This window comes from Eucyclogobius newberryi, unplaced genomic scaffold (genome assembly GCF_026437365.1).
Source record: "Eucyclogobius newberryi isolate DKJ021-1_F unplaced genomic scaffold, fEucNew1.0.hap1 SCAF_21, whole genome shotgun sequence".
Lineage (NCBI taxonomy): Eukaryota > Metazoa > Chordata > Actinopteri > Gobiiformes > Gobiidae > Eucyclogobius > Eucyclogobius newberryi.
Window position 1 is genome coordinate 1,797,471 of NW_027315846.1, and position 69,076 is coordinate 1,866,546.

The 69,076-nt window shown below is 48.5% G+C and overlaps 5 protein-coding genes across 6 annotated transcripts in view; 2 read left to right on the plus strand and 3 right to left on the minus strand.

Moving 5' to 3' along the window:
- dnajc5gb (DnaJ (Hsp40) homolog, subfamily C, member 5 gamma b) overlaps positions 1-2,531 on the plus strand; it is a 6,359-nt gene extending 3,828 nt beyond the window's left edge. The window contains exons 3-6 of the mRNA XM_072457625.1: positions 1-164; positions 1,418-1,568; positions 1,657-1,704; positions 2,412-2,531. The exon at positions 1-164 is cut by the window's left edge and continues 50 nt beyond it. Coding sequence (XP_072313726.1) covers positions 1-164; positions 1,418-1,568; positions 1,657-1,704; positions 2,412-2,500 — 452 coding nt within the window. The 3' untranslated portion in view covers positions 2,501-2,531. The remainder of the gene's footprint in view (positions 165-1,417; positions 1,569-1,656; positions 1,705-2,411) is intronic.
- A 10,355-nt stretch (positions 2,532-12,886) lies between these two features.
- Positions 12,887-22,444, plus strand: LOC140370966 (proton-coupled zinc antiporter SLC30A2-like). Its single transcript, XM_072458247.1, has 8 exons — positions 12,887-12,942; positions 15,142-15,359; positions 17,756-17,902; positions 20,800-20,953; positions 21,114-21,339; positions 21,826-21,931; positions 22,012-22,146; positions 22,326-22,444. Exons 1-8 carry the CDS (start codon positions 12,887-12,889, stop codon positions 22,442-22,444), a joined length of 1,161 nt encoding a protein of 386 aa, XP_072314348.1.
- LOC140370935 (5-hydroxytryptamine receptor 3A-like) lies at positions 18,302-19,633 on the minus strand. Its single transcript, XM_072458221.1, has one exon. The coding sequence runs from the start codon at positions 19,631-19,633 to the stop codon at positions 18,302-18,304; it is 1,332 nt and encodes a 443-aa protein (XP_072314322.1).
- Positions 22,445-25,453: 3,009 nt separating the features above from the next.
- On the minus strand, positions 25,454-48,537 carry coq8ab (coenzyme Q8A, genome duplicate b). The gene is made up of 14 exons (XM_072457834.1): positions 48,392-48,537; positions 47,561-47,782; positions 44,386-44,452; positions 43,849-43,920; positions 43,614-43,739; positions 30,976-31,061; positions 30,711-30,851; positions 30,520-30,601; positions 30,255-30,348; positions 29,683-29,824; positions 28,366-28,473; positions 28,212-28,277; positions 26,634-26,720; positions 25,454-25,769 (listed from the first exon to the last, which is right to left on the minus strand). Exons 1-14 carry the CDS (start codon positions 48,518-48,520, stop codon positions 25,479-25,481), a joined length of 1,713 nt encoding a protein of 570 aa, XP_072313935.1. The 5' UTR covers positions 48,521-48,537; the 3' UTR covers positions 25,454-25,478.
- A 19,760-nt stretch (positions 48,538-68,297) lies between these two features.
- The window catches only part of LOC140370447 (putative deoxyribonuclease TATDN3), a 7,556-nt gene continuing 6,777 nt past the window's right edge, over positions 68,298-69,076 (minus strand). For both annotated transcript variants that reach the window (XM_072457599.1, XM_072457598.1), the window contains exon 11: positions 68,298-68,714. The gene's annotated coding sequence lies outside the window, so the exon portion shown is untranslated. The remainder of the gene's footprint in view (positions 68,715-69,076) is intronic.

Consider the following 69,076-nt stretch of genomic DNA (forward strand, 5'->3'; position numbering starts at 1 on the left):
CGGCGGAAAAGTTCAAGGAAATCAACAACGCCAACACCATCCTGAGCGACGAGAACAAACGGCGCATTTACGACGAGTACGGCTCCATGGGGCTGTACGTGGCCGAGCAGTTCGGAGAGGAGAGCGTCAAGTACTACTTCCTCATGTCCAAGTGCTGGTTTAAGGTCAGTGAAGGGTTTGAGCAGGGGTCTGTGAAGGGTCAGCGAGGGGTCTGAAGGCTCAGCGAGGGGTCTGAAGGCTCAGCGAGGGGTCTGAAGGCTCAGCGAGGGGTCTGAAGGCTCAGCGAGGCTCAGCGAGGGGTCTGAAGGCTCAGCGAGGGGTCTGAAGGCTCAGCGAGGGGTCTGAAGGCTCAGCGAGGGGTCTGAAGGCTCAGCGAGGGGTCTGAAGGCTCAGCGAGGGGTCTGAAGGCTCAGCGAGGGGTCTGAAGGCTCAGCGAGGCTCAGCGAGGGGTCTGAAGGCTCAGCGAGGCTCAGCGAGGGGTCTGAAGGCTCAGCGAGGGGTCTGAAGGCTCAGCGAGGGGTCTGCGAAGGGTCTGAAGGGTCAGCCAGATGTCTGAAGGGATTGCGAAGGGTCTGCGAGGGGTCTGCGAGGGGTCTGCGAGGGGTCTGCGAGGGGTCTGCGAGGGGTCTGCTAGGAGTCTGAAGGGTCTGCGGCGGGTATGAAGGGTCTGCGGCGGATCTGCGGCGGGTATGAAGGGTCTGCGGCGGATCTGCGGCGGGTATGAAGGGTCTGCGGCGGATCTGCGGCGGGTATGAAGGGTCTGCGGCGGATCTGCGGCGGGTATGAAGGGTCTGCGGCGGATCTGCGGCGGGTATGAAGGGTCTGCGGCGGATCTGCGGCGGGTATGAAGGGTCTGCGGCGGATCTGCGGCGGGTCTGCGGCGGGTCTGCGGCGGGTATGAAGGGTCTGCGGCGGGTCTGCGGCGGGTATGAAGGGTCTGCGGCGGGTCTGCGGCGGGTATGAAGGGTCAGCCAGATGTCTGAAGGGATTACGAAGGGTCTGCGAGGTGTCTGCGAGTGGTCTGAAGGGTCTGCGAGGGGTCTGCTAGGAGTCTGAAGGGTCTGCGGCGGGTCTGAAGGGTCTGCGGCGGGTATGAAGGGTCTGCGGCGGGTATGAAGGGTCTGTGGCGGATCTGCGGCGGGTATGAAGGGTCTGCGGCGGATCTGCGGTGGGCCCTTGATGACACGTGACAGTTGTTTGCCTCCTGGTGCCACAGTTTCTCAAACAGTCAGCCTTTCCTTGTGAATAAAGAGCACGTTGACATGGAGTTATGAAAAAATGTGACCTGGGCTTTTCCTATCAACTCAAAAAATGTGCCCAATAGCTAAAATCCTCCAGCTAAGGTCCTGAGGAGAACTGTTCCTACAAGTGAAGTTCAACCTAATCCTAACACATTTTGTTGTGTAAATGTGCTCAGGGCCTGGTGATCTGCTGCACACTCTTCACGTGCTGCTGCTGTTTCTGCTGCTGCTGTTTCTGTTGCGGTAAATGTTCGCCTAAAGAGGAGGCGGAGGACTTCACCTACATCGACCCTGAGGACCTGGAGAACGAGCTGCGCCAACAGGAAGGTCCGAACACCCACAAACAAACAAACAAACAAACATTTAACATGAAACGCATTAGTGCAAAGTTCCTTAGTGTCGTTTTGTTTCACAGCCGAGGAAGACAACGTTATAGTCAATCAGCCGAGCTCTGACCGAACAGGTAAAGGTCCCTGATGCTAACAATGCTAATGCTAACACCGCCCTCGTTAACACTGGACTAACAATGAGAAATAGGGAACTGCTGAAAAGTCTCTGGCGCTAACAAAGTGCTATGCTAACATCGCCGTCATTAACACTGGAGTAACAATGAGTGAGACGGAACAGGTAAAGGTCTTTGGTGCTAACGATGCTAATGCTAACACCGCCTTCATTAACGCTGGGCTAACAACGAGAGACTGAACTCGTAAAGTTGTCTTGCGCTAAACATGCTAACGGAACTGATAAAGGTCCCTGGTGCAAATAATGCTAATGCTAACACCGCCCTCATTAACACTGGGCTAACGACGAGTGAGACGGAACAGGTAAACGTCTCTGGTGCTAACAATGCTAATGCCAACACTGTCTTCATTAACACTGTGCTAACGATGAGTGACCCAGAACAGGTAAACGTCTCTGGTGCTAACAATGCTAATGCTAACACCGCCTTCCTTAACACTGTGCTAACGATGAGTGACCCAGAACAGGTAAACGTCTCTGGTGCTAACAATGCTAATGCTAACACCGCCAAGAGTTATCGCCTTAAATCTAGACCAAATTTTTTTATATTTATCTTGTTTTTAGCGATATCTACTACATAATCGTAGAAAAAATATATATTTTTATCTACGTCCAAAGCGCTGTATAAAACCACGATCTTTTCCTCCGCAGGTGAAAACGCGCCCATCGTAATCCAGCCGCACGCAGCCAACGGCTCGTCCGGGCCCGGCAACTCTCCCATCGCTCTCCCCGACAAATAAACCCCCAACACCAGGCACTTTCCGTCAAGAGTCTACCCCTGTCCCGGGACTCCGAGCTGGGCCGTGGCCCTTCCCTGTGGCCCCGCCCTGTGGCCCCGCCCTGTGGCCCCGCCCTGTGGCCCGCCCGTCATCTCTGGAGGTTCCTTTTTACTATGCAAACTTAACAGACTGACTTTTAACAGCAGATTTCCATGGTTTACACAGCGGTTTGAATGTGCCAACATCGATTTTCGCCATTCATATATTTATTTTTTTAATCCTTTTTATCATTACTGTCGGGGGGAGGGGGAAAGTCAATTTATGTGCACTTTAAATGATTGTTTTGAATCCTGATGCTGCCAAAATGTTCTGATGATTTGATAAATAGTTTAAACTTTGCTCAGAAGTCGGTGGAATGCACCGCGACGCATAATGGAGGAAAACCATCGCGGAAATGTACGAAAGGGAGATTTCTGGAGCAAAGTGACCAGTTAGTCCGCTAAGCTGCTTTAGACCTCAGTTAGTCCTGGTATAGACCTGAGTTTTGGTCCTGGTTTAGACCTCAGTTTTGGTCCTGGTTTAGACCTCAGTTTTGGTCCTGGTTTAGACCTCAGTTTTGGTCCTGGTTTAGACCTCAGTTTTGGTCCTGGTTTAGACCTCAGTTTTGGTTTTGGTTTAGACCTAAGTTTTGGTCCTGGTTTAGACCTCAGTTTTTGTCCTGGTTTAGACCTCAGTTGGTCCTGGTTTAGTCCTTGTTTAGCCCCGGTTTAGTCCTGGTTTAGTCCTGGTTTAGCCCCGGTTTAGTCCTGGTTTAGCCCCGGTTTAGTCCTGGTTTAGCCCTGGTACAGACGTCTTGTAAAGGCTGCTCTCGGGGTCAAAATGAGACCGCGGCGTGCTGTCTGCGGCGGTCTCATTTGCCTCTGAGCTCAGAGTGACGTTGACTTTGAACCCGGACAGTGTTGGGCCAGTTGTGAGGTGTAAGTAAACGTCTACTTCTGTTGTTAGCTTGGTGTCGCCATTAGCAACGTTAGCACGACACCTTATTTCTGTTCCTACGGGAGCAGCTTCACCGAGCGAGAGGACGGTCGAGGGAAACTGAAGAGAAAATAACATTAGTTCATATTTTTGGCCTTTTATTTGCCAAAATTAGGAATTGGAAAGAGCTGGATTGTGCAGGATTAGGCCTGTTTTAGACCCTCTTTAGGCCTGTTTTAGACCCTCTTTAGGCCTGTTTTAGACCCTCTTTAGGCCTGTTTTAGACTCGCTTTAGGCCTGTATTAGACCCTCTTTAGGCCTGTATTAGACCCTCTTTAGGCCTGTTTTAGACTCGCTTTAGGCCTGTTTTAGACTCGCTTTAGGCCTGTATTAGACCCTCTTTAGGCCTGTTTTAGACTCGCTTTAGGCCTGTATTAGACCCTCTTTAGGCCTGTTTTAGACTCGCTTTAGGCCTGTTTTAGACTCGCTTTAGGACTGTTTTAGTTCCTCTTTAGACCCTTCTTTAGTCCCTCTTTAGACCCTCTTTTAGACCCTCTTTAGACCCTCTTTAGTCCCCTCTTTAGACCCTCTTTAGACCCTCCTTTAGACCCTCCTTTAGACCCTCTTTAGACCCTCTTTAGACCCTCTTTAGTCCCTCTTTAGTCCCCTCTTTAGACCCTCTTTAGTCCCCTCTTTAGTCCCCTCTTTAGTCCCCTCTTTAGTCCCCTCTTTAGACCCTCTTTAGACCCTCTTTAGTCCCCTCTTTAGTCCCCTCTTTAGTCCCCTCTTTAGTCCCCTCTTTAGACCCTCTTTTAGACCCCTCTTTAGACCCTCCTTTAGACCCTCTTTAGTCCCTCTTTAGACCCTCTTTAGTCCCCTCTTTAGACCCTCTTTAGTCCCCTCTTTAGTCCCCTCTTTAGTCCCCTCTTTAGACCCTCTTTAGACCCTCTTTAGACCCTCTTTAGACCCTCTTTAGTCCCCTCTTTAGTCCCCTCTTTAGACCCTCTTTAGACCCTCTTTAGTCCCCTCTTTAGTCCCCTCTTTAGACCCTCTTTAGTCCCCTCTTTAGTCCCCTCTTTAGTCCCCTCTTTAGTCCCCTCTTTAGTCCCCTCTTTAGTCCCCTCTTTAGACCCTCTTTAGACCCTCTTTAGTCCCCTCTTTAGACCCTCTTTAGACCCTCTTTAGTCCCCTCTTTAGTCCCCTCTTTAGACCCTCTTTAGACCCTCTTTAGTCCCCTCTTTAGACCCTCTTTAGTCCCCTCTTTAGACCCTCTTTAGACCCTCTTTAGTCCCCTCTTTAGTCCCCTCTTTAGACCCTCTTTAGTCCCCTCTTTAGTCCCCTCTTTAGTCCCCTCTTTAGACCCTCTTTAGACCCCTCTTTAGTCCCCTCTTTAGACCCTCTTTAGTCCCCTCTTTAGTCCCCTCTTTAGTCCCCTCTTTAGTCCCCTCTTTAGACCCTCTTTAGTCCCCTCTTTAGACCCTCTTTAGACCCTCTTTAGACCCCTCTTTAGTCCCCTCTTTAGACCCTCTTTAGACCCTCTTTAGTCCCCTCTTTAGACCCTCTTTAGACCCTCTTTAGTCCCCTCTTTAGACCCTCTTTAGACCCTCTTTAGTCCCCTCTTTAGTCCCCTCTTTAGACCCTCTTTATGTTCTAGCCGCTGCTGTTTTGTTTAGATTAAAATCATTTTTTAAATGTCTTTAACTTAACCAGGTTTTTGTAGATGAATTTCACTTTTCTAAACATGCACTTTGCAACTGAAATGAGGGAAATGAACACATTGAACACATTGAACACATTGAACACATTGAACACATTGAACACATTGAACACATTGAACACATTGAACACATTGAACACATTGAACACATTGAACACATTGAACACATTGAACACGAGATTTCATAGGATTTCATAGGATTTCATAGGATTTCATAGGATTGCAGAGCAGTGTTGGGTTCACGCGTTAAACAGCACATTAATATAAATGTATTGTACTGTTTATGGATGATTAAATGTCTCTTAACTGTATAAACTGTCTATAAACTGTCTATAAACTTATTGATTTTGAACTATTGTCACTGCAAAAAAGATAAATCGCCTAAACTTGGAATATTAATCTTATTTAGAGTCATTGTAGATTAGTTGAAGCTTTTATATTAAGATGTTTTACGGTTTTATTTGACTGTTTGAATGGTTCATTGTGTAACTTTAACCGTCTCCAATGACACGTTATTCCTTTGCTTGGAATGTTCCACCGTGTGGCATTATTACACGTGTATCTACCTCAGACACCACGTTTTAAAAGATCTGTAACCGTAATGCCGTGATCTGGAACATTTCAGGCAAGGCAATAAATGCTGAAAAAGTGACATAGTGCACCTTTAGCTTATTCGAAATGAGAACAAATTGCACTTAAAGGACACATATTATGGACAATTTTCTTTTCTTTTTTAGCTTTTAACTCTGTTTTAACATTGTTCCTCCTCAAAATCACACCAGGATTAGCATTAGCATTTGGATTCATTTACACTAGTTTGATGGTTACAAAGTCCTCTCCCTCCGAGCGTCAAAAACACTCCGGTCTGAATCTTCACGATGACTCACGCTTTCTCGACCCGCGGTGCTGGCGCTGCAGGGTGTCTGCGGAGTTGCTGCTCAAGACACCAGGCTTTCTATATTTTGCTATTGACATGTTTTTATTTCTTAACAACAACAACTTGGCACGTTGCTGCCCATGGTGCGGCGGCCCATGGTACGGCGGCGCGCACAGGGGCCCCATGGTGCGGCGGCGCGCGCAGGGGGCCCATGGTGCGGCGGCGCGCGCAGGGGGCCCATGGTGCGGCGGCGCGCGCAGGGGGCCCATGGTGCGGCGGCGCGCGCAGGGGGCCCATGGTGCGGCGGCGCGCGCACAACTCATGGTGCGGCGGCGCGCACACAACCCATGGTGCGGCGCGGGTGCGAGGCCCATGGTGCGGCGGCGCGCGCACAACCCATGGTGCGGCGGCGCGCGCACAACCCATGGTGCGGCGGCGCGCGCACAACCCATGGTGCGGCGCGGGTGCGAGGCCCATGGTGCGGCGGCGGCGCGCGCGGGGGGGCCCATGGTGCGGCGGCGCGCGCGGGGGGCCCATGGTGCGGCTGCGCGCGCGGCCCATAGTGCAGCGGGGCCCGTGGTGCGGCGCGGGCGCGGGGGGCCCATGGTGCGGCGACGGCCGCACCATGTGTGTATCGTGTGTATCGTGTGTATCGTGTGTATTCATATTTGTGTTCTCTTTACTCGTTTGTCTTGTGAGACTTGAGTCTGGGACGGTGAAATTACTGGACACAGCTCCAGGACTGTTGTTGTTGTTTCTTTTATTGGAGGTTTGCAGCCGACTGAAAAGGTGCATTTACCGCCACCTGCTGGAGTCTTCAAAATATCTGTTTTACGCCTAACCATAAAAAAACCGTCCTGGAGGAACGCCTCAGCCTCGGACATCACCTCAGGCTTTGAAGTTGCGGCAAGGAGACTTGTACTTTTTTATTATTACTAAACCAGGACTAAACCAGGACTAAACCAGGACTAAACCAGGACTAAACCAGGACTAAACCAAGCTAAACCAAGGCTAAACCAGGACTAAACCAGGACTAAACCAAGGCTAAACCATCTAACCGTGACGTCGCTCTCATAAATCATCTCCAGACTCTAGTTCTGTGATTCTCTCCCGTCTCATCACGATCAGTACGACTGCGTTCTGAAACCAGGAAGTGAGGCCAGCTTCAAATGCCTCTGCAGCCAGTAGATGGCGCCAAAACTCAGGAGATCCAAATGTATTATTATTATTATTTTTTTTTTTTTTGAGATCTAAAACTTGAGATGCCAAACTAAAGGTACAAGATCACGTTTAAGGCCAATTATGATTCAATATGTGTCCTTTTTTTTAATTAGAAAAACTCAAAAAACAAGATAAATATTCTGGTTTCACGTCGTTTAAGCAGAAGTTTGCAGTGTTGGGTGTGAAAATGTAAATGTAAAGCTTGATTATTCACAAACGGAGCTGCACTGATGTTTTCTCAGGGTTATTCTTGATTGAAAAAAATAATTACATTTTAATTTGTTTTAATTCCTCTTCTGCGTCTGACCTTCTCCTTCTCTTACCATTTTTCACACTTCCTCCCTTCTCTTTATCCGATCATAAATCATAAACTCTCTCGTCATAAACCTCCTCGTCTGTTTGAACAGTTTAAACGGTCGAAAGTGCTTCCGTTTGTGCCTGAAAAACCTGGTCGAGTGTTTAAAATGCAAACGCAAACAAAATGCCACAATGTGCAAAGGATTATTTTGGATTTATTCATCTAAATTGACCTTTTTAAATGTTGAAATTTGTTGTTGAAAAAAAGATCAAACGTTCCATCACTAACAAAAAATTAAGACGCAATAGTAAAAGTAAAGGTTATTACATCTGTCACTTTTTAAATAATAATAAAAGAAATTAAAGTAGCAAATTTTCAATAAATGTTGTAAATTATTTTCATTTTCTACACCGTCCAGCTTTTCCACTTGTTTTTTTATTTTATTTGAATGTTTTAATTTGAATTTGTCTAATGTTCTGCCACATTCCACATAATGAAATAAATTGTTCTTTTATTGCGTTTTGTCTTGTGTTTTTTTATGTTTCGATTCATAAATGCACAAAAGAACGAGGAATAAGACACAGAAAGTAAAAAATATTTAGACAAAGACGTATCCCGCGTTCATGATCCTCACGCTGTCGTCAGAGCTGGGGGCGTGGCACAGCGGTTTGTCTTTTTGCACCTTTGTTATGGCTCAGGTAAAAAAAATAAGTGTTTTTGGCTTTGGTTTGTGCCGTTTCTGCAGTTATGAGTTAGTTTACCGCGATCACTGTGCAATAACTGTCGATAAATCAAAAACTGGTTGAAAACGATGGCTTTCCTCTCCGCCAGTAGAGGGCAGCATTACTCACACTAGAGCACAGCCCGGAAAAGGACGATGAGATGAGCCTTTATTTGTCCCACAACGAGGAAAACCCAGAAAGAACCAGGTCCCACGAGAAGGCTTTAAAAATACAAATAATAAAATGAAATTGTACCATAAAAACCTTTTGTAGAGACAAAAACATTCCAGACAACAATATAACATGTCGAGAGTAAGAAATGATAATTAAGATTAAGATAAGTAAAAGGGGCGTGATCAATCAATGGTGTAATTAGAGAGCGTGGAGGACGAGAGTTTTGTTACGGTTCAATCTAAGAGTAGTAGTCGAAAATGTAAAAAGCTGGTTTAGTCCTGGTTTAGTCCTGGCTTAGACCTGGTTTAGATCTGGTTTAGTCCTGATTTAGTCCTGGTTTAGACCTGGTTTAGTCCTGGTTTAGACCTGGTTTAGACCTGGTTTAGTCCTGGTTTAGACCTGGTTTAATCCTGATTTAGTCCTGGTTTAGTCCTGGTTTTGTCCTGGTTTAGTCCTGGTTTAGTCCTGGTTTAGACCTGGTTCAGTCCTGATTTAGTCCTGATTTAGACCTGGTTTAGTCCTGATTTAGACCTGGTTTAGACCTGGTTCAGTCCTGGTTTAGTCCTGGTTTAGTCCTGGTTTAGTCCTGATTTAGTCCTGGTTTAGTCCTGGTTTAGTCCTGATTTAGTCCTGGTTTAGTCCTGATTTAGTCGTGGTTTAGTCCTGATTTAGACCTGGTTTAGTCCTGATTTAGTCCTGGTTTAGACCTGGTTTAGTCCTGGTTTAGTCCTGATTTAGTCCTGGTTTAGTCCTGATTTAGTCCTGGTTTAGTCCTGATTTAGACCTGGTTTAGTCCTGGTTTAGTCCTGGTTTAGTCCTGATTTAGTCCTGGTTTAGTCCTGATTTAGACCTGGTTTTGTCCTGGTTTAGTCCTGGTTTAGTCCTGATTTAGACCTGGTTTAGTCCTGGTTTAGTCCTGGTTCAGTCCTGGTTCAGTCCTGGTTTAGTCCTGGTTTAGACCTGGTTCAGTCCTGATTTAGTCCTGGTTTAGTCCTGATTTAGTCCTGGTTTAGACCTGGTTTAGACCTGGTTTAGTCCTGATTTAGTCTTGGTTTAGTCCTGGTTTTGTCCTTGTTTAGTCCTGGTTTAGACCTGGTTTCGTCCTGATTTAGTCCTGGTTTAGTCCTGGTTTAGTCCTGGTTTAGACCTGGTTCAGTCCTGGTTTAGTCCTGATTTAGTCCTGGTTTTGTCCTGGTTTAGTCCTGGTTTAGACCTGGTTCAGTCCTGATTTAGTCCTGGTTTAGTCCTGATTTAGTCCTGGTTTAGTCCTGGTTTAGTCCTGATTTAGTCCTGGTTTAGTCCTGGTTTAGTCCTGATTTAGTCCTGGTTTAGTCCTGATTTAGTCCTGGTTTAGACCTGGTTTAGTCCTGATTTAGTCTTGGTTTATTCCTGGTTTTGTCCTTGTTTAGTCCTGGTTTAGACCTGGTTTTGTCCTGGTTTAGACCTGGTTCAGTCCTGATTTAGTCCTGGTTTTGTCCTGGTTTAGTCCTGGTTTTGTCCTGGTTTTGTCCTGGTTTAGTCCTGGTTTAGTCCTGGTTTAGACCTGGTTCAGTCCTGATTTAGTCCTGGTTTAGTCCTGATTTAGTCCTCGTTTAGTCCTGGTTTAGTCCTGGTTTAGTCCTGATTTAGTCCTGGTTTAGTCCTGGTTTAGTCCTGGTTTAGTCCTGATTTAGTCCTGGTTTAGTCCTGGTTTAGTCCTGGTTTAGACCTGGTTCAGTCCTGATTTAGTCCTGGTTTAGTCCTGATTTAGTCCTGGTTTTGTCCTGGTTTAGTCCTGATTTAGTCCTGGTTTAGTCCTGGTTTAGTCCTGATTTAGTCCTGGTTTAGACCTGGTTTAGACCTGGTTTAGTCCTGATTTAGTCTTGGTTTAGTCCTGGTTTTGTCCTTGTTTAGTCCTGGTTTAGACCTGGTTTCGTCCTGATTTAGTCCTGGTTTAGTCCTGGTTTTGTCCTGGTTTAGTCCTGGTTTAGTCCTGGTTTAGACCTGGTTCAGTCCTGATTTAGTCCTGATTTAGTCCTGGTTTTGTCCTGGTTTAGTCCTGGTTTAGACCTGGTTCAGTCCTGGTTCAGTCCTGGTTTAGTCCTGGTTTAGTCCTGGTTTAGTCCTGATTTAGACCTGGTTTAGACCTGGTTTAGTCCAGGTTTAGACCTGGTTTAGACCTGGTTCAGTCCTGATTTAGTCCTGGTTTAGTCCTGATTTAGTCCTGGTTTAGTCCTGGTTTAAACCTGGTTCAGTCCTGATTTAGTCCTGGTTTAGTCCTGATTTAGACCTGGTTTAGTCCTGATTTAGACCTGGTTTAGACCTGGTTCAGTCCTGGTTTAGTCCTGGTTTAGTCCTGGTTTAGACCTGGTTCAGTCCTGATTTAGTCCTGGTTTAGTCCTGATTTAGTCCTGGTTTAGTCCTGGTTTAGTCCTGGTTTAGTCCTGGTTTAGACCTGGTTTAGACCTGGTTCAGTCCTGGTTTAGTCCTGGTTTAGTCCTGGTTTAGACCTGGTTCAGTCCTGATTTAGTCCTGGTTTAGTCCTGATTTAGTCCTGGTTTAGTCCTGGTTTAGTCCTGGTTTAGACCTGGTTTAGTCCTGGTTTAGTCCTGGTTTAGTCCTGGTTTAGTCCTGGTTTAGACCTGGTTCAGTCCTGGTTTAGTCCTGGTTTAGTCCTGGTTTAGACCTGGTTCAGTCCTGATTTAGTCCTGGTTTAGTCCTGATTTAGTCCTGGTTTAGTCCTGGTTTAGTCCTGGTTTAGTCCTGGTTTAGACCTGGTTTAGACCTGGTTCAGTCCTGGTTTAGTCCTGGTTTAGTCCTGGTTTAGACCTGGTTCAGTCCTGATTTAGTCCTGGTTTAGTCCTGATTTAGTCCTGGTTTAGTCCTGGTTTAGTCCTGGTTTAGTCCTGGTTTAGACCTGGTTTAGTCCTGGTTTAGTCCTGGTTTAGTCCTGGTTTAGTCCTGGTTTAGACCTGGTTTAGTCCTGGTTTAGTCCTGGTTTAGTCCTGGTTTAGTCCTGGTTTAGACCTGGTTTAGTCCTGGTTTAGTCCTGGTTTAGTCCTGGTTTAGTCCTGGTTTAGTCCAGGTTTAGTCCTGGTTTAGACCTGGTTTAGTCCTGGTTTAGTCCTGGTTTAGTCCTGGTTTAGTCCTGGTTTAGACCTGGTTCAGTCCTGATTTAGTCCTGGTTTAGTCCTGGTTTAGTCCTGGTTTAGACCTGGTTCAGTCCTGATTTAGTCCTGGTTTAGTCCTGATTTAGTCCTGGTTTAGTCCTGGTTTAGTCCTGGTTTAGTCCTGGTTTAGACCTGGTTTAGTCCTGGTTTAGTCCTGGTTTAGTCCTGGTTTAGTCCTGGTTTAGTCCTGGTTTAGACCTGGTTTAGTCCTGGTTTAGTCCTGGTTTAGTCCTGGTTTAGACCTGGTTTAGTCCTGGTTTAGTCCTGGTTTAGTCCTGGTTTAGTCCTGGTTTAGACCTGGTTTAGTCCTGGTTTAGTCCTGGTTTAGTCCTGGTTTAGTCCTGGTTTAGACCTGGTTTAGTCCTGGTTTAGTCCTGGTTTAGTCCTGGTTTAGTCCTGGTTTAGACCTGGTTCAGTCCTGATTTAGTCCTGGTTTAGTCCTGGTTTAGTCCTGGTTTAGACCTGGTTCAGTCCTGATTTAGTCCTGGTTTAGTCCTGATTTAGTCCTGGTTTAGTCCTGGTTTAGTCCTGGTTTAGTCCTGGTTTAGACCTGGTTTAGTCCTGGTTTAGTCCTGGTTTAGTCCTGGTTTAGACCTGGTTTAGTCCTGGTTTAGTCCTGGTTTAGTCCTGGTTTAGTCCTGGTCTAGACCTGGTTTAGTCCTGGTTTAGACCTGGTTTAGTCCTGGTTTAGTCCTGGTTTAGTCCTGGTTTAGACCTGGTTTAGTCCTGGTTTAGTCCTGGTTTAGTCCTGGTTTAGTCTATCCGATTTGGAATGTGAAGCAAGAGGAAAGGTCTAATGTGGAGTTTAAGGTGATTCTAAAACCTCTGTGAGGAAACGTGTCCTTTAATGAGTCCAGTAAACGTGGGATCGAGACAGAGGCTGAAACGTCTCGTGTGCAAAAGAAGGCGATCGATACTAAACGTCTGGATGGAAAGAAGGTTATTGTTTGCTGAAAGAAACACGGTCAGAGGAGTCGTCGAGGTTTGAGTTCCTATTGGCTGAGGTCTGAGCTGAGTTCCTATTGGCTGAGGTCTGAGTTCCTATTGGGTGAGGTGTGAGCTGAGTTCCTATTGGCTGAGGTCTGAGCTGAGTTCCTATTGGCTGAGGTGTGAGCTGAGTTCCTATTGGCTGAGGTCTGAGCTGAGTTCCTATTGGCTGAGGTCTGAGCTGAGTTCCTATTGGCTGAGCTTATCTCCACGTCTCAGATTAAAGGCCGTGGCAGAAGCAGGTGTCGGAATTCACTTCAACTCCAGAAAAAAGTTTGTTTTTTCCAATGGAGGATTTGGAGAAACAGAAGCTCATCGACGTCCAACTGGAGCCGTGCAGATGGTGAGGACACTTTATACTGGACACTTTATACTGGACACATTATAGTGGACACTTTAGAGTGGACACGTTATACTGGACACATTATAGTGGACACGTTATACTGGACACATTATAGTGGACACTTTATACTGGACACTTTATACTGGACACGTTATACTGGACACTTTATACTGGACACATTATAGTGGACACGTTATACTGGACACATTATAGTGGACACTTTATACTGGACACTTTATACTGGACACTTTATACTGGACACTTTATACTGGACACTTTATACTGGACACTTTATACTGGACACATTATAGTGGACACTTTATACTGGACACTTTATACTGGACACGTTATACTGGACACATTGGGAGTGGACACATTAGGAGTGGACACGTTATACTGGACACATTATACTGGACACATTATAGTGGACACTTTATACTGGACACTTTATACTGGACACGTTATACTGGACACATTATAGTGGACACTTTATACTGGACACTTTATACTGGACACTTTATATATGGACACTTTATACTGGACACATTATACTGGACACATTATAGTGGACACTTTATACTGGACACTTTATGCTGGACACTTTATATTGGACACTTTATACTGGACACATTATACTGGACACTTTATACTGGACACTTTATACTGGACACATTGGGAGTGGACACATTAGGAGTGGACACGTTATACTGGACACATTATACTGGACACTTTATATTGGACACATTATACTGGAGACTTTAGGAGTGGACACGTTATACTGGACACATTATACTGGACACATTATACTGGACACTTTATACTGGACACTTTATGCTGGACACTTTATATTGGACACTTTATACTGGACACATTATACTGGACACTTTATACTGGACACTTTATACTGGACACATTATAGTGGACACTTTATACTGGACACTTTATACTGGACACTTTATACTGGACACATTATAGTGGACACATTATACTGGACACATTATACTGGACACTTTATACTGGACACATTATAGTGGACACTTTATACTGGACACTTTATACTGGACACATTATAGTGGACACTTTATACTGGACACTTTATACTGGACACTTTATACTGGACACATTATAGTGGACACATTATACTGGACACATTATACTGGACACTTTATACTGGACACGTTATACTGGACACATTATAGTGGACACATTATACTGGACACATTGGGAGTGGACACATTAGGAGTGGACACGTTATACTGGACACGTTATACTGGACACATTATAGTGGACACATTATACTGGACACATTGGGAGTGGACACATTAGGAGTGGACACGTTATACTGGACACATTATACTGGACACTTTATACTGGACACTTTATACTGGACACATTGTACTGGACACTTTATACTGGACACATTATACTGGACACATTATAGTGGACACTTTATACTGGACACTTTATACTGGACACTTTATACTGGACACTTTATACTGGACACATTATAGTGGACACTTTATAATGGACACATTATAGTGGACACATTATAGTGGACACTTTAGACTGGACACTTTATACTGGACACATTATAGTGGACACTTTATACTGGACACTTTATACTGGACACATTATACTGGACACATTGGGAGTGGACACATTAGGAGTGGACACGTTATACTGGACACATTATACTGGACACATTATACTGGACACTTTATACTGGACACATTATACTGGACACATTGGGAGTGGACACATTAGGACTGGACACATTATGCTGGACACATTATAGTGGACACATTATAGTGGACACATTATGCTGGACACATTATAGTGGACACATTATAGTGGACACATTATAGTGGACACATTATGCTGGACACATTATAGTGGACACATTATAGTGGGCACATTATAGTGGACACATTATAGTGGACACATTATGCTGGACACATTATAGTGGACACATTATAGTGGACACATTATGCTGGACACATTATAGTGGACACATTATAGTGGACACGTTATAGTGGACACATTATAGTGGACACATTATGCTGGACACATTATAGTGGACACATTATGCTGGACACATTATAGTGGGCACGTTATAGTGGACACGTTATAGTGGACACGTTATAGTGGACACTTTACGCTGGACACATGATCCAGAATTAGATCATAAAACGTCGTCAGTTTGAGTTCTTCAGAGGAGACTCCCTGGGACTCGGACGAAGACTCTGACCGTCCTGAGGTCATGTGGTCATCGAGAGGAGTCTGTCCAGATCTGACCCGGGACCTGGACCCGACCGCGGAGACTCTGGGACCGGGAGGGACGTCCAGACGAGCGGCGCGGAGGAAGCTGCTGCTGGCCTGTGCGCTCGGACTCCTGTTTGTGGCCGGAGAGGTCATCGGTGAGAAGGAACACACTCTCTGTAGAACACACTCTCTGTAGAACACACTCTCTGTAGAACACACTCTCTGTAGAACACACTCTCTGTAGAACACTCTCTCTGTAGAACACACTCTCTGTAGAACACTCTCTGTAGAACACTCTCTCTGTAGAACACTCTCTCTGTAGAACACACTCTCTGTAGAACACTCTCTGTAGAACACTCTCTGTAGAACACTCTCTCTGTAGAACACTCTCTCTGTAGAACACACTCTCTGTAGAACACACTCTCTGTAGAACACTCTCTCTGTAGAACACACTCTCTGTAGAACACACTCTCTGTAGAACACTCTCTCTGTAGAACACACTCTCTGTAGAACACACTCTCTGTAGAACACACTCTCTGTAGAACACTCTCTCTGTAGAACACTCTCTCTGTAGAACACACTCTGTAGAACACACTCTCTGTAGAACACACTCTCTGTAGAACACTCTCTCTGTAGAACACACTCTCTGTAGAACACACTCTCTGTAGAACACACTCTCTCTGTAGAACACACTCTCTGTAGAACACTCTCTGTAGAACACTCTCTCTGTAGAACACTCTCTCTGTAGAACACACACTCTGTAGAACACACACTCTGTAGAACACACACTCTCTGTAGAACACTCTCTCTGTAGAACACTCTCTCTCTAGGACACACTCTCTCTCTAGGACACACACTCTCTGTAGGACACACACTCTGTAGGACACACACTCTCTGTAGGACACACTCTCTCTGTAGGACACGCTCTCTGTAGGACACGCTCTCTGTAGGACACGCTCTCTGTAGGACACGCTCTCTGTAGAACACGCTCTCTCTGTAGAACACTCTCTCTGTAGAACACTCTCTCTGTAGAACACACTCTCTGTAGAACACTCTCTGTAGAACACACTCTCTGTAGAACACTCTCTCTGTAGAACACACACTCTGTAGAACACACACTCTCTGTAGAACACTCTCTCTGTAGGACACACTCTCTCTGTAGGACACACACTCTCTGTATGACACACTCTCTCTGTAGGACACTCTCTGTAGAACACTATCTCTCTGTAGAATACTATCTCTCTGTAGAACACTATCTCTCTGTAGAATACTATCTCTCTGTAGAACACACTCTCTCTGTAGAACACACTCTCTCTGTAGAACACACACTCTCTGCAGAACACTCTCTCTGTAGAACACACACTCTATGTAGAACACTCTCTGTAGAACACACACTCTGTAGAACACTCTCTCTGTAGAACACACACTCTCTGTAGAACACACACTCTCTGCAGAACACACACTCTCTGTAAAACACTCTCTCTGTAGAACACACACTCTCTGCAGAACACACACTCTCTGTAAAACACTCTCTCTGTAGAACACACTCTCTGTAGAACACACACTCTGTAGAACACACTGTAGAACAAGAGTCTTAATCACAGGATTCAGTTCAAACACGTCCAGGAGCGTCAGCGTCAGAGAGAAGACTGAACTGACCCAGAAAACATTTGTAGAGATCTGAACCACATCGTTTTACACAGAATATTTACCGTATTTCCCTGAGTATAAGTCGCACCAGCAAAAAAACGCATAATAGAGAAGAAAAAAAACATATATAAGTCACACTGGAGGATGAAATGCGGTTGCAAGTGTGAAAATAACAAATATCACATAAGTTGCATATAAGTCACATATAAGTTTAAGTATATAAATATAAGTATAAGTCGCACCCCGGCCAAAACTATGAAAAAAGGTGCGACTTATAGTCCAGAAAATACGGTATTTATTTCCATTTCAGGTCAATATCACTTTGTCTCTTTGAACACATGAATAAAAGTATAATAATAATAATAATAATAATAATAAAACAGCTGGACAAAGGTCGGGGCCGTTTGAGGGGAGTAACAGCCCTCAGGACAAAAGTGTCACAGAAACACAACAGGAAAACGCTCCTGAATCATATTTTGTGTTAATTTGGCGATCATTTCCCCTCATGTGCCCGTTTTGCACGCTCTCCCTGTGCCCGTTTTGCACGCTCTCCCTGTGCCCGTTTTGCACGCTCTCCCTGTGCCCGTTTTGCACGCTCTCCCTGTGCCCGTTTTGCATGCTCTCCCGGTACCCGTTTTGCACGCTCTCCCTGTGCCTGTTTTGCACGCTCTCCCTGTGCCTGTTTTGCACGCTCTCCCTGTGCCCGTTTTGCATGCTCTCCCGGTACCCGTTTTGCACGCTCTCCCTGTGCCTGTTTTGCACGCTCTCCCTGTGCCTGTTTTGCACGCTCTCCCTGTGCCCGTTTTGCATGCTCTCCCGGTACCCGTTTTGCACGCTCTCCCTGTGCCCGTTTTGCACGCTCTCCCTGTGCCCGTTTTGCACGCTCTCCCTGTGCCCGCAGGAGGATACTGGTCCCAGAGTCTGGCCATCGTCATGGACGCGGCTCATCTGCTCAGTGACGTGTGCAGCGTGCTCCTCTCTCTCTGCTCCCTGTGGCTCGCCGCTCGATCGCCCACCAGCGCCATGACCTACGGCTGGCACAGGGCAGGTACCGCCCCCTGCAGGACACGCCTCCTCGCAGTATTCCGTCTGTATTTGTACTTTTACCAGTCGTTTAGGTGCGTGACATTTACTTAAACTTCATTTAAATGTGACAGTGGCATTGAACAAAATGTAATCACATTTCACACACACTTCATTTCTGTTGATTTCTTTTTTTTATCCCTATAAAAATAAGAAGAAGACTCAATGATCACATAAGAACAATAATCAAGTTGTTTCTTTTTGCATTATTACTATTATTATTTTTATTGTTATTATTTTTTGCTTGTAACTTTATGATACAATTACACATGTGAAGGCTGTAGTATTTCACAGATATAAAATGTTAAGTTGACAACATAATACATACATAATAAGCACAAGCGTGAGGTATATTTCAGTAGTATTAGTCATCAGTAGCGTAGCCTTCAAAGAACCGTTTGGCCCACACAAAGTACATGTACATGATGAAGGTACAAACCGTCATGAAGTACAACACAAAGAAAACGAGGTCGATAACGAGGGCGAGGCTCCTGAAGCGTGGCCTGGTCGCGTTCGGCCCCGAATGCTCCAGTTCCTCGCGACACGATCGGATCCGGTGGAGGATTTGGCGCAGCAGCCGGCACTCGGCCGAGGCGCTCGCCGGGGCGGGTGTGGCCTCGGCTCCTTCACCGGCCACGGTCAGGACAAGAGGCTCCAGCCGGACGTCCTCCTCGCAGCTCGGAGGGCGTCGTGGACCGCCGTGGACCTTTTCCTCAAAACTGAGCAGGAACCCCACGGCCATGGCCTCAAAGATGCTGACGCCCACCAGAGCGAAGATCCCGATGCAGAAGTTGGCGATCCACGGCAGCGTCTTCTCGGTGGAGGGCAGCATGTCCTGCAGGAGGAGCAGCAGCACGGAGATGGACAGGAGGATGGTGATTTTGAAAGCCAGCTTCTCTCCCCGCGCCTCGTTTATGAAGAACGAGGCCAAATCCAGGACCAGGAAGGAGAAGAGCGGGACGATGAAGTTGATCACGTACAGCATCGGCCGGCGATTCACCGTGACCTTGTAGACGAGTTGACTCGTCGTCGCGTTGCGTTCTAGCGTCTTCGAATGCTCTTCGATCTTGATGCCCTCCAGGTCCCACTCGCCCTGCGTGATGTTGAACAGATTGTCCACCAGCTGCGTGCTGTTGTGAGGAAACCTCAGAACGATGGCCTTGGCATCGGCCGTCATGGACGAGAAGGTGATGTTGCAGGTCTGCGTGTCGAAGGGGAACAGGTTGAGTCTGAGCTGACAGGTGAAGGTCAGGAGCTGCCAGGAGGTGGTGGTAGCCCAGCCGTTCATGTGCAGGTTCACGTAGGGGCTGAACTGAGCGCTGCCGGCGCCCGACACGTCCTCCTCGATGTGGATGTCAGGGATCCAGACCATCGAGCGAGGGATGGTGATGACTTTGATGTCACAGAAATCTGCAGAATTCCACGTCACAAACTCGTTGGTCCAGTACGTGGTGGTCTGGGTCTGCACTTGAAGGGTTTGAGACTTCTCGTCCAGTTTCAAAATGCTGAACAGGACCATGTCGATGTGGACTGTAGTGACCGAGGTCCAGGACTCCACCGGACGGACGTTTGCCACAAAGGTGTTGGTGGTGGTGAGGTTCAGATGGTCCCAGAGCCTCCAGTACGAGCACCCGGGGGGTATCGAGTGGCACGGGCCCAAGAGCGTCAGCAGAGCGGCGATCCGGATCGTCGCCATGGCGTCTTCTCGTCTCTCGCTCGCGCCGCACACACTTTTAAACCGCCGCGCTTCGAATCCTCTGCAACAATGTGAACAAAAAGCAGACGGACGTTGGCAATTAACGGTACAAAGCTCCCAGTTCCTCCTAAAGATCGATGGCCTCATGTTTCCTTTGTGCGGCGCGTGCGGTTTACGCGCCGAGTCCGTGAGTAAATACACGGTACTCGCAGACAAGAGAACGCCATTGTCCTGCATCACCTGTGCAGAAGTCAAACACAGCCTCCTGCGGCTCCGCCCGAGTAATTAAGCCCGGCTCAAAGGCTTCGAGGAGCATCAAGTTCAGGCTTCTAATGCACTGAAACGATCAATGATGTTCTCCTCGTGAGTGTCTGACGTGGGGCCCTTGGACACTGGAAACATTGGGCTCCAGAGGAACTGAAGACACTTCTACAACTCTTCACGTTCACTATTGTTATTTTTTATCCCTATAAAATAAGTACAATACTCAATCACAAAAGAATAATAATCAAGTTGTTTCTTTGTGTATTATTATTTTTGTATAATTATTATTAATTTGTTTTTTGTATTATTATTTTTTGTATTATTACATTTTTTGTATAATTATTAATAATTTTTTTGTATTAGTATTTATGTATTATTTTTGTATTCAACTTTTTTGTATCATTTATTTTTTGTATCATTAATTTATTTTTTGTATTATTTTTTGTATTATTATTATATTTTGTATTATTTAATTTGTTTGTATCATTATTAATTTATTTTTTGTATTATTATTTTTTGTATTATTATTTTTTGTTTCATTAATTTATTTATTGTATTATTTTTTGTGTTTGTTGTATAATTTAATTTTTTTGTATCATTAATTTATTTTTTGTATTGTTTTTTGTATTATTATTTTTTGTATCATTAATAATTTTTTTGTCTCATTATTAATTTATTTTTTGTATTATTATTTTTGTATTATTATTTTTTGTATTATTTATTTGTTGTCATTTTTCTTTAAAACAAACAATCTTTCTAAATCTGCCCCAACAACAATGGCAGTTCTGGAACTTGGTCATGTGTTCCTCTTGAGTAACTGTGTCACGACCTTGTACTTCTACTTGAGTCATAGTATTTGTACTCGTACTACTTCAAAGTGACTTGTACTGTGTCTTTTGCAGAGATCTTGGCGATGCTTCTGTCCGTTCTGTCCATTTGGGCCGTGACTGTGGTTCTGGTTTGGGCCGCCGTCCTGCGACTCTCAGACGGACACTTCCACATAGACACCAAAATCATGCTAATAACATCTGCCTGCGCCGTGCTCGTTAATGTTCTGTGAGTGTCCCGCGAGTGCCTGTGTCCCGCGAGTGCCTGTGTCCCGCGAGTGCCTGTGTCCCGCGAGTGCCTGTGTCCAGCGGGGGGCGGACCCGAGCAGGGGGCGGACCCTTACACAAAAGTGACGTTCGCCTTCAAACGTCTGTCTTCTTCCTGTCAGAATGGTGTTGATTCTGCACCAGCCCGGCTCCCACGCCCACAGCCACGGCTCCGCCCCTCCGGAGGCATCCCAAAAGGCGGCCCGCGGCCCCTCACGTGGTCCCGGAGCTCACAGAAAGGGCCCGGTCCAGACGAACGCCAGCGTGAGAGCGGCGTTCGTGCACGTGCTCGGAGATCTGCTGCAGAGTCTGGGCGTCCTGCTGGCGGCGGCGGTTATTCACGTCTGGGTAAGTGTCAGATGCCCCTCCTCCCCTGTGTCAGATGCCCCTCCCCCTGTGTCAGAGGCCCCTCCCCCCTGTGTCAGATGCCCCTCCCCCCCTGTGTCAGAGGCCCCTCCTTGTGTGTCAGAGGCCCCTCCTTGTGTGTCAGATGCCCCTCCCCCGTGTCAGAGGCCCCTCCCCCCGTGTGTGTGTCAGAGGCCCCTCCCCCCATGTGTGTGTCAGAGGCCCCTCCCCCCGTGTGTGTGTCAGAGGCCCCTCCTTGTGTGTCAGATGCCCCTCCCCCGTGTCAGAGGCCCCTCCCCCCGTGTGTGTGTCAGAGGCCCCTCCCCCCATGTGTGTGTCAGAGGCCCCTCCCCCCGTGTGTGTGTCAGAGGCCCCTCCCCCCGCGTGTGTGTCAGAGGCCTCTCCCCCCGTGTGTGTGTCAGAGGCCCCTCCCCCCATGTCAGATGCCCCTCCCCCCCATGTCAGATGCCCCTCCCCTCCTGTTTCCAGCCCGAGTACAAAGTGGTCGACCCCATCTGCACGTTCCTGTTCTCGGGGCTGGTTTTGTGGACCACGATTCCCGTCATTCGAGACGTCCTCAGAATCCTCATGGAAGGTGCGGCTTTAGACTCGACTCACGGGCTCTAGATCCACATGTCGATTGTTTGACCCTTCTTGATTGTTCTTCATGTCCAGCGTGTCCAGAGCACGTGGATCTGGACACGGTGCGTGAGCTTCTTCTCTCCGTCTCTGGAGTAACGTCCGTTCACAGCCTCAGAGTCTGGAGCCTGAGCCTGAGTCGCCCCCTGCTGTCGGCTCATGTCATTACAGGTCAGTTTGTGCCTGTGCAATTTATGAATGAAACTCAAGAACACGTCAGAGAATATGAATATTTACAGAACTATGTCAAATAAAATCATACATATTTGTCCATTGCTACCGTCTTAAGCTCTGGGTGACGCGGCTCAGACACTCTGGACACTTCAGACTGAGACTTGTGTTTTTCACAGAGGAAGACTCGGACTCGCAGCTCGTCCTGACCAGAGCCTCTGACCTCCTGCAATCGGAGTTCAGCTTCTCCAACGTCACGATTCAAGTCGAGAAAACTCCACCTCAAACCAGGATCTGACCTCCAGAAGAACGGTTCTCCACCTGAAAGAACTGGATCCTTCATGTTTCTACTTTGTCCTGGTGGAGAAGGCGGGTCTCGGGACGGAGAAGGCGTCGCTGTTGTGATTTCACGCGTTACAAAAATAAATGTAATTCAAATATTCAGCCTTTTATAAACATTAAAGTTGTTTTTTTGTGGTGAAAAGATTAAAATCACTTCTTGTGGGTCAACAGAGGATAGACGGGGGTCGCCATAACAAATGAACGCAATAGTCTCAGAAACCAGTAAAACACGTCAAAGCGCTGCAGTTTCCTCAGTTTGAACCACTTTACAGCATCTGGGACGTGAAACCCAAGGACATGGAACGAGTGATGGATCCTGGGCTCGTTATGGAGAAAAGGGCGTGTCACAATCAAACGAGTCATTAAAGTTTACACGACACTTTATTTGTACATTTATTAAACAGTTCAAAAGGCACGTAACAGTCTTAGAACATGATTTAAAACACGACTTTATGCAAATTTTATGCACAATTTCGAAACATTTTATTTAACAAAAACGAGTCGAAATGTTTGATCTTTTCACGTTTTTGTTCCCGTCGGTTTAAAGTAGATTCTGATCGATATTTAAACAGGACAAAGTTTGACCTTTGACACTTTTTCGTCTGGTTTTGATCTTTATTCGACCGAGTTTAAGACGTTTAATCATGAAAATATCACAATTTTACGTCAAAAATCCCGTTCCATCGTTTAATAAAGGAGCGTTTTTAATTCTGTTTGTGGAGGACGTGTTTTAACAGTTCGACACGTTTGGTGGACTTGAGTCGTTAAACATTTCAACTGAAAATTGAGGGAAAAAAAGACTTGAATCAATATTTGGCCTCAATTTAACGAAAACAACGTGAAATCCATGTGGTCTTTGGGGGCGGAGCTTGAAATGACATCAGGAACAAACGAGGGATTTATGAGAACTTTAAGATGCACTTTAATGTTTAGATAATTAGATGTTTGGACTATAATTAGATATTTAAATGTTTAGACTATAATTAGATGATATTTAAATGTTAATTAGATGATGTTTGGACGTAATTAGATTATATTTAGGTGGTAATTAGATGAGGTTTGGATTGTAATTAGATAGACTATAATTAGATGTTTAGACGGTGATTAGATGTAAATAAATTATATTTGTGGTAATTAGATGATATTTAGATTATGCTTAAGTGATTAGATGGTAATTAAAGGATATTTTATGGTAATTAGATCATGTTTAGATTGTAATCAGACGATTAGATGGTAATTAAAAGATGATTTTATGGTAATTAGATGATCATTAGATTTGGATTGGTGTGTCCAGTGAACTTAAAGATGCACAGCGCCAGTTACAGGTCAGATCTGTGACGAGGCGAGTCGGTTCATTGTAAAAATGCAGGTTTTCCAGGGAATTTAGTGCAATAAAAACACCTCTAAATGTGAAAAAGTGACATGGTGAAGCTTTAAGTGTCAGTTTAGCATTTGTGCTTTTTCAGTTTTTGATTAAAAAAAACTAAATATTTCTTCCAAAGCCGTTTCACCCGTGTTTTCCCCCTTTCATTAACGAAGATAAAAATGTTATTGTCAATATTAATGTCATTTACTAAGGGCGTCGTTCAAACTCACAATTGACTTGATTTAACGTCGATTTCAAAATAAAAGCTCGGCAAAGTTCGCGCTGCAACGAACGATTGCACAGCGACTTTTGAGAGACTTTTTAACCGATTAAAAAGGATGAAATATGGCGACTAACGACAAAACATTAACGATAAAAGCGTATTATTAATGAATATCTGAAATCTTTTACACGCGTTTGATATTTTGATCAATAATGCCACAGTCTGCGTTAAAAAAGGTCTTTACGTGTGTTTTTTAGTCTGTGATTTACAGAAAAATAGATAAATAGCTGCTTAAATCCAGTTTTGTTTCTTCTTCCTCACATTTACTCGTGCGTTTAAATATTCCAGTTTCGCCGCCGGTGAGTTATTGTCATGGATTAAAGCTGCACTGTGTAACTTTTATGTGGCGCCACTCGGTCGTCTTCAGAGGTTTCGCAATACGGCATTAAACTTCACGGTAAGAACGCACTTTTTATTCATGTTGGCGATAAAAACTACCGTCATTGGCAACGCGCTAAAGTCTGGCACCAGAAAAGTGACAGTGTTTCTTTAAATGCATTTGAGCTGTATTATTGACACAAACTTAAATCATTATCCGATACTTTTACCCTCCAGTTTAATTCATTTGTAATACACGCCTGCGACTGATACAAAAATACAATATTTGACCCTAAAATGACATGATTAAAGGACACATATTACATGATTAAAGGACACATATTACATGATTAAAGGACACATATTGCGCGATATTTGTCACTTTTTAAACACGATTTTGTATCTTTGCTTCGGTACATCACATTTTAGAACGTAAAATACTGTACCTCCTCAGGCTTTAGTGTTAGTTTAGTGTTATCTCCTGGCAGCAGAGGGAATCGCCACAGGGAAATAAACAAAAGCTAGCTCGCCCCGACGCTCAGAACCAGTCTGATGATCGATGGGGTTAAAAACGGCACAGGAGAGCTCGGGATCTCGACCTTTGACCTCACAAATCTGGGAGTGTTTTTCAGAGGCTCAGAACCAACTCAAAACAGGATGAATGAAAGTGTAATTTAAGCGAAAAAATACAAATCCAGACATGTTTTTGATGTGGGAATGTCGTGATTACTTAGTTTCGAATAATGTGTGTCCTTTAAATGCTCAGTTTATCATCCAAACCTGCACAAAAACAGCCTGAGGCCCGAACAGCCTGAGGCCCGAACAGCCTGGGGCCCCCAACAGCCTGGGGCCCCCAACAGCCTGGGGCCCCCAACAGCCTGGGGCCCCCAACAGCCTGGGGCCCCGAACAGCCTGGGGCCCCGAACAGCCTGGGGCCCCGAACAGCCTGGGGCCCCGAACAGCCTGGGGCCCCGAACAGCCTGGGGCCCCGAACAGCCTGAGGTCCCGAACAGCCTGAGGTCTTCACTGGGCCTCACCGTCTCTGTTCCTCCTGTAGGTCTCGTACGTCTCGTGGAACATTTCTTTGCAGCGGATCTTCGCCTTCAGTTTGGAGCAGATGAGGAAGGACCCGCCCATTTTACGGTGCAGCGAGTAGGTCTCCTCGGGGGGCGGGGTCAGCCTCTCCCGGAGCATGATGGGAATCAGGGAATGGATGCGCTCGGTGGTGCTTTGGGTCCCGAAGTCGAAGGGCGTGTCCGAGGAAAAGGCCTCTCCCAGGATCATGACTGCGTCGACGTGAGCGTTCTCCATGGACTGAGACCAGAGGAAACACAGCTGTAGTACTGCACTACTAATACTACTACTGCACTACTAATACTACTACTGCACTACTAATACTACTACTGCACTACTAATACTACTACTGCACTACTAATACACTACTACTACTACTACTACTACTACTGCACTACTACTACTACACCACACCACCACCACCACTACTACTACTACTGCACTACTAATACTACTGCACTACTAATACTGCACTACTAATACTACTACTACTGCACTACTAATACTACTACTGCACTACTAATACTGCACTACTAATACTACTACTACTGCACTACTAATACTACTACTGTACTACTAATCTACTAATACCGCACAACTACTACTGCACTACTAATACTACACAACTACTACTGTACCTGTACAACTACTGCAATACTACTACAGCACTATCATTTATGAGGATTAATCTGCAGTAAACAAACGCTCGCTCTGCGTGGATGAGGCGCTTTAAATAAAACATCAGATTCACTGGCGCCCCCTGGTGGACGTGTACTGTACATGTGAACAATTTTAAGTGAAGATACAAAGCTCCATTTTAAAGTCCTTTGGCAGTTTACTCTGTTTAAGAGCCAAATGTTTTTACTGCCATCAAAATATTATTCCATACAAATGAAGATGGTGACAAAAATAATAAAAATGCTTCTTGACGATAAAATCGACAAATCCAAAAGTTTGATTTGTGGAACTTTTCAAGAGTTCCTTAAAAAAACCTTCAATAAACTTCTCTACTATGCAATACAAACTCTCCAGTAGAGGGCAGTATTTGTGTATTTTCCAGCTCCTCTCGTCCTGCTCCTGGTTCTACAGCGTGAGACACGTTACCTTTGTCTCGAACCCCGTCAGGAACTTCATCTCTCTGGATTTGCGCAGAACTCCTTCTCGGTCCTGCTCCGCCGCCGATTTTATCACCTGAAAACCACCGCCAAACGAGTCAGAAAACGAGGGCTTTAAGAGTCAGAAAACGACCCCTAAACGAGTAAGAAAACGAGCGGTAAACGAGTAAGAAAACGACCGCTAAGCGAGTCAGAAAACGAGCGCTAAACCAGTCAGAAAACGAGCACTAAAAGAGTCCGAAACGACCGCCAAACGAGTCCGAAACGACCGCCAAACGAGTCAGAAACGACCGCCAAACGAGTCAGAAAACGACCGCCAAACGAGTCAGAAAACGACCGCCAAACGAGTCAGAAAACGACCGCCAAACGAGTCAGAAAACGACCGCCAAACGAGTCAGAAAACGACCGCCAAACGAGTCAGAAAACGACCGCCAAACGAGTCAGAAAACGACCGATAAACGAGTCAGAAAACGACCGATAAACGAGTCAGAAACGACCGATAAACGAGTCAGAAACGACCGATAAGAGTCAGAAACGACCGATAAACGAGTCAAAAATCGACCGATAAACGAGTCAGAAAACGAGCGCTAAACGAGTCAGAAACGACCGATAAACGAGTCAGAAACGACCGATAAACGAGTCAGAAACGACCGATAAACGAGTCAGAAAAACGACCGATAAACGAGTCAGAAACGACCGATAAACGAGTCAGAAACGACCGATAAACGAGTCAAAAATCGTCCGATAAACGAGTCAGAAAACGAGCGCTAAACGAGTCAGAAAACGAGCGCTAAACGAGTCAGAAAACGACCGATAAACGAGTCAGAAAACGAGCGCTAAACGAGTCAGAAAACGAGCGCTAAACGAGTCAGAAAACGAGCGCTAAACGAGTCAGAAAACGAGCACTAAAAGAGTCCGAAACGACCGCCAAACGAGTCAGAAACGACCGCCAAACGAGTCAGAAACGACCGCCAAACGAGTCAGAAACGACCGCCAAACGAGTCAGAAAACGACCGCCAAACGAGTCAGAAAACGACCGATAAACGAGTCAGAAACGACCGATAAACGAGTCAGAAAACGAGCGCCAAACGAGTCAGAAAACGACCGATAAACGAGTCAGAAACGACCGATAAACGAGTCAAAAATCGACCGATAAACGAGTCAGAAAACGAGCGCCAAACGAGTCAGAAAACGACCGATAAACGAGTCAGAAACGACCGATAAACGAGTCAGAAACGACCGATAAACGAGTCAGAAACGACCGATAAACGAGTCAGAAAACAAGCGCTAAACGAGTCAGAAAACGACCGATAAACGAGTCAAAAATCGACCGATAAACGAGTCAGAAAACGAGCGCCAAACGAGTCAGAAAACGACCGATAAACGAGTCAGAAACGACCGATAAACGAGTCAGAAACGACCGATAAACGAGTCAGAAACGACCGATAAACGAGTCAGAAACGACCGATAAACGAGTCAGAAAACAAGCGCTAAACGAGTCAGAAAACGAGCGCTAAACGAGTCAGAAAACGAGCACTAAACCAGCGCGTCTTGGTCCTGGTCTCACCTCGATGTAGTCGTCAGTGAAGCTCTTCTCAAACGTTCGAGTCGCTCCGAAGTCCAACAGCGCCACCTGCAGACGGCGAGACGAGAGGTCAAGCGGGAGGGTCAGAGGTCAAAGGTCAGAGGTGAAGGTCGTGAGAGCAGTTAGAAACACAAACCCGGTGCGTCTGAGGGTCGAAGAAGAAGTTGGACCAGTTTGGATCCGTCTGCATGAACCTGAACTCGAACAGCTCCCTCAGGCACAAGGTCAAGATCTCCTCACAGATCTGGAGAAGGAAGAGGAGGGAGGAGGAAGAGGGGAAGGAGGAAGAAAGAGAAAGAGGGAGGAGGAAGAGGGGAAGGAGGAAGAAAGAGAAAGAGGGAGGAGGAAGAGGGGAAGGAGGAAGAAAGAGAAAGAGGGAGGAGGAAGAGGGGAAGGAGGAAGAAAGAGAAAGAGGGAGGAGGAAGAGGGGAAGGAGGAAGAAAGAGAAAGAGGGAGGAGGAAGAGGGGAAGGAGGAAGAAAGAGAAAGAGGGAGGAGGAAGAGGGGAAGGAGGAAGAAAGAGAAAGAGGGAGGAGGAAGAGGGGAAGGAGGAAGAAAGAGAAAGAGGGAGGAGGAAGAGGGGAAGGAGGAAGCGAAGGAGGAGGAGAAAGAGGCAGAAGAGAATGAGAGGGAGGAGAAAGGAGGAGAGGGAGGAGGTAAAGGAGGACACAAAGGAGGAGGTAAAGGAGGACACAAAGGAGGAGGAAACGAAGAAGAATAAGTTTGTGACGGGAAAAGACACTGACAAAACGCATCTGCACAAACACGTCAGCAGAGGGCGCTAGAACGGCACCGACAGAAGCTGTTTGTGAGTCTGACTCTGCGGAATCTGCTTTAAAAACACAGAGGAGCCTCAGGGATGACCGGGGCTGACCACAGCTGTAACAATTGATCGTAAATAATAGTCGTATTTGGAAAATCGTGATCGTCACACGCTCTAAACATGAGGAGGATCTTTAGAACTTTTCAGATCTTATTACTGTATTTTCCGGACTATAAGTTGCACTTTTTTTCATAGCTTTGGCCGGGGTGCGACTTATTCTTATATACTTATACTCCAGTGCGACTTATACTCCGAAAAATACTGCATCTTCATCGGATTTTAATCAATGACAGTTTAATTACAGATATTAATATCTTTATGAAGGAGACAAAGTGAGTTATTCTGACCCGTTACAAACAAATGTCCTGTTTCCTGAGGCCCCGGGGCCCGTTCACTTGTCTAATCCCGTCACACATGGTCTTTAGTCGATTTAAGCACAACTACTTTGGGATTATACTGCGGTTTAACATCTCACATGCAAGGAAGTTCAGGAACACGCTCAGGAACGCCCCTGTGAGAACGCCCCTGTGAGAACGCCCCTGTGAGAACGCCCCTGTGAGAACGCGCCTGTGACAACTGTGAGAAGGCGCCTGAAGGCGCCTGCGAGAACGCGTGTATTCCGTGTTCAAACCTGGTTCCTCAGATCCTGGTCCAGGTCCGAGGCTTTGTCCAGAGGAAACCCCGGGACCATCGTGAGGGTCAGAACCTGTCGACTGCTCAGCTCCTCCACCACGTCCGGCACGTAGAAGAACGGGTTGCTCTTCAGCAGCTCCCTGTCAACACAAAAGACCGTGAGCACAGGGATTCCTCCGCGTCCTTCTGCTCCGGAGCGTCGGGATTCCTCCGCGTCCTTCTGCTCCGGAGCGTCGGGATTCCTCTGCGTCCTTCTGCTCCGGAGCGTCGGGATTCCTCTGCGTCCTTCTGCTCCGGAGCGTCGGGATTCCTCTGCATCCTTCTGCTCCGGAGCGTCGGGATTCCTCTGCGTCCTTCTGCTCCGGAGCGTCGGGATTCCTCTGCGTCCTTCTGCTCCGGAGCGTCGGGATTCCTCTGCATCCTTCTGCTCCGGAGCGTCGGGATTCCTCTGCGTCCTTCTGCTCCGGAGCGTCGGGATTCCTCTGCGTCCTTCTGCTCCGGAGCGTCGGGATTCCTCTGCATCCTTCTGCTCCGGAGCGTCGGGATTCCTCTGCGTCCTTCTGCACTCACTTGAACTTCTTGGCGCACTGAGCCTCTCGGACGTAGTCGCACTCCAGCGCCAGCTCCCGACTCATGACCTCGATCAGGTGCTCGGGGAAAAGACCTGCAGCACAGAGCGACTGAGCGGGTTCAAACGGAGCGACCGAGCGGGTTCAAACGGAGCGACCGAGCGGGTTCAAACGGAGCGACCGAGCGGGATGACTCAGTGTAAACAGAGCCACACAACCCCCCCCCCCTCTTATCAGACGGAGATAAAGTGACAGTGGGGCTTTACCTTCAGGCAGAGCGCGGCTCAGACTCAGCGCCCCCATGATGTTCCGGACGTCACTGTTGATGCTCCGCGCCACGCCTGGATACTGGGGGTCAGAGCAGGGTCAGAGGAGGGTCAGAGGAGGGTCAGAGCGTTCATTTGGTAAAAGCCACAAGAAAAAAGCCCACTCTGGGGGGCCCCTGCTTGGACCTCACCTGTATCTTCATGGCCACTTCTCTGCCGTCCCGGAGCCTCCCAAAGTGCACCTGGCCGATGGAGGCCGCCGCGAAGGGTTTCTCCTCAAAGTGCTGCAGTTGATCCCTCCAGTTCGGCCCCAGCTCTCCAGTGATCACCTTCTGCGGACAAAGGTCAGAGGTCAGAACCTTCTTCAGTCTCCCCGCGTTCTAGTCGTCGCGTCTCATCAGAAACGTCCCCGTTTGCTCGTGTAAACGGCTAAAACGCTCTAGATTCGGTCGTTACCATCATCTGTTTGGTCGGCATGAAGTCGGCGCTCTGTCGAACTCTCTCGAAGATTTTGGCCAACTGCGGACTGATGAAGGCGTCATCTGCAGAGACGGAAGAACACGTGAAGAACATGTGAGCAGGAAGAACACGTGAAGAACATGTGAGCAGGGAGAACACGTGAAGAACATGTGAGCAGGAAGAACACGTGAAGAACATGTGAGCAGGAAGAACACGTGAAGAACATGTGAGCAGGAAGAACACGTGAAGAACATGTGAGCAGGAAGAACACGTGAAGAACATGTGAGCAGGAAGAACACGTGAAGAACATGTGAGCAGGGAGAACACGTGAAGAACATGTGAGCAGGAAGAACACGTGAAGAACATGTGAGCAGGAAGAACACGTGAAGAACATGTGAGCAGGAAGAACACGTGAAGAACACGTGAGCAGGGAAGAACACATGAGCGGGAAGAACATGTGAAGAACACGTGAAGAACATGTGAAGAACATGTGAGCAGGAAGAACACGTGAAGAACATGTGAAGAACATGTGAGCAGGAAGAACACGTGAAGAACATGTGAAGAACATGTGAGCAGGAAGAACACGTGAAGAACATGTGAAGAACATGTGAGCAGGAAGAACACATGAGCGTGAAGAACACGTGAGCAGGAAGAACACGTGAGCAGGAAGAACACGTGAGCAGGAAGAACACGTGAGCAGGAAGAACACGTGAGCAGGAAGAACACGTGAGCAGGAAGAACACGTGAGCAGGAAGAACACGTGAGCAGGAAGAACACGTGAGCAGGAAGAACACGTGAGCAGGAAGAACACGTGAGCAGGAAGAACACGTGAGCAGGAAGAACACGTGAGCAGGAAGAACACGTGAGCAGGAAGAACACGTGAGCAGGAAGAACACGTGAGCAGGAAGAACACGTGAGCAGGAAGAACACGTGAAGAACACAATATCCCAGAATAAACATTGTAAACTGGTCAAGACGGCACAGGCTTTTGGCGAAAAATTGTTTCACGCGCTCTTATCTTTTGACTAAACACCGCTTTTTATATTTCATTTAATGCCATTTTGCGTTGTTGGCAGTATTTTATTCAAAAAAATTGAGAATTTATTTTATTCATATTGTAGAAATCAATAATCCAAGTCTGGCGAATCCGTAAACCAAGTGATAAAATAACCGCAGCCTAAATAGTAGTAAGTATTCTAGCCTCAAAATTGAAGGCTTCAAAAATGTATTCCACAAAAAGTAAATTGTGGTAAAACATTTGTAAATCAAAACCAAAAAAAAACACAATTGTTTTTTTTTGTCCTGAAAACTTTCAGCTAAAATGGTAAATATCATAATCTATATTAAATGTGTCTTAAGTGATTTTTTGTGACATTTTGAGGTTAATTCCAGTTCCTTGTCACATTCCACTGAAATTTTTGCCTGATCACATGATCCACAGAAACAGGAAGTGTGTTCTCTCGATCCTCACATGAGCTAAACAAACAGACCATTGTGCAACACTAAACAGTCCAACAAACTGCACACCCGTCCAAACGCTCCAAAACCAGCGAGAGAACGCGCAGGACACACTTACACTGCCAAACCCCGCCTCTCCGGGCGTGGGGGAGGTCTTGCTGTTATTCATAAAAAATCTACATCCATCACTGAACTGAACCTCAACCTTCCATCCATCTCATAATTTGAATACCTCGCCTTCTCCCTCCCCAACTCTATCACCGCTATCCTGATCTATCGTCCCCCAAAGCCCCACCCCTCTTTCCTCACTGAATTGTCTGAACTCCTCACCATCGCATCCTCTCTCTCTGCCCGCCTCCTACTCACTGGTGACTTCAACATCCACATTGACTGCCCCAACGCCCCACTGACATCCGACTTCCTCTCTCTCCTGGACTGCTTCCATCTCACCCAACATATTGACTTCCCCACCCATACCAAAGGCCACACTCTGGACTTAGTCTGTTCCTCTCTCCTACCCATATCTAAGCCCCACCCCCTCCCCTTCCCACTCTCTGATCATCTCTGCATCCTTTTCTCCGCCCCCCTACCCTCGCCCCACAACCCCAAAAAACGCACCATCACCTACCGCAATATCAAGTCAGTCAACCCCCTCACGCTCTCCCAGCTCATATCCTCTGCTTTCCCCCCTGACTCCCCCCCCTCTTCCCCCGACGACTATGCCGTCATGCTCAACACCACCCTCTCCGACTCCCTTGACTCCCTAGCCCCCTGGAAAACCTCCTCCGTCTCATACATCAACCCCGCCCCCTGGTACACCCCTGAACTCCGCACCATGAAGCAGACTGGCCGCCAACTCGAACGACTCCTCAAAAGAACCCGCCTCACCGTCCACGCCGAAGCTTTCAAATTACACATCTCCTCCTACCTTGACGCTCTCCAAGCCGCCAAATCTGCCCACCTCTCCACCCTCATCAACAGCTCCCACCGGAGCCCTCGCACCCTGTTCTCCACCGTCAACAAGCTGCTCCAGCCACCGGACATCACTCCACCCTCCTCCCCTGACCTCTGCAACTCTTTCCTCCTTGCCTTCAATGACAAAATTTCCAAAATCAACAGCTCCATGACTGCCGTCTCCATTAACTCCATCACCACCCCCACCCCTGCCCCCCCTCCGCTCCCTGACCACCCACCCTTCCCTGCCCTCACCACCTTCTCCTCTGTTAACTCCTCTCATATCATAGACCTCATCACCGCTTCCAAAACCACCACCTGCTCTCTCGACCCCCTCCCAACGACTCTAACCAAGGCCTGCCTCCCTGCTCTCATCCCCCATCTCACCACCCTCTTCAACCAGTCTTTATCCCTCGGCCATGTTCCTTCCATCTACAAACTGGCCTCCATCACCCCCATCCTCAAAAAACCCACCCTAGACTCCGCCAACCTCTCCAACTACCGCCCCATCTCCAACTGAGCCCCCAGGGCTCAGTCCTCGGCCCCCTCCTCTTCATCTGCTACATCTTCCCCCTTGGTCACATCCTCCGCCAACTCAACCTGGACTTTCACTGCTACGCTGACGACACCCAGATATACCTCACCACCAAATCCACCCAAAACCCTCCCCTCAGCCACATCGAAACCTGCATCTCTACAATAAAATCATGGCTCACTCTCAACTTCCTCAAACTGAACAGTGACAAAACAGAGCTCCTCCTCATTGGCACCAAATCCACTCTCAATAAAACTGGTCCCTTTTCACTCAGCATCGACACGTCGACCATCGCCCCCTCTACCCTGGTACGCAATCTCGGTGTCATCATGGACCCCACCCTCTCCTTCACTCCCCATGTCAGCCACATCGTCAAGACCTCATACTTCCACCTCCGCCGCATCGCCAAAATCCAACACTGCCTCACCCTCCCCGCTGCTGAATCCCTCATCCATGCCTTCATCTCCTCCCGCCTTGACTACTACAACTCCCTCCTCACTGGCATCTCCTCCCATTCCCTCCATAGACTCCAAATGGTCCAAAACTCCGCTGCCCGCCTCCTCACCCACACCCGCCTCCTCACCCACACCCGCCTCCTCACCCACACCTGCCTCCTCACCCACACCCGCCTCCTCACCCACACCCGGTCCCGTGATCACATCACTCCCGTTCTCCGCTCTCTCCACTGGCTCCCCATCAAGCAGCGCATAAACTTTAAAATACTCCTCCTCACCTTCAAAGCTCTTCACCACCTTGCCCCCCCCTACCTGTCTGACCTCCTCATCCCCCACCGCCCCACCCGAGCTCTCCGATCCTCCTCCTCTCTCACCCTGACTGCACCAACATCCCGACTCAAAACTTTTGGCGACAGAGCATTCTCCCGAACAGCACCCCGACTCTGGAACTCCCTCCCCCAACCTGTCCGCCACTCTCCCTCACTCACAACATTCAAATCCCGCCTAAAAACATACCTCTTCACCCAAGCTTATGACCTCCCCTACCCCTAGCCTCCCCTACCCCATTGCCTACTCTTCTACCCCCTGTTACATCCCCATCTTTTTCTCTCTACTTCTTCTGTCTTGTTCATTTTATCTGTATATTAATGTGTTCTGTACGTGTTGTCCCCCCCTGTCTGTAAATACCCCCCCTTTTTTATTATGTTCAGCGTCTTTGGGTCACTGAAAAGCGCTATATAAATAAAAGTTATTATTATTATTAGGATGTACACTCAAATACAAGCGCGCGCAGGAAGTACACTCAAATACAAGCACGCGCAGGAAGTACTCAAATACAAGTACGCGCAGGAAGTACACTCAAATACAAGTACGCGCAGGATGTACACTCAAATACAAGGACGCGCAGGATGTACACTCAAATACAAGCGCGCGCAGGAAGTACACTCGAATAGAAGGACGCGCAGGATTTACACTCAAATACAAGCGCGCGCAGGATGTACACTCAAATACAAGCATGCGCAGGATGTACACTCAAATACAAGCGCGCGCAGGAAGTACACTCAAATACAAGCGCGCGCAGGAAGTACTCAAATACAAGTACGCGCAGGATTTACACTCAAATACAAGGACGCGCAGGATGTACACTAATACAAGCGCGCGCAGGATGTACACTCAAATACAAGCGCGCGCAGGATGTACACTCAAATACAAGGAGGAAATTCTGTTATTGACAATGACTCTTGGATGAGAGTCGAAACGTCTATTTTTTCAAACTGAGTCCAGATGACTACAACTGAAGCTTTTTCTACTATCAAATACAAGGACGCGCAGGATTTACACTCAAAAACAAGCGCGCGCAGGATGTACACTCAAATACAAGCGCGCGCAGGATGTACACTCGAATACAAGCGCGCGCAGGATGTACACTCGAATACAAGCGCGCGCAGGATGTACACTCAAATAGAAGTACACTCAAATACAAGGACGCACAGGATTTACACTCAAATACAAGTACGCGCAGGATGTACACTCAAATACAAGCGCGCGCAGGATGTACACTTAAATACAAGCGTGCGCAGGATGTACACTCAAATACAAGTACGCGCAGGAAGTACTCAAATACAAGTACGCGCAGGAAGTACTCAAATACAGGTACGCGCAGGAAGTACTCAAATACAAGCACGCGCAGGATGTACACTCAAATACAAGCGCGCGCAGGATGTACACTCAAATACAAGCGCGCGCAGGATGTACACTCAAATACAAGCGCGCGCAGGATGTACACTCAAATACAAGCGCGCGCAGGATGTACACTCAAATACAAGCGCGCGCAGGATGTACACTCAAATACAAGTACACGGTCAGAAATATACTCCCAAAAGTACAATAACACTAAAATCTGCTCAAATAAAACTACTATAACATCTTAAAAAATCAAAGTATAAAACATTAACTAGCAAAACGACATGATCCAGTGATTGTTCAGGTCACAATATAATCAGTAACTGGAAAAAAAATATGTATATTCTGACGTTTTAGACACAAAATGGATCTTTTATAATTCAGTTTAAATTCCAAAGTGGTAAAGTGCTTTTTACAATATCTGTTGGAGTTCATAAAGCTGGTCTTTGTGAAATCCTTACGTGTTTTTCTGATTCAGCCTCCAGAGGATTCTAAATGCACTGATGGACTTTTCAGTAAATGAGCAACGTTAACCTCCAATAATGTCACATGCTGAAAACTACAAAGTGAACAAAAGGAGGCGCTGTTCTCACAGGAGGAACTTTAATCCTGTTTATACACAATAAGCTCAGAGTCACGGAGTTTAACGACACGTTTCACAGTTTTCAGAGAGAACTTTTGAAGTCGCGGTGAAGCTAACGATGACAAACGACGTTCAATGATCGACGATTGTGTGTTTTTTGTCCCGCTGCTTGTAAATGCGACCGTGTTCTCAGCTGACCCGCCCGACCCGCCGAGACACAAACTGACACGTTTACTGGTTTACAGAGGATCAAACTATCAATTAAAGCCGCAAGCGGCATCCAACGGCCCTCGCGGGCCGCCGGCCTTCCGACTCTGCGCTTTCGACTTGATAAAGATGGCGCCCTTATTGTGTTGAATTAAAAAAGAACTTGACAGACGGGGACACATTGGACATGGCAAATCCAGTGCAAATGAACACAAGTGTCAGTCAAATTTGCTGCGCCGCCGCACAGAGACAGTAGCACTTGGAATAAAAATATGGATAACTTTTGATGCCCCGCTTGTGTAGATGATTTTCCCCAAATATGAGCTTGATCAGGCTTTCGCACTAGGAGGAGTTCGTTATAGTGTGAAGCGTAAAAATAAGGTCATTTTAGAGATTTCGCTGTTTTCCCATTTCTGACATATATTTGCGGGTCCGCCACACAGAGACCGTAGCACTTAAAATCAAAATATGGATAACTTTTTTGATGCCCCGCTTGTGTAGATGATTTTCCCCAAATATGAACTTGATCGGACAATCGCCCTAGGAGGAGTTTGTTAAAGTGTGAAGCGTAAAAATGTGGTGATTTGAGCAATTTCGCGATTTTCCCATAAGGATATCATGGGATGTTTCTGTCATCATTACGGTTACGTCGTACAAAATATGACTTTGGCTCTCATACTTTTATGATCAGGATGGCAAATTAGAATTTTGTGCAAAATATAATGTCATTTGGAAAAACTCTATTGTTTATAGGCCACTCTGAAAGCCAAATAGTCAGAATTCTGGGAAACGTTTGCGGCTCCGTCGCACAGAGACCGTAAAAGTTATCCTTAAAATTTGGATAACTTTAGATGCCCCACTTGTCTAGGGGACGTACAACGATTTTGAGGTCGGTGGGCAAAACGCCCTAGGAGGAGTTCGTTAAAGTGTGAAACAGAAAAAATGTGGATATTCGAGAGATTTAGCGGTTTTCCCATAGGGATAACATGGGAAGAGTATGTCATCGCTACGACTACGCCGTAAAAATTAAGGCATTTTTCCGATTGGCTTTTTTGATCGGGACGCCAAAATAGAATTTTGGGTAAAGTTTAGAACATTTTGGTAAAACTAATTTTTGACCTTCAATGTTAATTTAAAGGTCACTCTGTAGGGGGCGCTATCGCGCCCATTTAAATTTTGTCATCATAAACTGGTCCAAACTAGAAAGTTGAACAACTGATTCAAATTTGGTCATAATCGGACTGGTTTTGATCAAATGGAGCAATTTTTAGAGCTGCAATATTCCAAAATAAGTTGTCCAACTTTGCGGCTGCGCCGCACACAGACCGTAAAAGGTATCTCCAAAAATTGGATAACTTTAGATGCCCCACTTGTCCAGAGGACGTACGCCAATTTTGAAGTCGGTGGGCAAAACGCCCTAGGAGGAGTTCGTCAAAGTTTGACGTGAACAAAATGGCTAACACAGCGTGTTTTCATTTTCAAAGGAAGATGGCGGCCATAGGGTAAGTCTGGGGGCGTGGCCACAAAGATTTTTTTTCTTTGTCCTCACGAGAGGAATGAGTGTCCCGAATTTCATAGCTTTACGCCAAAGTTGACCTCGGGGCGTCTCCCATAGGCGCAATGTATTTTGACTTTTGTCGGTGGTGCTGTCGCGCCATTTTTTAACGAAAAAAAAAAATGGCCCAGAAAAAAAAATCTAATTTTTCGCCGATTCTGAATTTTGGGCAAAGTTTGGTGAGTTTTTGAGCATGTTCAGGGGGTCAAATTAGAGATCAAAGCGCTGAAGAAGAACAAGAAAAATTAAAGCCGCAAGCGGCATCCAACGGCCCTCGCGGGCCGCCGGCCTTCCGACTCTGCTCTCTGCATTTTACAGAGATGGCGCTAACGCAATTGTCTAAGAACTAAGACAGCGACACATTGATGAACACAAATGTCGGTCAAATGTGCAGCTCCAGCGCACAGAGACCGTGACACTTGGAATAAAAATATGGATAACTTTTGATGCTCCGCTTGTGTAGATTATTTTCCCCAAATATGAACTTGATCGGACAATCGCCCTAGGAGGAGTTCGTTAAAGTGTGAAGCGTAAAAATGTGGTGATTTGAGCGATTTTGCGATTTTCCCATAAGGATAACATGGGATGTTTCCGTCATCGCTACGGTTACGCCGTACAAAATATGGCTTTGGCTGTCATACTTGTATGATCAGGATGGCAAATTAGAATTTTGTTCAAAATATGTCATTTGGAAAAACTATTGTTTATAGGCCACTCTGAAGGCCAAATAGTCAGAATTCTGGGAAACGTTTGCGGCTCCGTCGCACAGAGACCGTAAAAGTAATCCTTAAAATGTGGATAACTTTAGATGCCCCACTTGTCTAGAGGACGTACACCGATTTTGAGGTTGGTGGGCAAAACGCACTAGGAGGAGTTCGTTAAAGTGTGAAACATAAAAATGTGGTAATATGAGAGATTTTGCGGTTTTCCCATAGGGATAACATGGGAGGTTTCTGTCATCGCTACGACTACGCCGTAAAAATTAAGGCATTTGTCTCATTGGGTTTTTTGATCGGGATGGCCAAATAGAATTTTGGGTAAAGTTTAGAACATTTTGGTAAAACTAATTTTTGACCTTCAATGTTAATTCAAAAGGTCACTCTGTAGGGGGCGCTATCAGGCCCATTTCAATTTTGTCAGCCTAAACTGGTCCAAACTGGATAGTTTAACAACTGATTCAAATTTGGTCCAAATCGGACTCGTTTTGATCAAATGGGAGCAATTTTTAGATTCGCATTATCCCAAAATAAGTTGTCCAATTTTGTGGCTGCGCCGCACGTAGATCGTAAAAGGTATCCCAAAAATTTGGATAACTTTAGATGCCCCACTTGTCCAGAGGACGTACGCCGATTTTGAAGTTGGTGGGCAAAACGCCCTAGGAGGAGTTCGTCAAAGTTTGACGTGAACAAAATGGCTAACTCAGCTTTTTTTCATTTTCAAAAGGAAGATGGCGGGCATAGGGTAAGTCTGGGGGCGTGGCCACAATAACATTTTCTTTTGTCCTCGAGAGGAATGCGTGTCCCGAATTTCGTAGCTCTACGGCAAAGTTGACCCCGGGGCGTCTCCCATAGGCGCAATGTATTTTGACTTTTGTCGGTGGCGCTGTCGCGCCATTTTTTGACGAAAAAAAAAATGGCCCAGAAAATATCAAATTTATCGCCGATTCTGAATTTTGGGCAAAGTTTGGTGAGTTTTTGAGCATGTTCAGGGGGTCAAATTAGAGCTCAAAGAGCAGAAGAAAGAAGAATAATAAAAAATATAGCCGCAAGCGGCAATGATCGGCCCTCGCCACGCCGCCGCCACGCCGCCGCCACGCCGCAAGAGGAGGGGGCGCTAACGCGCCCCAATTGTCCTTTTATTACGCCTACTGCTGAATCTGTGACGCTGTCACATCTTCTCCCCTTTGTTTTACCATCAAAAAGCAATTTTATTTTGAATTCTTGGCAAAATGTGCGGCTTTGCCGCACAGACACCGTGACTCTTTGAATGAAAATGTGGATAACTTTTGATGGTCTTGAAGATGAGTCTCACCAAATTTCAGGTTAATAGGGCTGACGCCCTGGGAGGAGTTTGTGAAAGTCTAAAGTGTAAACATGTTCTGGCGATTTCCCCATTGGAATAACATGAAAGGTTTCGGTCATCGTTACGGCAACGCCATAACAATTATGACATGAGTCATTGACTTTTTTGATGGGGATGCTAAAATTGAGTTGTGTGTCAAATTTCATATAATTTCGCAAAACTAAACATTTAACCTCCATATAAAATCTGTAGGGGGCGCTGTGGCGCCAAATGAATTTATTTCACTTCAAGTAGGTTTAGGGCAAAGAGTTTAACAACTGATTCTAATTTGACGCAATTCGGACTTTATCTGCGCAAACGGCAGAAATTTTAAATATGGGAGATTTCTGAAATTCTAGCTACAGTTTGCGGCTTCGCCGCACAGAGACCGTGAGAGGTATCAATGTAATTTGGATAACTTTTGATGTCCCACTCCTCAGTAGCATTTTCGCCAAATTTCAGCTTTTTAGGGCCAACGCCCTGGGAGGAGTTCGTAAAAGTACGACGTTTGGAAAAACTCCGAAGTCATGTTTAGCCATTTTTGAAGCAATATGGCCGACATTTGGTTGGGCGGACGGCGTTGCCGTAATAATATTTTTTACTTCTCTTGTCACCATCTACCTCTGCGCCAAATTTCATGATTCTACGATCAGATTTTTTTTGGGTCATTTCCCATCTCTCAATGCATTTTTGGTACATTTGGGGGCGCTGACGCGCCAATTTTTTTAATTTTAGAAAAGGGAAATAGCCAGAATGTAGAGAGGCACGATTTTTAGAGGTGTGAACATTTTTGTGACTTTTCGTCAATGTTCACTGGGTGAAAAATAGGGGGGTTGGTCCCGAGAAGAAGAAGAAGAAAGAATAATATTCCGATGCGAAAACAATGTTTCCCATTTTTCAAATATCATAAACTATACATTTTCGGAAAGCGCTCGCGCTTTCCTACCTCATGGTGTGGGTCCCTGGTCACTGACGGGTACTTTCATTAATTTTGAGTGGGCTCCGCCCACTTTGTGTTTTTGGCCCTCTATACAGTAATAATGTTCAATTTTTGCATTACATGCTTATATGCACGGAACATGCAAGAGATGGGGAACGTATTCGTGAGCTACTTAGCGCAAATGAGTGCTTTATATGAGTGCTTTATATACATTTATATCATCTCAATGTAAAGTGCTCGTTTAGTGCGCACTTTTGCACGGGCTTCGCCCGTTTACAACGGTAATGTTCCATTTTCCTACTACTAATTAGTATGCACGGGGCGTGCATGAGTGAAGGAGTGCGTTAGTGAGTGTTTGGAAGTGGGCGAGCGCTTTGCGCTCGATTTCGTGCGCACTACGTGCGCACTTTCGCAGCCGTGCTTCGCACGGCCTTACGAGATTAATAGGCCTCTCGCCAGCTTGTGGCGCTCGGGCCTAATAATATTTTTAGCAAAAACAATATAGCCGTTTCCACTATAACAACAAATTATACATCGTTTGAAAGCTCTAAGCCTTCCCCATGCCGCCATGGGGTGGAATCATCATTACGAGCGCTTACGCGCTCGTCACTCCCCATTCCGTCGGGATGCCCCGCCCACTCCCCATAGACTTCCATTGATTTGAGCAGATACAAGCATGGCCCATGCCTACGGCATGGATTCTCGCGTACAGGACAATGCCAGGAGGGTTTTTGGAGGAATGCAGCGCTTCGCGCTGCTGTTGTCAACAATTTGTGAATGGGCGTAGCCCATTCACAAATTGTTGACTATTTCTGTCATAGCAGGAGTAAGTATGCATGATCCATGCCTTCGGCATGGGCTAGTTCACTGTATTTGCCAGGGGCGACGGGGCACCAAACATGCGGGCTGTGCCCGCATGTTTGGTCAGACAGTTGCAACGCTGCCTTCGGCAGCGTTGCGGGAGCAATAGGCCCTCCGCCCTGCTGGGGCTCGGGCCTAATAATTACAAGAGACGATGTTACAATGCAGGGCTCAGATTAAGGATTTTCACTTGTATAGCGGCGCTGCTTAACAATCCCTTAATTTTTTCAAATTTGTATCACAGTTTGATAATTGCATGGCAAAACATGAAAGTGACTAACAATCAATATTTTCCATTGATATAACACGATTATTTCAAATGTATTTGTAAACAATCTATTGAAAAAAAAAACTCTTAACAAATTAACTTTTAAACACTCAAAAGAAAAAAAAGAACTTGCAATGAAGTTAGTCGTTGAAGAAATTAACACAAAGTCAGATGGCCTTATTTACAACTTTCATCCATATCATTAAACATATATATTAAGCTTCTGATGGAAGCATTAAGGTTGCTGTGGTGTCAATCATGGTGTATTTGTGTTATTCAAATTGTACAGCTCTATTTATTTATTTATTCCAGCTATAACTTTTTATTTTTCGTTTTGCCATTTGATGACGGTTCCCAAGTACTCGTCTCAGCTGCGTCCAAAATACGCATCTGATTGTTAAAAACGAGGTTGTGTCACTTGGCAGTGTAAATATGAATATTTTGGCTGTGAATGATCTGTAAAGACTTTAGCGTTCAGGAGCTATTGACCTCGGAAGTCTGTATCGGTGAAAATGACGCTAACTTTACCGCACGTGGCTCCTCCCACTTTCAGACTCGATCTGAGACAACAGCGGGACTCGTCATGACAACACATCTGTCATCAGTACTTTTAGGCGCTTTAGTTATACAATTGAACACATTTTGTATCGCAAAAGCTGCGATACAAAAACACTTTCACGTGGCATTTTGCGATGCGATACCGCTTATTCTGAACTTATTCAGCTTATTATTTTGGACGGGGTATTTTAAAATGTGGACGGCCATTTTATTATAGAATCTTAGGAAAAAAGGGAATATTACAGTATTGTCGCTGAGAGGTTTTGGCCGGCGGGCTTCCGCCACGCTGAAAAGATAGCGCCAGGTATTAAACGTGTGCGCGGCGGCGCGATACCCAAAAGATAGCGCCAGGTTGTACATGCTGCGCCGCTTTATTTTGTAAAAGCGTCGCTAATAAGTGGTGGAGTGTTTGCCCCCTCTGTGCCCCGCCCGTGCCCCCTCTGTGCCCCGCCCGTGCCCCCTCTGTGCCCCGCCCGTGCCCCCTCTGTGCCCCGCCCGTGCCCCCTCTGTGCCTCACCTTGGATGCTCAGCACTTGTCCGAGCTTCAGAGCAGCTCCTCTCACTTTGCACAGAGTCCGGACGATCCTCTCGGCGTTCGCCTCGTTCAGGAACGGGTTTGAGTCCAGGACGGGTTTTTTATCCCCTGAGAGCGCGGCAAGGAGGAGGAGTCACGAGAAGGTGAGGAGGAAGAGTCAGGAGAAGGAGGAGTCAGCGCGAGTTTGAAACGTACCATCATCGTACACTTTCCTCACCTGGCTCAGACTGTTTGAACGACTTCTTGGCCATTTCCGTGAGCGCTCCAAAGCCGAGTCCGACGGCCAAACCTGGAGACAACGAAACACATTATTTATGTACTTCAAAACCAGAGTAAAGAGTATTTATGTACTTCAAAACCAGAGTAAAGAGTATTTATGTACTTCAAAACCAGAGTAAAGAGTATTTATGTACTTCAAAACAAGTAGTTATTAGATTTGTAATTTATGTTTTGACAGTTTCAGAACACTTTTGCAGCGGTCTAAACTACGACTGACGTTCACTTTGAGCTGAAACGTCTCCAGAGGAAAAACAATCTTTATCTCCACAACACTTGTATCATGTCCTTGGTCGTTCTGATCGTGCCAAGACGTTTCCATGGAGACGAGTTCCAGAAGATTAACAACCGATTTACCAAAGAGTACGAACAGACAGCAAACCTACTGTGCAAACTTACACTAATACAGCTCACAGGGGCTAAACCAGGACTAAACCAGGACTAAACCTCTGATGGAAAATACTAGTTTTAGACAAACCTCCAAAGTTGGCGAGTCTTCCCAAACGAGTGACAGGAACTTTTCTTTCTCTGGCTTTGTCACTGAGCTGAAAAAAATAATAATCAAAAATCATATTTAGTTTTAATTTATGTAAAAAAGTCATTTGACATATGTAGTTTTATAAATATTGTCAGTGTTTCCCAGTAAAGCTAATAAATTTAAGGCCGTGGCTGGAGAGCCGCGGCGCGGTCAAATAGCCGCGCAGTTTCAGGGACTGTGGCATTTCCCTTATAGCCTCATGGCTAACCCCAACCTTAACCCTAGCCCCAACCTTAGCCCCAACCTTAACCTTAACCTTAACCCGGCGCGGTCTAAAACGGCGCTAAAACGCGGTCAAATAGCGGCACAGTTTCAGGAGCCGCGGCCGGCACAAAAACAACATGGTAGTTTCGGCCGCGCGCCGCGGCTCTGTAGACACTCCCTTAATTTAAAGCTTTTATTCCATGTTCCAAACTCACCAGCAGAGGGCGCAGGCACATTCAACTCCTAAATCTACAACTTCATGTCTTCTTCTCCTTTTACCTTTTGTTCCATTGAAATCCTCACAATCGAAATAAAATGAGGATTAGTCGACCAGTAAAACTTTGTCGACTAAATCACCCTCGACCGAATAATCGACTAAAGGGCTAAAAACTGCAACGGCAAAGCACGACCGCCTCAGACTAAAGACATAAGATAAGATAATCCATGGACTCATCGGTTAAAGGGGGCGCGGCACGATCTAAAACCTCTAAGTCATACCGGCCAAGAAATGCATAATAGAGAAGATAAAAACATAGAAGTTAACATAAGTCGCACTGGAGTATGAAATGTGGTTGCAAGTGTGAAAATAACAAATAATATTGCATACAAGTCACTCCGGAGTATAAGTATAAGTCGCACCCCGGCCAAAACTATGAAAAAAGGTGCGATTTATAGTCCGGAAAATACAGTAATCTAACCTTGTTGTATCCGACTTAAAGGACGTGATAAGAACTCTGTCGACTCCGTGCTTTTGAACTGCGTTTACGTGTTTAAAAGGCAGATTAAACTCATCGACCCGGAAAGACCCAGAGTCCTAAACATTTACATCAGGGCTATTCAACATAAGGCCCGACAATCAATTTAATCCGGCCCACAACCCATCTTCCAAATATTTTAAAAGTCATTTAATGGTTTAATTCTGGGTCAGCACTAGATTAGACCCGGGTCGGACGTGGGGGTCGGACGTTGGGGTCGGACGTTGGGGTCGGACGTGGGGGTCGGACGTGGGGGTCGGACGTGGGTGGTACTAGTCTAGTCCTAGTATAATTCTGGTTCAGTTCTGGATGGGCAATTTTTGTTGGTAAAGCATTATCTTTATTTAAGAATTGCAATTCAATTTGCAATTACTGTGAAATTCATGTGCAATCCATGTGCTGTCGTGACACATATTCATGTGCAATTACTGTCGGGATCACATGCAATGGTATTTATTTATTTATTTATTTATAGGAGATCTTCTACTGAAAGTGTTTTTCAGACTTCCTATAAGTGATCTGTTCTTCTGTATCTACCTCTGGATCTACCTGCGTTGCACCAATGAAATTTCCCCATGTGGGACAATAAAGGAATATCTTATCTTATTTATTGCAATAGTGTTTTTGTTACAGTGGCGTGTTGTGCACCTCGGGCCCAGAGACCAGGGCCCTCGTGAAAATTACGTAGAATAGCCCTGATCTAGATGCTAGTGTCACATTACAACATTGTAGCCCTTTAAACCCGACGCATCCCCTTTAAAACTGACGCATCCCCTTTAAACCCGACGCATCCCTTTAAACCCGACGCATCCCGTTAAACCCGACGCATCCCCGTTAAACCCGACGCATCCCCTTTAAACCCGACGCATCCCCTTTAAACCCGACGCATCCCCTTTAAACCCGACGCATCCCCTTTAAACCCGACGCATCCCCTTTAAACCCGACGCATCCCCTTTAAACCCAGACGCATCCCCTTTAAACCAGACGCATCCCCTTTAAACCAGACGCATCCCCTTTAAGCCCGACGCATCCCCTTTAAGCCCGACGCATCCCCTTTAAACCCGACGCATCCCCTTTAAACCCGACGCATCCCCTTTAAACCCGACGCATCCCCTTTAAACCCGACGCATCCCCTTTAAACCCGACGCATCCCTTTTAAACCCGACGCATCCCCTTTAAACCCGACGCATCCCCTTTAAACCAGACGCATCCCCTTTAAACCAGACGCATCCCCTTTAAAACCCGACGCATCCCCTTTAAAACCCGACGCATCCCCTTTAAACCCGACGCATCCCCTTTAAACCCGACGCATCCCCTTTAAACCCGACGCATCCCCTTTAAAACCGACGCATCCCCTTTAAAACCGACGCATCCCCTTTAAAACCTGACGCATCCCCTTTAAACCAGACGCATCCCCTTTAAACCAGACGCATCCCCTTTAAACCCGACGCATCCCCTTTAAACCCGACGCATCCCCTTTAAACCCGACGCATCCCCTTTAAACCCGACGCATCCCCTTTAAACCCGACGCATCCCCTTTAAACCCGACGCATCCCCTTTAAACCAGACGCATCCCCTTTAAACCCGACGCATCCCCTTTAAACCCGACGCATCCCCTTTAAACCCGACGCATCCCCTTTAAACCCGACGCATCCCCTTTAAACCCGACGCATCCCCTTTAAACCCGACGCATCCCCGACGCATCCCCTTTAAACCAGACGCATCCCCTTTAAACCAGACGCATCCCCTTTAAACCAGACGCATCCCCTTTAAACCAGACGCATCCCCTTTAAACCAGACGCATCCCCTTTAAACCCGACGCATCCCTTTTAAACCCGACGCATCCCCTTTAAACCAGACGCATCCCCTTTAAACCAGACGCATCCCCTTTAAACCTGACGCATCCCCTTTAAACCCGACGCATCCCCTTTAAACCCGACGCATCCCCTTTAAACCCGACGCATCCCCGACGCATCCCCTTTAAACCCGACGCATCCCCTTTAAACCCGACGCATCCCCTTTAAACCCGACGCATCCCCTTTAAAACCTGACGCATCCCCTTTAAACCCGACGCATCCCTTTTAAACCCGACGCATCCCCTTTAAACCCGACGCATCCCCTTTAAACCCGACGCATCCCCTTTAAAGGTGACGTACCACTTGTTTGTGAGGCTTGCAGGTCTTGGCTCCTCTCGCTCTCTGAATGTCGTCCGCAGACAGGCGTCCCACATTGGAAGCGTCCTGGCACAGCGCTCGGGTGTGGGCCGGCTGAAGGGTCCGCGGCGTGGCTCCGCCTCCGTTTAGGACCAAACACGTGCAAAAACCCGCTCCCAACGTGGAATATCTGCGCGAGTGTCTGTGGACGCACATCCCCGGGTCCTGAGGAAACACGGGCACGGATCAGGCAGAGGTCGGCAGAGGTCGGGTTTGTAGACATGCAAAATTAAAGGAACAGTATGCCAAATTTAGGCTTAAACTTTCATAAACCAGTCGGTGTCTATACGCGAGTTTAGATCTATGTTTATTTAGAAATGTCTAAACTTTAGGTAATTTATTAAAGGGGGAGGGGCTTCGGTACATGACAGAAAACCACGCTGAGCCACACCTTTATTTGCCTTGACCTTAAAAGAGCGGATTATCTTATCACGATGGCGATGTGTACCCGACACTAGAGGCTTATTTTACACTTTTTGACACTGATATTTGTCTGGAATGTGGCATTTTAATTCTGATGTCATTATTATTTGTGAATAAATGAATATATCTTCTTCTCTTGATTGTATTGCAGGCTTCCCTCTCTCAGAACAGTTGAACACTTCTGCTCTTATCTTTCGCTCAAGCTTCGCCCGGTCTGTCAGTTGTGGGCGGAGCCATCACAGCAGAGGGGCGTGTCTCTGCTCCGGGCCCACAGGGGACGGGCAAAGCTGTGACTCGTCCTAAACCCGGGGCAAACGCGCGAGGAGGTCGTTTGTTTGGGTCCAAACTCACCCCGACCAGGCTCCGCCCCGAGGCCCCGGAGAGCGCGGCCACGCCCGTGTGGTGGCCCAGGACGGGGGCTCGGCGGGCGGCCTGCTTCACCCAGCTCAGGCCCCGCCTCAGCACCGCCTCTCCGGCCATCGCTCGCCAGAGACACAGACCTGACGGGGAAAAAGAAACGAAGGATGAAACGAGCGAAATAAAGACTCAAAACAAATGCAAATACAAATTACTTTATATATTCTGCACTTTTTAAAACAAATAAAAGGTTTAAATATGATGACAATCAAGAACTGGGCCGACATTATAACTAATATAAGAAATAAAAGAAACAGATTTAATGTTTTTTTATTTACAAATTTGGCAAAAAATGTTACCATTGTTTTTGGCCTTAATTTTATTTATTTATTATTTTTTTATTTAGTTTATCCTCTCTGGTCTTTTTTTGTACAAGTTTAATGTTTTAAAAATGTTGAAAGTAGAACAAAATAAAATAAAAAATTAAAATAAAAATAATTAAAAAAACAATTACATTTAAAAAACATTAAAATATAATTCAATGTTGAAAGTAGTTTTTTTTTTAAATCAATACAAAAAAACAACAACATTACATTTAAATAAAACAATAAAATTAAGTTAAATACAAATATGGTGGACTAGATAGAAAATATCCAGGAATAAAGTGCATTATTGATAAAAATGTCATAGTTTATCATTTTTCCACATTTTGCTGTAAAAATGCCACGTTCTTTGTTATAAAAGTTCTTTCCGTGAGCGTTTTACAGAGTTTAGTCCAGATAAACACGTGACCTGAACGTTATTGTCCACTTTATCGAGACAAACCAAACATTTCTTTTCAAACGTGCACATTCTTCACCTCCAGACATCTCTGCGCGTGAAGAAAAAAGAATGAACGTCGGATTAAACTCGGAAACGGTTCACGCCACGTTTGAATAATCTGATTACTCCAGAAATCAGAACCAGACGACGTTCGTCGAGCTCCTGCACGTTTTGTAACTGCTCTGCAAACGTTGAAAAGGAACGTGATGAGTTCTTGTACTTTTAAATGTCAAAATGTAACGCTTAAACAATTATGACTATTTAAAGAGCGACATTACAGGCAAGGTGTTTTATTTTTTCATTTAATCCACTTTTATTTGTAGATTTCTCTTGGTCTTTTCCTCCCACAGAAACGTTTAAATCAGCTCCGACAAACTCCAAACTTTACAATCTGAGACCGAACAAGATCGAGACGGATCAAACAGAAGCATTTGTTTACGTCTGATTCTGAATCTGATTTATTTATGCTTAAAGTTTAAAAAAAATTAGGCAAAAGTGGAATTTTTTAATATATCAAAGTTTCACCAAGTTTATTCAAACATTAAATAGGAAATTATAAATCCAGGCTGTATTTTATCTTAATTTAAACAGCATTTTTTCAGATTAATATGACCAAAATGTGCTTTTCAAAAAAAAAAAAAAAAACTTATTTTTATATGAAACGTGACATGAAAAACTTGTAATACACGTTTTCTTGAATTTATTAAAGTAACCAAAGCAATAAGTTTCAAATGTGTTCTTCTAATTGTATGATCTTTATAATTAACTTAAGTGTAATTAAATTAGTTTTATGTGTGGTTTGTGTGGGGTAATTCAAGGTCACGTGTCGAGACAAAACGCGTTAAAAGTCGTTTCATTGCGCAACATTTGAAAAAAAGAACGTGCTTCAGGTCAAAGTGTCCAAACCGTGACTCAAACTCTAGACGCGGTTTGGACGCGGCCCAAGACGTTTGCATCCTGCACTGTCCTTTGTCCCGCACGAACCTGCACAAACGCGCTCCAAACGCGCTCCAAACGCGCCTCAAACGCGCCTCAAACGCGCTGCTCCTTCTTCCTCCTGGAGAGAGAAAAGACAGAATGATCGCGTCTGGAGTCACGCAAACCAAAGCTGTAAACGTGTCCGTGAGCGCGCGGGCCACCCACGCGCGGGCGGTGCGGCGGGACGCGGAGATAAACTCGTAAAACGGAAGTAAAACGCGTAAACGCGCCACTTCAAACAGAGCTATAAAACTGTCAGCGGCTCGTGCACCGCGTCCAGGCGCACGCCAGGCGCGCGCGGAGCGTTTAAGGCGCAAATAAAACCCCCGCAAAGCTGATTAAACAATTAGATATAAAGACAGACAGTTTAAGAAGCCGCACTCACTGAAACAAACTTCTAATCTTCTACAGAACCTGGCGCATCGCGACACAGACGCGCACACTCCGTCCTTCGCTTCAAACACGCGCAGCTTCTGCAACAGAAAAAAGCAGAAACCGCGGAAAGAACCCGCACATTTCCCCTGAGGAGGGGGCGGGGCTCTGCTGCCGTCCAATCAGAGGCAGCGCCGCGGCGCACACGAGGCTGCGCATTGGCCGCTCCGCGCGTCACTCAGGAGTAGGAGGCGTGGCCGCGGGGAAAGTGCCCACATGGCGGGTTCACAGAGACACGCGCGGGTCTGTCCACCAGGGGGCGCTCTGAGGACGGAGGAGACACGTGGACACAAAGACTCACTGACACTGTCATGAGACAGTAACTGTACAAAAACTATATAAATGTATAATGTAATATGTAATTATACACACACAAATACACCACACACACACACACACACACACACACTCACACTCACACACACACACTCACACACACACACACACACACCACACACACACACACACACACACCACACACACACACACACACACACACAGACACACACACACACACACCACACACACACACACACACAGACACACACACACACACACACCACACACACACACACACACACACACCACACACACACACACACACCACACACACACACACACACAGACACACACACACACACACACACCACACACACACACACACACCACACACAGACACACACACAGACACACACACACACACACCACACACACACACACACACCACACACACACACACACACACACACCACACACACACACACACACACACACAGGAGGCCTGCAGGGGGCAGCAGAGAGCAGGTGTAATTAGTGATGTCAGAACTGGTTTGCAATGAGCCGTGTTTTATCTGTATTTTGAAGGTTTGACTGCTGCTCCTCTGCTGCTCCTCTGGTTCTCCTCTGGTTCTCCTCTGGTTCTCCTCTGCTGCTCCTCTGGTTCTCCTCTAGTTCTCCTGCTCCTCTGGTTCTCCTCTGGTTCTCCTCTGCTGCTCCTCTGGTTCTCCTCTGCTGCTCCGCTAGTTCTGCTCCTCTGGTTCTCCTCTGCTGCTCCTCTGGTTCTCCTCTGGTTCTCCTCTGCTGCTCCTCTGGTTCTCCTCTGCTGCTCCTCTAGTTCTCCTGCTCCTCTGGTTCTCCTCTGCTGCTCCTCTAGTTCTCCTGCTCCTCTGGTTCTCCTCTGCTGCTCCTCTGGTTCTCCTCTGGTTCTCCTCTGCTGCTCCTCTGGTTCTCCTCTGGTTCCCCTCTGGTTCTCCTCTGGTTCTCCTCTGCTGCTCCTCTGGTTCTCCTCTAGTTTTTCTGCTCCTCTGTTTCTCCTCTGGTTCTCCTCTGCTGCTCCTCTGGTTCTCCTCTGCTGCTCCTCTAGTTCTCCTGCTCCTCTGGTTCTCCTCTGGTTCTCCTCTGCTGCTCCTCTAGTTCCCCTGCTCCTCTGGTTCTCCTCTGCTGCTCCTCTGGTTCTCCTCTGCTGCTCCTCTAGTTCTCCTGCTAATCTGGTTCTCCTCTGCTGCTCCTCTGGTTCTCCTCTGGTTCTCCTCTGCTGCTCCTCTAGTTCTCCTGCTCCTCTGGTTCTCCTCTGCTGCTCCTCTAGTTCTCCTGCTCCTCTGGTTCTCCTCTGCTACTCCTCTGGTTCTCCTCTGGTTCTCCTCTGCTGCTCCTCTGGTTCTCCTCTGCTGCTCCTCTAGTTCTCCTGCTCCTCTGGTTCTCCTCTGCTGCTCCTCTGGTTCTCCTCTGGTTCTCCTCTGCTGCTCCTCTAGTTCTCCTGCTCCTCTGGTTCTCCTCTGCTGCTCCTCTGGTTCTCCTCTGGTTCTCCTCTGCTGCTCCTCTGGTTCTCCTCTGCTGCTCCTCTAGTTCTCCTGCTCCTCTGGTTCTCCTCTGCTGCTCCTCTGGTTCTCCTCTGGTTCTCCTCTGGTTCTCCTCTGCTGCTCCTCTAGTTCTCCTGCTCCTCTGGTTCTCCTCTGCTGCTCCTCTGGTTCTCCTCTGGTTCTCCTCTGCTGCTCCTCTAGTTCTCCTGCTCCTCTGGTTCTCCTCTGCTGCTCCTCTGGTTCTCCTCTGGTTCTCCTCTGCTGCTCCTCTGGTTCTCCTCTGGTTCTCCTCTGCTGCTCCTCTGGTTCTCCTCTGCTGCTCCTCTAGTTCTCCTGCTCCTCTGGTTCTCCTCTGCTGCTCTTCTGGTTCTCCTCTGGTTCTCCTCTGGTTCTCCTCTGCTGCTCCTCTAGTTCTCCTGCTCCTCTGGTTCTCCTCTGCTGCTCCTCTGGTTCTCCTCTGGTTCTCCTCTGCTGCTCCTCTAGTTCTCCTGCTCCTCTGGTTCTCCTCTGCTGCTCCTCTGGTTCTCCTCTGGTTCTCCTCTGGTGCTCCTCTGGTTCTCCTCTGGTTCTCCTCTGCTGCTCCTCTGGTTCTCCTCTGCTGCTCCTCTAGTTCTCCTGCTCCTCTGGTTCTCTTCTGGTTCTCCTTTGGTTCTCCTCTGGTTCTCCTCTGCTGCTCCTCTGGTTCTCCTCTGCTGCTCCTCTAGTTCTCCTGCTCCTCTGGTTCTCCTCTGCTGCTCCTCTGGTTCTCCTCTGCTGCTCCTCTAGTTCTCCTGCTCCTCTGGTTCTCCTCTGCTGCTCCTCTGGTTCTCCTCTGGTTCTCCTCTGGTTCTCCTCTGCTGCTCCTCTAGTTCTCCTGCTCCTCTGGTTCTCCTCTGCTGCTCCTCTGGTTCTCCTCTGGTTCTCCTCTGCTGCTCCTCTAGTTCTCCTGCTCCTCTGGTTCTCCTCTGCTGCTCCTCTGGTTCTCCTCTGGTGCTCCTCTGGTTCTCCTCTGCTGCTCCTCTGGTTCTCCTCTGCTGCTCCTCTAGTTCTCCTGCTCCTCTGGTTCTCTTCTGGTTCTCCTTTGGTTCTCCTCTGGTTCTCCTCTGCTGCTCCTCTGGTTCTCCTCTGCTGCTCCTCTAGTTCTCCTGCTCCTCTGGTTCTCCTCTGCTGCTCCTCTGGTTCTCCTCTGCTGCTCCTCTAGTTCTCCTGCTCCTCTGGTTCTCTTCTGGTTCTCCTCTGGTTCTCCTCTGGTTCTCCTCTGCTGCTCCTCTGGTTCTCCTCTGGTTCTCCTCTGCTGCTCCTCTGGTTCTCCTCTGCTGCTCCTCTAGTTCTCCTGCTCCTCTGGTTCTCCTCTGCTGCTCCTCTGGTTCTCCTCTGGTTCTCCTCTGCTGCTCCTCTGGTTCTCCTCTGCTGCTCCTCTAGTTCTCCTGCTCCTCTGGTTCTCCTCTGCTGCTCCTCTGGTTCTCCTCTGGTTCTCCTCTGCTGCTCCTCTGGTTCTCCTCTGCTGCTCCTCTAGTTCTCCTGCTCCTCTGGTTCTCCTCTGCTGCTCCTCTGGTTCTCCTCTGGTTCTCCTCTGGTTCTCCTCTGCTGCTCCTCTAGTTCTCCTGCTCCTCTGGATCTCCTCTGCTGCTCCTCTGGTTCTCCTCTGCTGCTCCTCTAGTTCTCCTGCTCCTCTGGTTCTCCTCTGCTGCTCCTCTGGTTCTCCTCTGGTTCTCCTCTGGTTCTCCTCTGCTGCTCCTCTGGTTCTCCTCTGGTTCTCCTCTGCTGCTCCTCTGGTTCTCCTCTGCTGCTCCTCTAGTTCTCCTGCTCCTCTGGTTCTCCTCTGCTGCTCCTCTGGTTCTCCTCTGGTTCTCCTCTGCTGCTCCTCTAGTTCTCCTGCTCCTCTGGTTCTCCTCTGCTGCTCCTCTAGTTCTCCTGCTCCTCTGGTTCTCCTCTGCTGCTCCTCTGGTTCTCCTCTGGTTCTCCTCTGCTGCTCCTCTGGTTCTCCTCTGGTTCTCCTCTGCTGCTCCTCTGGTTCTCCTCTGCTGCTCCTCTGGTTCTCCTCTGCTGCTCCTCTAGTTCTCCTGCTCCTCCGGTTCTCTTCTGGTTCTCCTCTGGTTCTCCTCTGGTTCTCCTCTGCTGCTCCTCTGGTTCTCCTCTGGTTCTCCTCTGCTGCTCCTCTGGTTCTCCTCTGCTGCTCCTCTAGTTCTCCTGCTCCTCTGGTTCTCCTCTGCTGCTCCTCTGGTTCTCCTCTGGTTCTCCTCTGCTGCTCCTCTGGTTCTCCTCTGCTGCTCCTCTAGTTCTCCTGCTCCTCTGGTTCTCCTCTGCTGCTCCTCTGGTTCCCCTCTGGTTCTCCTCTGCTGCTCCTCTGGTTCTCCTCTGCTGCTCCTCTAGTTCTCCTGCTCCTCTGGTTCTCCTCTGCTGCTCCTCTGGTTCTCCTCTGGTTCTCCTCTGCTGCTCCTCTAGTTCTCCTGCTCCTCTGGTTCTCCTATGCTGCTCCTCTGGTTCTCCTCTGGTTCTCCTCTGCTGCTCCTCTAGTTCTCCTGCTCCTCTGGTTCTCCTCTGCTGCTCCTCTGGTTCTCCTCTGGTTCTCCTCTGGTTCTCCTCTGCTGCTCCTCTGGTTCTCCTCTGGTTCTCCTCTGCTGCTCCTCTGGTTCTCCTCTGCTGCTCCTCTAGTTCTCCTGCTCCTCTGGTTCTCCTCTGCTGCTCCTCTGGTTCTCCTCTGGTTTTCCTCTGCTGCTCCTCTAGTTCTCCTGCTCCTCTGGTTCTCCTCTGCTGCTCCTCTAGTTCTCCTGCTCCTCTGGTTCTCCTCTGCTGCTCCTCTGGTTCTCCTCTGGTTCTCCTCTGCTGCTCCTCTGGTTATCCTCTGCTGCTCCTCTGGTTCTCCTGCTCCTCTGGTTCTCTTCTGGTTCTCCTCTGGTTCTCCTCTGGTTCTCCTCTGCTGCTCCTCTGGTTCTCCTCTGGTTCTCCTCTGCTGCTCCTCTGGTTCTCCTCTGGTTCTCCTCTGGTTCTCCTCTGCTGCTCCTCTAGTTCTCCTGCTCCTCTGGTTCTCTTCTGGTTCTCCTCTGCTGCTCCTCTAGTTCTCCTGCTCCTCTGGTTCTCCTCTGCTGCTCCTCTGGTTCTCCTCTGGTTCTCCTCTGCTGCTCCTCTAGTTCTCCTGCTCCTCTGGTTCTCCTCTGCTGCTCCTCTGGTTCTCCTCTGGTTCTCCTCTGCTGCTCCTCTGGTTCTCCTCTGCTGCTCCTCTAGTTCTCCTGCTCCTCTGGTTCTCCTCTGCTGCTCCTCTGGTTCTCCTCTGGTTCTCCTCTGCTGCTCCTCTAGTTCTCCTGCTCCTCTGGTTCTCCTCTGCTGCTCCTCTGGTTCTCCTCTGGTTCTCCTCTGGTTCTCCTCTGCTGCTCCTCTAGTTCTCCTGCTCCTCTGGTTCTCCTCTGCTGCTCCTCTGGTTCTCCTCTGGTTCTCCTCTGCTGCTCCTCTGGTTCTCCTCTGGTTCTCCTCTGCTGCTCCTCTGGTTCTCCTCTGCTGCTCCTCTAGTTCTCCTGCTCCTCTGGTTCTCCTCTGCTGCTCCTCTGGTTCTCCTCTGGTTCTCCTCTGGTTGTCCTCTGCTGCTCCTCTAGTTCTCCTGCTCCTCTGGTTCTCCTCTGCTGCTCCTCTGGTTCTCCTCTGGTTCTCCTCTGCTGCTCCTCTAGTTCTCCTGCTCCTCTGGTTCTCCTCTGCTGCTCCTCTGGTTCTCCTCTGGTTCTCCTCTGGTGCCCCTCTGGTTCTCCTCTGCTGCTCCTCTGGTTCTCCTCTGCTGCTCCTCTAGTTCTCCTGCTCCTCTGGTTCTCCTCTGCTGCTCCTCTGGTTCTCCTCTGGTGCTCCTCTGGTTCTCCTCTGCTGCTCCTCTAGTTCTCCTGCTCCTCTGGTTCTCCTCTGCTGCTCCTCTGGTTCTCCTCTGGTTCTCCTCTGGTTCTCCTCTGCTGCTCCTCTAGTTCTCCTGCTCCTCTGGTTCTCCTCTGCTGCTCCTCTGGTTCTCCTCTGGTTCTCCTCTGGTTCTCCTCTGCTGCTCCTCTGGTTCTCCTCTGCTGCTCCTCTGGTTCTCCTCTGCTGCTCCTCCAGTTCTCCTGCTCCTCTGGTTCTCCTCTGCTGCTCCTCTGGTTCTCCTCTGGTTCTCCTCTGCTGCTCCTCTAGTTCTCCTGCTCCTCTGGTTCTCCTCTGCTGCTCCTCTAGTTCTCCTGCTCCTCTGGTTCTCCTCTGCTGCTCCTCTGGTTCTCCTCTGGTTCTCCTCTGCTGCTCCTCTGGTTCTCCTCTGGTTCTCCTCTGCTGCTCCTCTGGTTCTCCTCTGCTGCTCCTCTGGTTCTCCTCTGCTGCTCCTCTAGTTCTCCTGCTCCTCCGGTTCTCTTCTGGTTCTCCTCTGGTTCTCCTCTGGTTCTCCTCTGCTGCTCCTCTGGTTCTCCTCTGGTTCTCCTCTGCTGCTCCTCTGGTTCTCCTCTGCTGCTCCTCTAGTTCTCCTGCTCCTCCGGTTCTCTTCTGGTTCTCCTCTGGTTCTCCTCTGGTTCTCCTCTGCTGCTCCTCTGGTTCTCCTCTGGTTCTCCTCTGCTGCTCCTCTGGTTCTCCTCTGCTGCTCCTCTAGTTCTCCTGCTCCTCTGGTTCTCCTCTGCTGCTCCTCTGGTTCTCCTCTGGTTCTCCTCTGCTGCTCCTCTGGTTCTCCTCTGCTGCTCCTCTAGTTCTCCTGCTCCTCTGGTTCTCCTCTGCTGCTCCTCTGGTTCTCCTCTGGTTCTCCTCTGCTGCTCCTCTAGTTCTCCTGCTCCTCTGGTTCTCCTCTGCTGCTCCTCTGGTTCTCCTCTGGTTCTCCTCTGGTTCTCCTCTGCTGCTCCTCTGGTTCTCCTCTGGTTCTCCTCTGCTGCTCCTCTGGTTCTCCTCTGCTGCTCCTCTAGTTCTCCTGCTCCTCTTGTTCTCCTCTGCTGCTCCTCTAGTTCTCCTGCTCCTCTGGTTCTCCTCTGCTGCTCCTCTGGTTCTCCTCTGGTTCTCCTCTGCTGCTCCTCTGGTTCTCCTCTGGTTCTCCTCTGCTGCTCCTCTGGTTCTCCTCTGCTGCTCCTCTGGTTCTCCTCTGCTGCTCCTCTAGTTCTCCTGCTCCTCCGGTTCTCTTCTGGTTCTCCTCTGGTTCTCCTCTGGTTCTCCTCTGCTGCTCCTCTGGTTCTCCTCTGGTTCTCCTCTGCTGCTCCTCTGGTTCTCCTCTGCTGCTCCTCTAGTTCTCCTGCTCCTCTGGTTCTCCTCTGCTGCTCCTCTGGTTCTCCTCTGGTTCTCCTCTGCTGCTCCTCTGGTTCTCCTCTGCTGCTCCTCTAGTTCTCCTGCTCCTCTGGTTCTCCTCTGCTGCTCCTCTGGTTCCCCTCTGGTTCTCCTCTGCTGCTCCTCTGGTTCTCCTCTGCTGCTCCTCTAGTTCTCCTGCTCCTCTGGTTCTCCTCTGGTTCTCCTCTGGTTCTCCTCTGCTGCTCCTCTAGTTCTCCTGCTCCTCTGGTTCTCCTATGCTGCTCCTCTGGTTCTCCTCTGGTTCTCCTCTGCTGCTCCTCTAGTTCTCCTGCTCCTCTGGTTCTCCTCTGCTGCTCCTCTGGTTCTCCTCTGGTTCTCCTCTGGTTCTCCTCTGCTGCTCCTCTGGTTCTCCTCTGGTTCTCCTCTGCTGCTCCTCTGGTTCTCCTCTGCTGCTCCTCTAGTTCTCCTGCTCCTCTGGTTCTCCTCTGCTGCTCCTCTGGTTCTCCTCTGGTTTTCCTCTGCTGCTCCTCTAGTTCTCCTGCTCCTCTGGTTCTCCTCTGCTGCTCCTCTAGTTCTCCTGCTCCTCTGGTTCTCCTCTGCTGCTCCTCTGGTTCTCCTCTGGTTCTCCTCTGCTGCTCCTCTGGTTATCCTCTGCTGCTCCTCTGGTTCTCCTGCTCCTCTGGTTCTCTTCTGGTTCTCCTCTGGTTCTCCTCTGGTTCTCCTCTGCTGCTCCTCTGGTTCTCCTCTGGTTCTCCTCTGCTGCTCCTCTGGTTCTCCTCTGGTTCTCCTCTGGTTCTCCTCTGCTGCTCCTCTAGTTCTCCTGCTCCTCTGGTTCTCTTTGGGTTCTCCTCTGCTGCTCCTCTAGTTCTCCTGCTCCTCTGGTTCTCCTCTGCTGCTCCTCTGGTTCTCCTCTGGTTCTCCTCTGCTGCTCCTCTAGTTCTCCTGCTCCTCTGGTTCTCCTCTGCTGCTCCTCTGGTTCTCCTCTGGTTCTCCTCTGCTGCTCCTCTGGTTCTCCTCTGCTGCTCCTCTAGTTCTCCTGCTCCTCTGGTTCTCCTCTGCTGCTCCTCTGGTTCTCCTCTGGTTCTCCTCTGCTGCTCCTCTAGTTCTCCTGCTCCTCTGGTTCTCCTCTGCTGCTCCTCTGGTTCTCCTCTGGTTCTCCTCTGGTTCTCCTCTGCTGCTCCTCTAGTTCTCCTGCTCCTCTGGTTCTCCTCTGCTGCTCCTCTGGTTCTCCTCTGGTTCTCCTCTGCTGCTCCTCTGGTTCTCCTCTGGTTCTCCTCTGCTGCTCCTCTGGTTCTCCTCTGCTGCTCCTCTAGTTCTCCTGCTCCTCTGGTTCTCCTCTGCTGCTCCTCTGGTTCTCCTCTGGTTCTCCTCTGGTTGTCCTCTGCTGCTCCTCTAGTTCTCCTGCTCCTCTGGTTCTCCTCTGCTGCTCCTCTGGTTCTCCTCTGGTTCTCCTCTGCTGCTCCTCTAGTTCTCCTGCTCCTCTGGTTCTCCTCTGCTGCTCCTCTGGTTCTCCTCTGGTTCTCCTCTGGTGCCCCTCTGGTTCTCCTCTGCTGCTCCTCTGGTTCTCCTCTGCTGCTCCTCTAGTTCTCCTGCTCCTCTGGTTCCCCTCTGCTGCTCCTCTGGTTCTCCTCTGGTGCTCCTCTGGTTCTCCTCTGCTGCTCCTCTAGTTCTCCTGCTCCTCTGGTTCTCCTCTGCTGCTCCTCTGGTTCTCCTCTGGTTCTCCTCTGGTTCTCCTCTGCTGCTCCTCTAGTTCTCCTGCTCCTCTGGTTCTCCTCTGCTGCTCCTCTGGTTCTCCTCTGGTTCTCCTCTGGTTCTCCTCTGCTGCTCCTCTGGTTCTCCTCTGCTGCTCCTCTGGTTCTCCTCTGCTGCTCCTCTAGTTCTCCTGCTCCTCTGGTTCTCCTCTGCTGCTCCTCTGGTTCTCCTCTGGTTCTCCTCTGCTGCTCCTCTAGTTCTCCTGCTCCTCTGGTTCTCCTCTGCTGCTCCTCTAGTTCTCCTGCTCCTCTGGTTCTCCTCTGCTGCTCCTCTGGTTCTCCTCTGGTTCTCCTCTGCTGCTCCTCTGGTTCTCCTCTGGTTCTCCTCTGCTGCTCCTCTGGTTCTCCTCTGCTGCTCCTCTGGTTCTCCTCTGCTGCTCCTCTAGTTCTCCTGCTCCTCCGGTTCTCTTCTGGTTCTCCTCTGGTTCTCCTCTGGTTCTCCTCTGCTGCTCCTCTGGTTCTCCTCTGGTTCTCCTCTGCTGCTCCTCTGGTTCTCCTCTGCTGCTCCTCTAGTTCTCCTGCTCCTCCGGTTCTCTTCTGGTTCTCCTCTGGTTCTCCTCTGGTTCTCCTCTGCTGCTCCTCTGGTTCTCCTCTGGTTCTCCTCTGCTGCTCCTCTGGTTCTCCTCTGCTGCTCCTCTAGTTCTCCTGCTCCTCTGGTTCTCCTCTGCTGCTCCTCTGGTTCTCCTCTGGTTCTCCTCTGCTGCTCCTCTGGTTCTCCTCTGCTGCTCCTCTAGTTCTCCTGCTCCTCTGGTTCTCCTATGCTGCTCCTCTGGTTCTCCTCTGGTTCTCCTCTGCTGCTCCTCTAGTTCTCCTGCTCCTCTGGTTCTCCTCTGCTGCTCCTCTGGTTCTCCTCTGGTTCTCCTCTGGTTCTCCTCTGCTGCTCCTCTGGTTCTCCTCTGGTTCTCCTCTGCTGCTCCTCTGGTTCTCCTCTGCTGCTCCTCTAGTTCTCCTGCTCCTCTGGTTCTCCTCTGCTGCTCCTCTGGTTCTCCTCTGGTTCTCCTCTGCTGCTCCTCTAGTTCTCCTGCTCCTCTGGTTCTCCTCTGCTGCTCCTCTAGTTCTCCTGCTCCTCTGGTTCTCCTCTGCTGCTCCTCTGGTTCTCCTCTGGTTCTCCTCTGCTGCTCCTCTGGTTCTCCTCTGGTTCTCCTCTGCTGCTCCTCTGGTTCTCCTCTGCTGCTCCTCTGGTTCTCCTGCTCCTCTGGTTCTCTTCTGGTTCTCCTCTGGTTCTCCTCTGCTGCTCCTCTGGTTCTCCTCTGGTTCTCCTCTGCTGCTCCTCTGGTTCTCCTCTGCTGCTCCTCTGGTTCTCCTCTGCTGCTCCTCTAGTTCTCCTGCTCCTCTGGTTCTCTTCTGGTTCTCCTCTGCTGCTCCTCTAGTTCTCCTGCTCCTCTGGTTCTCCTCTGCTGCTCCTCTGGTTCTCCTCTGGTTCTCCTCTGCTGCTCCTCTAGTTCTCCTGCTCCTCTGGTTCTCCTCTGCTGCTCCTCTGGTTCTCCTCTGGTTCTCCTCTGCTGCTCCTCTGGTTCTCCTCTGCTGCTCCTCTAGTTCTCCTGCTCCTCTGGTTCTCCTCTGCTGCTCCTCTGGTTCTCCTCTGGTTCTCCTCTGGTTCTCCTCTGCTGCTCCTCTAGTTCTCCTGCTCCTCTGGTTCTTCTCTGCTGCTCCTCTGGTTCTCCTCTGGTTCTCCTCTGGTTCTCCTCTGCTGCTCCTCTAGTTCTCCTGCTCCTCTGGTTCTCCTCTGCTGCTCCTCTGGTTCTCCTCTGGTTCTCCTCTGCTGCTCCTCTGGTTCTCCTCTGCTGCTCCTCTAGTTCTCCTGCTCCTCTGGTTCTCCTCTGCTGCTCCTCTGGTTCTCCTCTGGTTCTCCTCTGGTTCTCCTCTGCTGCTCCTCTAGTTCTCCTGCTCCTCTGGTTCTCCTCTGCTGCTCCTCTGGTTCTCCTCTGGTTCTCCTCTGCTGCTCCTCTAGTTCTCCTGCTCCTCTGGTTCTCCTCTGCTGCTCCTCTGGTTCTCCTCTGGTTCTCCTCTGGTGCTCCTCTGGTTCTCCTCTGCTGCTCCTCTGGTTCTCCTCTGCTGCTCCTCTAGTTCTCCTGCTCCTATGGTTCTCTTCTGGTTCTCCTTTGGTTCTCCTCTGGTTCTCCTCTGCTGCTCCTCTGGTTCTCCTCTGCTGCTCCTCTAGTTCTCCTGCTCCTCTGGTTCTCCTCTGCTGCTCCTCTGGTTCTCCTCTGCTGCTCCTCTAGTTCTCCTGCTCCTCTGGTTCTCTTCTGGTTCTCCTCTGGTTCTCCTCTGGTTCTCCTCTGCTGCTCCTCTGGTTCTCCTCTGGTTCTCCTCTGCTGCTCCTCTGGTTCTCCTCTGCTGCTCCTCTAGTTCTCCTGCTCCTCTGGTTCTCCTCTGCTGCTCCTCTGGTTCTCCTCTGGTTCTCCTCTGCTGCTCCTCTGGTTCTCCTCTGCTGCTCCTCTAGTTCTCCTGCTCCTCTGGTTCTCCTCTGCTGCTCCTCTGGTTCTCCTCTGGTTCTCCTCTGCTGCTCCTCTGGTTCTCCTCTGCTGCTCCTCTAGTTCTCCTGCTCCTCTGGTTCTCCTCTGCTGCTCCTCTGGTTCTCCTCTGGTTCTCCTCTGGTTCTCCTCTGCTGCTCCTCTAGTTCTCCTGCTCCTCTGGTTCTCCTCTGCTGCTCCTCTGGTTCTCCTCTGGTTCTCCTCTGGTTCTCCTCTGCTGCTCCTCTAGTTCTCCTGCTCCTCTGGTTCTCCTCTGCTGCTCCTCTGGTTCTCCTCTGGTTCTCCTCTGGTTCTCCTCTGCTGCTCCTCTGGTTCTCCTCTGGTTCTCCTCTGCTGCTCCTCTGGTTCTCCTCTGCTGCTCCTCTAGTTCTCCTGCTCCTCTGGTTCTCCTCTGCTGCTCCTCTGGTTCTCCTCTGGTTCTCCTCTGCTGCTCCTCTAGTTCTCCTGCTCCTCTGGTTCTCCTCTGCTGCTCCTCTAGTTCTCCTGCTCCTCTGGTTCTCCTCTGCTGCTCCTCTGGTTCTCCTCTGCTGCTCCTCTGGTTCTCCTCTGGTTCTCCTCTGCTGCTCCTCTGGTTCTCCTCTGCTGCTCCTCTGGTTCTCCTCTGCTGCTCCTCTAGTTCTCCTGCTCCTCCGGTTCTCTTCTGGTTCTCCTCTGGTTCTCCTCTGCTGCTCCTCTGGTTCTCCTCTGCTGCTCCTCTAGTTCTCCTGCTCCTCTGGTTCTCCTCTGCTGCTCCTCTGGTTCTCCTCTGGTTCTCCTCTGCTGCTCCTCTAGTTCTCCTGCTCCTCTGGTTCTCCTCTGCTGCTCCTCTGGTTCTCTTCTGGTTCTCCTCTGGTGCTCCTCTGGTTCTCCTCTGCTGCTCCTCTGGTTCTCCTCTGCTGCTCCTCTAGTTCTCCTGCTCCTATGGTTCTCTTCTGGTTCTCCTTTGGTTCTCCTCTGGTTCTCCTCTGCTGCTCCTCTAGTTCTCCTGCTCCTCTGGTTCTCCTCTGCTGCTCCTCTGGTTCTCCTCTGGTTCTCCTCTGGTTCTCCTCTGCTGCTCCTCTAGTTCTCCTGCTCCTCTGGTTCTCCTCTGCTGCTCCTCTGGTTCTCCTCTGGTTCTCCTCTGGTTCTCCTCTGCTGCTCCTCTGGTTCTCCTCTGGTTCTCCTCTGCTGCTCCTCTGGTTCTCCTCTGCTGCTCCTCTGGTTCTCCTCTGCTGCTCCTCTAGTTCTCCTGCTCCTCTGGTTCTCCTCTGCTGCTCCTCTGGTTCTCCTCTGGTTCTCCTCTGCTGCTCCTCTAGTTCTCCTGCTCCTCTGGTTCTCCTCTGCTGCTCCTCTTGTTCTCCTGCTCCTCTGGTTCTCCTCTGCTGCTCCTCTGGTTCTCCTCTGGTTCTCCTCTGCTGCTCCTCTGGTTCTCCTCTGGTTCTCCTCTGCTGCTCCTCTGGTTCTCCTCTGCTGCTCCTCTGGTTCTCCTCTGCTGCTCCTCTAGTTCTCCTGCTCCTCCGGTTCTCTTCTGGTTCTCCTCTGGTTCTCCTCTGCTGCTCCTCTGGTTCTCCTCTGCTGCTCCTCTAGTTCTCCTGCTCCTCTGGTTCTCCTCTGCTGCTCCTCTGGTTCTCCTCTGGTTCTCCTCTGGTTCTCCTCTGCTGCTCCTCTAGTTCTCCTGCTCCTCTGGTTCTCCTCTGCTGCTCCTCTGGTTCTCCTCTGGTTCTCCTCTGCTGCTCCTCTAGTTCTCCTGCTCCTCTGGTTCTCCTCTGCTGCTCCTCTGGTTCTCCTCTGGTTCTCCTCTGGTGCTCCTCTGGTTCTCCTCTGCTGCTCCTCTGCTGCTCCTCTAGTTCTCCTGCTCCTATGGTTCTCTTCTGGTTCTCCTTTGGTTCTCCTCTGGTTCTCCTCTGCTGCTCCTCTGGTTCTCCTCTGCTGCTCCTCTAGTTCTCCTGCTCCTCTGGTTCTCCTCTGCTGCTCCTCTGGTTCTCCTCTGCTGCTCCTCTAGTTCTCCTGCTCCTCTGGTTCTCTTCTGGTTCTCCTCTGGTTCTCCTCTGGTTCTCCTCTGCTGCTCCTCTGGTTCTCCTCTGGTTCTCCTCTGCTGCTCCTCTGGTTCTCCTCTGCTGCTCCTCTAGTTCTCCTGCTCCTCTGGTTCTCCTCTGCTGCTCCTCTGGTTCTCCTCTGGTTCTCCTCTGCTGCTCCTCTGGTTCTCCTCTGCTGCTCCTCTAGTTCTCCTGCTCCTCTGGTTCTCCTCTGCTGCTCCTCTGGTTCTCCTCTGGTTCTCCTCTGCTGCTCCTCTGGTTCTCCTCTGCTGCTCCTCTAGTTCTCCTGCTCCTCTGGTTCTCCTCTGCTGCTCCTCTGGTTCTCCTCTGGTTCTCCTCTGGTTCTCCTCTGCTGCTCCTCTAGTTCTCCTGCTCCTCTGGTTCTCCTCTGCTGCTCCTCTGGTTCTCCTCTGGTTCTCCTCTGGTTCTCCTCTGCTGCTCCTCTAGTTCTCCTGCTCCTCTGGTTCTCCTCTGCTGCTCCTCTGGTTCTCCTCTGGTTCTCCTCTGGTTCTCCTCTGCTGCTCCTCTGGTTCTCCTCTGGTTCTCCTCTGCTGCTCCTCTGGTTCTCCTCTGCTGCTCCTCTAGTTCTCCTGCTCCTCTGGTTCTCCTCTGCTGCTCCTCTGGTTCTCCTCTGGTTCTCCTCTGCTGCTCCTCTAGTTCTCCTGCTCCTCTGGTTCTCCTCTGCTGCTCCTCTAGTTCTCCTGCTCCTCTGGTTCTCCTCTGCTGCTCCTCTGGTTCTCCTCTGGTTCTCCTCTGCTGCTCCTCTGGTTCTCCTCTGGTTCTCCTCTGCTGCTCCTCTGGTTCTCCTCTGCTGCTCCTCTGGTTCTCCTCTGCTGCTCCTCTAGTTCTCCTGCTCCTCCGGTTCTCTTCTGGTTCTCCTCTGGTTCTCCTCTGGTTCTCCTCTGCTGCTCCTCTGGTTCTCCTCTGGTTCTCCTCTGCTGCTCCTCTGGTTCTCCTCTGCTGCTCCTCTAGTTCTCCTGCTCCTCCGGTTCTCTTCTGGTTCTCCTCTGGTTCTCCTCTGGTTCTCCTCTGCTGCTCCTCTGGTTCTCCTGCTCCTCTGGTTCTCTTCTGGTTCTCCTCTGGTTCTCCTCTGCTGCTCCTCTGGTTCTCTTCTGGTTCTCCTCTGCTGCTCCTCTAGTTCTCCTGCTCCTCTGGTTCTCTTCTGGTTCTCCTCTGGTTCTCCTCTGCTGCTCCTCTAGTTCTCCTGCTCCTCTGGTTCTCCTATGCTGCTCCTCTGGTTCTCCTCTGGTTCTCCTCTGCTGCTCCTCTAGTTCTCCTGCTCCTCTGGTTCTCCTCTGCTGCTCCTCTGGTTCTCCTCTGGTTCTCCTCTGGTTCTCCTCTGCTGCTCCTCTGGTTCTCCTCTGGTTCTCCTCTGCTGCTCCTCTGGTTCTCCTCTGGTTCTCCTCTGGTTCTCCTCTGCTGCTCCTCTAGTTCTCCTGCTCCTCTGGTTCTCCTCTGCTGCTCCTCTAGTTCTCCTGCTCCTCTGGTTCTCCTCTGCTGCTCCTCTGGTTCTCCTCTGGTTCTCCTCTGCTGCTCCTCTGGTTCTCCTCTGGTTCTCCTCTGCTGCTCCTCTGGTTCTCCTCTGCTGCTCCTCTGGTTCTCCTGCTCCTCTGGTTCTCTTCTGGTTCTCCTCTGGTTCTCCTCTGGTTCTCCTCTGCTGCTCCTCTGGTTCTCCTCTGGTTCTCCTCTGCTGCTCCTCTGGTTCTCCTCTGCTGCTCCTCTGGTTCTCCTCTGCTGCTCCTCTAGTTCTCCTGCTCCTCTGGTTCTCTTCTGGTTCTCCTCTGCTGCTCCTCTAGTTCTCCTGCTCCTCTGGTTCTCCTCTGCTGCTCCTCTGGTTCTCCTCTGGTTCTCCTCTGCTGCTCCTCTAGTTCTCCTGCTCCTCTGGTTCTCCTCTGCTGCTCCTCTGGTTCTCCTCTGGTTCTCCTCTGCTGCTCCTCTGGTTCTCCTCTGCTGCTCCTCTAGTTCTCCTGCTCCTCTGGTTCTCCTCTGCTGCTCCTCTGGTTCTCCTCTGGTTCTCCTCTGGTTCTCCTCTGCTGCTCCTCTAGTTCTCCTGCTCCTCTGGTTCTCCTCTGCTGCTCCTCTGGTTCTCCTCTGGTTCTCCTCTGGTTCTCCTCTGCTGCTCCTCTAGTTCTCCTGCTCCTCTGGTTCTCCTCTGCTGCTCCTCTGGTTCTCCTCTGGTTCTCCTCTGCTGCTCCTCTGGTTCTCCTCTGCTGCTCCTCTAGTTCTCCTGCTCCTCTGGTTCTCCTCTGCTGCTCCTCTGGTTCTCCTCTGGTTCTCCTCTGGTTCTCCTCTGCTGCTCCTCTAGTTCTCCTGCTCCTCTGGTTCTCCTCTGCTGCTCCTCTGGTTCTCCTCTGGTTCTCCTCTGCTGCTCCTCTAGTTCTCCTGCTCCTCTGGTTCTCCTCTGCTGCTCCTCTGGTTCTCCTCTGGTTCTCCTCTGGTGCTCCTCTGGTTCTCCTCTGCTGCTCCTCTGGTTCTCCTCTGCTGCTCCTCTAGTTCTCCTGCTCCTATGGTTCTCTTCTGGTTCTCCTTTGGTTCTCCTCTGGTTCTCCTCTGCTGCTCCTCTGGTTCTCCTCTGCTGCTCCTCTAGTTCTCCTGCTCCTCTGGTTCTCCTCTGCTGCTCCTCTGGTTCTCCTCTGCTGCTCCTCTAGTTCTCCTGCTCCTCTGGTTCTCTTCTGGTTCTCCTCTGGTTCTCCTCTGGTTCTCCTCTGCTGCTCCTCTGGTTCTCCTCTGGTTCTCCTCTGCTGCTCCTCTGGTTCTCCTCTGCTGCTCCTCTAGTTCTCCTGCTCCTCTGGTTCTCCTCTGCTGCTCCTCTGGTTCTCCTCTGCTGCTCCTCTGGTTCTCCTCTGCTGCTCCTCTAGTTCTCCTGCTCCTCTGGTTCTCCTCTGGTTCTCCTCTGCTGCTCCTCTGGTTCTCCTCTGCTGCTCCTCTAGTTCTCCTGCTCCTCTGGTTCTCCTCTGCTGCTCCTCTGGTTCTCCTCTGGTTCTCCTCTGGTTCTCCTCTGCTGCTCCTCTAGTTCTCCTGCTCCTCTGGTTCTCCTCTGCTGCTCCTCTGGTTCTCCTCTGGTTCTCCTCTGGTTCTCCTCTGCTGCTCCTCTAGTTCTCCTGCTCCTCTGGTTCTCCTCTGCTGCTCCTCTGGTTCTCCTCTGGTTCTCCTCTGGTTCTCCTCTGCTGCTCCTCTGGTTCTCCTCTGGTTCTCCTCTGCTGCTCCTCTGGTTCTCCTCTGCTGCTCCTCTAGTTCTCCTGCTCCTCTGGTTCTCCTCTGCTGCTCCTCTGGTTCTCCTCTGGTTCTCCTCTGCTGCTCCTCTAGTTCTCCTGCTCCTCTGGTTCTCCTCTGCCGCTCCTCTAGTTCTCCTGCTCCTCTGGTTCTCCTCTGCTGCTCCTCTGGTTCTCCTCTGCTGCTCCTCTGGTTCTCCTCTGGTTCTCCTCTGCTGCTCCTCTGGTTCTCCTCTGGTTCTCCTCTGGTTCTCCTCTGCTGCTCCTCTGGTTCTCCTCTGCTGCTCCTCTGGTTCTCTTCTGGTTCTCCTCTGGTTCTCCTCTGCTGCTCCTCTAGTTCTCCTGCTCCTCTGGTTCTCTTCTGGTTCTCCTCTGGTTCTCCTCTGCTGCTCCTCTAGTTCTCCTGCTCCTCTGGTTCTCTTCTGGTTCTCTTCTGGTTCTCCTCCGGTTCTCTTCTGGTTCTCCTCTGGTTCTCCTCTGCTGCTCCTCTGGTTCTCTTCTGGTTCTCCTCTGCTGCTCCTCTAGTTCTCCTGCTCCTCTGGTTCTCTTCTGGTTCTCCTCTGGTTCTCCTCTGGTTCTCTTCTGGTTCTCTTCTGGTTCTCCTCTGGTTCTCTTCTGGTTCTCCTCTGGTTCTCCTCTCCATGTGCAGAAGTAAATGCATCTCTAAGATGTTCACTGACCTCAATTTAACCTGGAAAGTCCCAATAATGCTGGCATCAGAGGGGAGGAGCCTATGCTACGTGCGTTTTATTGGGGAGGAGCCTATGCTACGTGCGTTTATTGCGGAGGAGCCTACACAGACGCAGGAAGAACATGCAAACTCCACACAGAGGTCGGACTCAAACGCGGTTACTTCAGTAAAACAAAACATTTATGATCGTGTTTCCTCAAAGTAGAAACAGAACTGGACAAAATCTATTTATTAAAAATGTACTTTTGTTCCTGGAGCTTTGGCTCCACCTGGTGGCTCAGCTGTGACACTGCATTTGTAAATCAGCAAATGAAAAGCTGTTTATGACATTTTAATGACTTTAATCCATGTTTTCAATGCTACAAACTCGGGCTGATTGACAAATGTCGGTAAAATTAATCTAAAAAGTGCAGAAATATCAATTTAAAGATTTTTTTCCAGACATTTTTTAAACTATAAATGATAAACTCTGCACAACATTTCGATGCATTTCCCCATATTAAGGTGTCATTTAGAATAGAAACATCCAATTAAACCCCATCGTAACGAGAGAATTAAACACAACAAACGGCTCAAAGATCTTTATTAAATATATTAAGAAAAACGCCACGTAATTTCACACATTTTGGAGCGAAATGGCAGAATTTAATCATTTTGTAGTTTCAAGTGTCTTCATCCAATCAAAAACACACATAATTGAAAGGATAGAATTGTCCGTTTTGCCTCATTTTGAAGCCAGATTCACTTTAAATGTGACATAAAGTCCATGTTTTCCATTGAACCGTGTCATTTCTCCCGTGTGGCGGCAGTAAAGTTCCATGTTGTACCTTTAACACGTCACAGACTCAAGGGTGTGGGCGGAGTTTGGGGAAGAGTCTGAGGGCGTTCGAGGTCGTCACCTCCGCCATGCGCTCCAGCGACACGCCTTTGACCTCCGCCACGTACTGCGCCGAGACGCGGACGTTCTGCGGCTCGTTCCTCACCTGGGGAAGAGGGAGGAGTCAAGGGCGGGAGGAGTCAAGAGGGGACGGACCAATGAGAGGCGGCGACGGCTCGTTTTGTCGTTTAGAAAGAAGAACGACGGCAGTTTTCTTCTGACCAGCTTTTATTGTGCGTTAACATTTGCTAGTTCATTTTTTATGACAACAACAGTGAAAAAAATATATAAACACACAAAAAACATTCAGAAAACACACAAATACACAGAAAACACAGAAAACACATACAAAAAACACACAAAAAAACAAAGGAAACACACACAAAAAACATTTAAAAAACATAGAGAAAACACACAAAAACATACAGAAAACACACAAAAAACAGAGAAAACACATAAAAACACACA

Bases quoted from the DNA above. Each gene is read 5' to 3' on its own strand.
- LOC140370935 (XM_072458221.1), bottom strand. From the start codon at position 19,633: ATGGCGACGATCCGGATCGCCGCTCTGCTGACGCTCTTGGGCCCGTGC.
- LOC140370966 (XM_072458247.1), top strand. From the start codon at position 12,887: ATGGAGGATTTGGAGAAACAGAAGCTCATCGACGTCCAACTGGAGCCG. The intron at 17,903-20,799 runs GTACCGCCCCCT...TGTCTTTTGCAG, and splicing joins CTACGGCTGGCACAGGGCAG to AGATCTTGGCGATGCTTCTG. The intron at 21,932-22,011 runs GTGCGGCTTTAG...CTTCATGTCCAG, and splicing joins CCTCAGAATCCTCATGGAAG to CGTGTCCAGAGCACGTGGAT.
- coq8ab (XM_072457834.1), bottom strand. From the start codon at position 48,520: ATGGCCGGAGAGGCGGTGCTGAGGCGGGGCCTGAGCTGGGTGAAGCAG. The intron at 43,740-43,848 runs GTGAGGAAAGTG...CCGCGCTCTCAG, and splicing joins GTTCAAACAGTCTGAGCCAG to GGGATAAAAAACCCGTCCTG. The intron at 28,474-29,682 runs GTTTGAACACGG...TTCCTTCTCCAG, and splicing joins ACCAGGATCTGAGGAACCAG to ATCTGTGAGGAGATCTTGAC.